Raw genomic sequence first — 72089 nt, forward strand, 5'->3', positions numbered from 1 at the left:
TGCCCTAGAACAATTCCTGAACGAACCATAAAGTGACATTTCTCCCAATTAAGCACTAAATTCTTTTCCTTACACCTAGTCAAAACTAATGAAAAATGATGCAAGCACTCATCGAAAGACGAACCAAACACTGAAAATAATCCATAAAGACCTTTAAGAACCGTTATTCCATCATGCAACGCTGAAAAGTCGCAGGGGCATTACATAGCCCGAAAGGCATGCGTCTATACGCAAAGGTACCAAAGGGACAGGTAAAAGTGGTTTTCTCCTGGTCTTCTGGGGAAATAACGATCTGAGTATATCCAGAGTAGCCATCTAAAAAGCAGTAGTGACTATGTCCAGCTAATCTCTCTAGCATCTGGTCGATGAAGGGAAGGCGAAAGTGGTCCTTCCTAGTGACCTTGTTCAATTTCATATAGTCAATACAAACACGCCAACCCGTGGTCACTCGGGTTGGGATTAACTCATTGTTATCATTCTGGACTACAGTAATACCAGATTTCTTGGAAACAACCTGAACGGGGTTGACCCACTTACTGTCTGAAATAGGGTAGATAATGCCTGCATCTAATAGATTAATAACCTCAGTTCGAACTACTTCTTTCATATTGGGGTTTAGTCGACGTTGCATTTCCCTAGAAGGTTTGGTGTCTTCCTCTAAATAGATCTGATGCAAACAAACAGTAGGACTTATACCCTTAATGTCTGTTGTGGTCCACCCTAAAGCTTCCTTGTTGTTTTGAAGGACGGTTACTAGCCTACTTTCCTGATCTCTATCCAAGTCGGAAGAAACAATCACAGGTAAAGTCTCAGACGGGCCTAAAAACACATACTTCAGGGTATCTGGCAATGGTTTTAGGTCCAACTTAGGAGGCTCTTCTAAAGAAGGAACTAGGGTAGACTTAGAAACTGGTAGTGGTTCGAACTTAGGTTTCCATCCATTACTAGTATCTAAAAAAGGGGTTGAATATAACAAAGCATTCACCTTATTAATCACATTATCATCATCAAAATCAAAATCAATCCCAAAGTGAGCTAGGCGTTTTTCTAATGGATCTTCTAACAAAGTGTTTGGTAATGACTCCTCGACTAATGTTCCTATCATGTTCACCTCTTCTATATTCTAGTCATCTAGTTCATAGGGTAGCTTACTAATATTAAAAATGTTCAGCTCAATAATCATATTACCAAAAGACAAATTCATAATACCATTTCGACAGTTAATGATCGCATTGGATGTAGCTAAAAACGGGCGACCTAAAATCACTGGTATTTGGTTCTCTGGGTCAGGGACAGGTTGGGTATCTAGGATAACAAAATCCACTGGATAAATAATCTTGTCGACCTCAATAAGAACATCCTCAATCACACCACGAGGAATTTTAACGGACCTATCAGCTAACTGAAGTGTCATCTGGGTAGGTTTCATCTCTCCAAGTCATAGCTTAAGGTACACATGGTATGGCAGTAAGATCACACTGGCTCCTAAGTCAAGCAACGCTTTCTCAACACGGTACTTACCTATTGTACAAGCAATGGTAGGGGACCCTGGGTATTTATACTTAGGAGTAGTTGTATTCTGAATAATAGAACTCACGTGACTAGCTATGAAGGCTTTCTTCTGGACACTGAGCTTACGCTTTCGCGTACACAAGTCCTTAAGGAACTTGGCATAAGAGGGAATCTGCCTAATTGCATCTAATAATGGAAGGTTGATATTAATGCTTAAAAACCTCCAATATATCATTAAAGTTGGACTCCCTCTTAGTCGGAACTAGCAGCTGGGGAAACGGGGCTCTGGGAACAAATCGGGATTAACATGACCCTCATTGGTCTCTTTAGAGACTCTATCAGTCTCTTCATTCTCTGGCTCAGACGGGTGAACTACAGCATGTTCACTATCAGGCATGGAAACCTTGTTGTACTTTCTTTCCACTCCTAAGGGTTGTGACAGCATTCACATGATTGTACGATTTCTCTCCTTTGGGGTTAGGATCAGTATGACTAGGGAACCTTCCATCTTCTCTCTCACTTATAAACTTAGCTATTTTCCTACTTGAAGTTCTAATTGGCAAGACTCTGGAATTATCTTCAATTCTTGCCTAGTTTCTTGTTGAAAGCTCATGTGGTTCTTTGATAGCATGTCATGGATTTCCTCTAAGAGGTAGAGATCTTTTTCTCGGAAGTGTTCTGAAACTGAGTTTGACCCGAAAAGTTCTTAAAACCAAATCCTGGGGGAGGCTGAGAATTGCTAGACTGGCCTTGACTCTGTCCCTTAGACCAAGAGAAATTAGGATGGTTTCTCCAACCAGGTTTGTAGGTTTCTGAGTATGGGTCAAACTTCTGACGGTTCTCAAACCTAGCGTTGTTATAGACAACATGGGCTTGTTCTTCACTAACCTGACCTTCCAAAAATGAATTATCGGGCTCTATTCCACAACTAGAGACTTGAGAGGCTCTATTAGGTTCAACAAGGGACCTATTTTTAGACTGACCCATTTCCAAAGCTTCTAACCTTCTGGACAAAGCAACAAACTTAGCATCTGAGGAAAAACTCGTATCTACCATATTGGTGCTACTTCTATTGACCAAGAGTCTTTTAGGGGGTTCAACACAAGATTCCCACTGTTGGGATTTTTCAGAGATAGCTCCTAAGAAGGTAAAAGCATCATCAACATTTTTACTAGTGAACTCACCAGCGCACATAGACTCAACCATGGCTTTGTTTGAATAGTCCAAACCATTATAAATAATCTCTACAAGTTTCATCTTATCAAATCCATGGTGAGGACACTGGGATAGAAGATCATTGAATCTCTCTAAAAATCTATAAAGAGACTCCCCCTCTTGTTGCACACTAGTACTAATGTTCTGCCTAACAGCTGCAGTTTTATGCTTAGGGTAGAACTTCATATAGAAGGCAGCGGTAAGTTCCTGCCATGTTTCTATGGATTCAGACGGTAGATTGTTCAGCCAGGTCTTGGCTTTGTCTCTCAAAGAAAAGGGAAACATCTTAAGTTTCAAGACTTCATCGGTAAGGTCCTTTATCCTAATTGGTCCACAAATTTCCTCAAAGTCCCTAATATGAAAATAAGGGTTCTCATCATATTTTCCTAAGTATATAGGGATCATCTAAAGAATACTAGGTTTTATCTCGAAATTAGCCGTAGTGGCTGGCAATTTAATGCACGAAGCTCGGTTGGTCCTAGTTGGGAACATGTAATCTTTCAAAGTTGCCATCGCTGGCACAACAAAAGTACTAGGGGTACTTTCCTCACAAAGAGACAGATTCTCAAAACTGAAGTTTCCTAAAACAGGGCTCTCCAAAGAAGAGTCTTCGAGCTCCCTGCTTAAATCAGAAGAACTACTAGGTTTTTCGCTAATCAATCGACCTAGAGTATCTCTTTTCCAAGCCCTATTAACAAAATCGGGCATACACTAAAAGAATTCAAAAAGAAATAAAAATCCTAACAGGAAGGTTCTAGCAATCACACAGCAGGCTGACTCGACTTTACCACAGCAAACCTAAAGATTTCTAGCAAACAACAAGCATGATGGCTCCACTTAGATTGTTTCTAGACCAGCTTGTAATCCTTCGAAAGGGAATTCGTTACAATTTAAGAAAACCCCTCTGGAATCAATACGAGTTAAAGTAAGTTGAATAGAGGCGAGGGAAGCTCAGTGGAGCTTTGATACCCAAAATCTCACCGATCCAATGCGGCGCAGTCACGCATTCAACTTGCAGAAACCGTCAAGAACTTTGAGGTGTGCTTAAAAGAGTAACCAATATTTTTCGAATGATTGTCCTGTTAAGCTCGATACCCTATAGGTCTCTTTCTAATCAGATTTTAAAGCTTGGGTTCGCGTTAGGTTTTGTTTTCCTAAGGCGGGCAAGAAGGGAGCGGTGATGAAATCCGAACCCTTATCTTGTTTAGGCCAGGCCTTTCCCTTTACTAGGAATATAAAAACAGTCTGGTTCGTCCTCAAACAATTATCACCTTAAGGAATACAGTAACCCGCTTGCAGGAGATTCGCGAGTGCTTCGATTGGACTTACCTCCCGTACCAGACGGGCGATGAACCGTTGACGTCGACTCGGGCCACTGACTCCGTTGTCAGTGTGCGAACCCGAGGGGCCGAGACGATATCGTAATCGTCGTCCTTCCCTGCAAACAGTTTGTATTTAAACTACCCTTTCGTATGGTATAAAAATAAAAATAAAAATGTCCAAAGTTTAAAGTCCACAGTCCACAAAAATAAAGTGCAAAAACAAAAAGTAAATTACAAAATATTTCCTAATACAATTCTAAAAAATAATAATAAAACTAAATCCTAAAAAAAAATTCTTCTTTTTGTCTTCTCTTTACGCTTTAAGCTTTTTTTTTTCCAAGTCCTTAGTGTTCACTTCAAACCTGTAAATCAAAGACAAAAAGAAACGTAAAAAGGAACAAATAAAAATAAACAAAAAAAATAAAAAAAATAATAAATCTAAAAAAAATGCTACCTAAACACAAATCCCCGGCAGCGGCGCCAAAAATTTAATGTAACTCAAATGTTGTTGTAGTTGTGGTAAAAACTGGGTTCTTTTCAGACTTGTGAAGGAAATAATTTTTAGACTTAATAAAAATAAAGATAAAACAAATTAAATTCAAACGTGATGTAAATATTATGGAAAGACCAGGGTTCAGGATTTCACCGTGCACCAAAATTCATGTGATTCAATGATAATTCTTATCATGCAATTCTAGACATTATAATTCCAATCAAAAGTAATTGTGATTCTAACCATTGCCTAAATCAGATTTTCAAAACATCCATTGTTAATCGCAAGCATGAAATATCAAAAGAAATAAACCAAGCATATTTCATCAAGAGAAAACACAACTAATTAATAAAAATCATTTATTCAATTTTCATTCGGTGCAATTAATCATAAAAGGATTGCATAAATAAATTTAAATGAATTTTACCACATAACTTTTGGAAGAATGGCTTCCCCCATCACCCCTGGGATTGGGTTTAGCTCCTCATCCCAAAAACACACTCACAAGATAAATTCATGGCTAAAATAGGTGTTTTTATTGATGTATATAAGATGAAACAAGAATTAGCAACGCTGTAGAAGTGTTACAACGTCACTGTTACAAAGGGGTAAGTGCTATTGAAGACTGCTGTAAACGATAAGCCTTTACTGTTGTAAAAGAACGAAACTGGTATTGCTATTTAAGACTGCTGAAGAATGACTGACTATGTGAGTCTGTTCTTCGTGTTCTCGAAGCTCTTCAATGGCAGCAGCAGCAGCACTGTCTTCTCTGTAATCGCTTCTCCTCGGCTCTCCTGGACTCTAAACTCTCTCCTAAGGTTTTTTAACCCTTCTATGATGAAAACACAGCTATTTATAACTATCCAACTCCCTAGAAACTCGATCAAATCCGAGAATAATCTCATTATTCTTCTCGGGGAGTTTGGAGAAAAATCACTTTCCTGTTGATTCACGTGGTTCTGTTGGCTATTCTCTCGTATCCAAACTATTCTCTGACTTGGAATGAACTGAATTGGTATATATCCACGCAAGAATATCCCATAGATCTCTCTGACCAATCCCAAACCCTAAACAGAGAAGCCGTATCCTGTTGGGACTTTGATCAATTATTCCGACTTATCCAGCCCAATTGGATGGGTCTATACGATTGCATTAGGCCTGTTATGTCTTATAGAGTCCGTATGTACCAAATACACCCGTTTAATCTCCTCAGAACTCGCTAAGAATTCAACTCCAAAACTGTTGTCGCTGCAGCCAAATTTTCCGCCAATTTCTGTTTTGAATTTTGAAGATGACCTCCCCCTATCCAGTTCCGGTGTCCCTTTAGTACATGCCCTGAAATGGGGTGCCCCTTATCCAAATTAGGGGTGCCTTTAGCAATTCTTCTGGGATGTTTTCCCCACTTTTTCAGGGTTCCTCCGGGGTATTTCCGGTACACTTCTGGGGCATTTCCGGTACACTATCAACGGCAATCCAAGGGCCACATTTTTAGCCAATTTTGCCGCAAAGCCTTATTTATCCAAAAACACCTACAAAAGCATAAAAGACCATAATAAGTACAAAATCGAGCACTAATAATATATACAAATGAGATATATTAGACATATAAATGTGTCTATCAGGAGGGTTGGGATAAAGAAATGTTCAAAATTTCAATTTAGCAATGATTGCTAAAATGGCGTGGAGACTCAAAGAAAACCCTGTCTTTATGTGCCACTATTCTTAAAGCTAAATGTTATCCAAATAATGATATTCTCCACTTAAACTATATACCAAGTAGAAATGATAGTTGGATTTTGAGAGGCTTACTTACCTGTATCAACCAAATAAAAAATAATTATTTTTGGGAGATTGGCAATGAAACAAATATTAACATATGGGTTGATTTTTGGGTCCTAGACATCAAACCCCAATATCATAAACCCCCCTTGGAAATTGAAAATCGTACAAAAGTTAGTGATCTCTTTACTCCTACAAAGCAGTGGGATGTAGACAAGCTTACCAAATGTTTTGACAGTTATGTTGTTGAAAAGATTAAGGAACCTTGGACATAGAGGATACTCCTCACTGGAACTTAAGTGAAATAACTACCTTCTCAGTGAAATGTATGATCATATTAACTCTACATGTAACATGAATCAAAACAGGTACAACATTTGGAGCATGAAAATTACTCCATCACTTAAAAATTTCATATGGAAAGCATCTCACTTTATACTCCATAATAGTATGAGAGTCTCAGCCGTTATTCCAAACATAAATACCACATATAACCTTTGTAAGAGTGGTTAGGAAACTCTAACCCACTTATTTATGAAATGTAACTTTGCTATTCAGGGTTGGATTCACTTTAATTTTGACATGCAGTTTATTACTCATGCCACAAATTCTTTTCATGAATGGCTAAGTAACTGTTTTGATACCCTGATAGAGGTGGGTATGGGGTAGATTGGCAAGTGCGTTGTAGTGTTATCATATGGCATATTTGGAAAGCAATATATGACATAACTTTTAAGAAGAAAAGGCAGAACAATGTAACAATTGCTAATAACATTGTAAAATACTTAAACAATTACTTGGTAGTGAAAAAGATTGATCATAGTATAATGCAATCTTTGTACTATAATCCCCTCAAAGATGAAACTCTGAAAGTGAAAACTCAACAAACGAAAGAGCAAACAGGACAACTGGATATAAAGATCAACATGACACTAACGATGATGAACTGTAATGCGAAGACTTGAATTGGGTTGACATTATGTGATTATATAGGGAACATCAGAGAAGCAAGGGGAATACACTCTACAACAATAACCACAGATCAACTAGAAGAGGAAGGAGCCGAGGAAGCATTAAAATGGGCCACAAAATGGAGCAGACACATTATCATATTCAGAAGCGATTCAGAACCTACTTTTTCGTTGCTTATAGGAAAATACGCAAAGGCAAGAGAACAAAGATACAAAGTCAGCGAAGATTTCTGCAATTACACAAAATTTGATATAAATTTTCTAGTTCAATCCTCCACTTTAATTATGAGATCAAACATAATTTGGGTAGTTAACTTAGCAGTATTTGTAACAAGTATATGTTATTAAACGTGTTTGGTCAGGAAATACTCCATGGGAAATTCTAACTTATTTGAACATACAAAATTGGAACAAAGAAGTAATGGTTTATCGAATCACTGTAATAAAAAAAGGTGGTGTTTGACTCTTAGATTTGAGAATCATTAGATGGTCAGGATTCAACGGGGACCATGATCCGACGACCGGAATCATCCGGATGGAGTTTTGACTTCGACGACCAGAAATGATAGGCTATGTTACGGTGCGGGAATATGGGTGAACGAAATATGGGAGGGTTATTGTTTGTGTCGTACAAAGATTCATACAGAACTCTCAAAACACAGTCTCTCTCCTCTTTTGTCTCTAGAATACAGTTTTCTCTTACAGGGGGTTAGTCCACGAGTGAGTTGGAGGGAGTTTAATGTATTTTGAATCTTGGGGATTTTGAGGGAGTGTAAGAGAGTATTGGGAGTTTGAGAGAGTTTGGTGTATTGAGTGTAGGGAGTTTGAGAGACTCTCCCAAAATCTCTACTTTTTTGAGAGATTTGGAGTGAGGCAAAAATACACTATAAACTCCCTAGAACTCCCCAGAACTCCCAAAAAAAAAAACAAACTCCCTATCATTCTAATTTTTACCACTAACAGGGAGTTTAAAAGTTTCTTTCAAACTCCCCCACGACTAACGGGGTTTTCTAAGGAGTTGGGGAGACTCTTCTAAACTCTCCCACGACTAACGGGGATTTTAAGAGACTCCCTCGAATTCCCTCACGACTAACGGGAAAAAACATAACTACACCCAACTCCCTCAACTCCCTTGACGACTAACACCCTGTTAGATTAATTGATTTCAATCTTCTTCTTTCTCCTTAGGTTTAATTTCTGCAACAAAAGGAGGAAAAAGAAATCGAAGCATGAGGAACCTATCTAGAGAGAGAACTAGAATCAACTCAACGAAGGGGGAGAAGAAGCTCCGCCGCATCCTCCAGATGCTTCACGCCCTACCCCAATACCATTAAGGAGAATGTTTGAAACGACGACTTCATCAAACTGTATTGCTAATTAATTCATAGAATGGAATCCATTAAACAGGAACTACACTAAACCTAAAACATGGTCGGTTCTTCCCGTTAATGGAAATTTACTTATTCAACTTCAACTTTAATCTTTAACAAAATCAGATTCAGGTATTATCTTCTTCTTATTTGTTTAATGTCTCACCAATAATTTTAGATAGATGATGTAAATTAATTTTTATTATTTAATCGTATTCTTAATTTTAATTATGTGATTTTCACGATTTTGTTGATCAATTTGGAGAGGACAAGTCTAGCGTTTTATCTCATTCTACATATCCTCTGATGCTCATCTGATTCCTTTGACAATTCCTAATAAGCTTAAAGCTCAAGTCTTTTAGGAAATTGTGTTTATTAAAAATTTGGTTTGTTATATAATTATAATTAAAGCTGGTAATATTCCCTTATTCTACGTACACTGTGGTGCTGACCTAATTGCTTTGGAAAGTCCTAATACGCTTAAAGCTCAGGTCTTCCTTGGACTTGTTGTCAAGCCTGTTTATGAATGTTGGATAGTCTCGAGTTAGTAATATACTGTCTAGGAAAAAGATTCTGATTCCGTTGTTTTAATGTGTATCTCATACACGTAGGCTTATGCAGAACTACTCCAGTAAGATGGTACAAGGATACAAGCATGGTTCTTTTTCAGTTCTAAGGATGGTGTAAATGTGAAATTAACTGCACCACTACTCTATTTATTCATTGATTGATTATGTTCATCCAGAAGGTATCACCACCCTTATACTTTGTCCTCCAGACATGATTGCCTCCTGTGTCCTTGTTAAAGTTTCGGACTAACTTTTTTCCTTATGTTGTTGATGGGTTTCTTATGCCCCTGCATCATCAGTTGTGCTCAAGACTTTCTTCTGCACCGACAAATTTAGGTAAGTTCGAATATCCAAAGACCGTTTGGCTAGAGCTCATGGTCCTAATGCAATTTTATTTTATTTTTAAAAACGAAGTCTTGAATTTTACACTATTGCGGGTCTTCAGAGGCTAATAGGGGAGCATAAGCCATGTTCTCGATGATGATAAATTAACTATGAGAACAGTGGTAAGTTACAAATTTGATGACTCTTCATGTAGAAAGTAAGGCATCATTTCTCTAGCTTTAGAAGATTTGATTGTAAAGGCGTGTAGAATTGACTACGGTGACTTGGTTTTGTCTATAGTTAATCTGTGCTTCATGTTTCCGTTTTGTTTCAGGGAAAGTAATTTAGTTTGATTCTGGAAGACTATTAGCTAACAACTTTCCTTAAGCGTTTTCTTTAGAAATATTCAATTTTCCTTATAGAACACCAACTACAATATTGTTGCAGGTAGACACACAATGGGATTTTTATGTTGATGAGCGAATGCAGGTAATTGATAAGGATTGCAAGTTGGTGTGTCATTTATTTCGTTGAGTTTAAATTTTCTAAGTACATCGGCTGTTTTAATAGTCGCTTACGAAGTGGGATTTTGATTATTAGGTTCCTAACTATTATTCAATGGTGATGTGAACGGAAAAATGACGCTTGCTCATGTGGCAATTGCGCAAGGGATTTCAGGTACTAATCTCATACTGAATCTTACTTGAGAGGCACTTAAATTATTATTTTAGTAATTATTAAAGATGGGATCGCTGGGAAGTAGCACTTATGATTGTTAGGTGGCCAATGGGGATGCGGATTCTCTATCTAGACTGCCATAAAACATTGTAAATGAGAGAGATGCAAGCCTTGCATGGTGTATGTTAATATTCCAATTAGTAGAAAGTAGTAATCTTCAGGAATTGGATCTCAAAGAGGGACAGGCTAAATTGATCCTAACGCGCCACCATAAATCCATATGTATGGCTATGGGATTGAAAAATATGCGGGGTAAGAATCTTTGCTTACTGAAATTCTTCAAACCGTTAGAGTTTGGAAGAAAGCCCATATTAGCGGAAAATGTATAGGAGGCATTGGTTCGATTGACCAAAAAAGAATGTGATGCAGGGGTATATTCTGTTTTCTTTAGGGTGCAGGTTTTCTATTTAGATTGTGTTACTAGGATGTATCTGTAAAAGAGGGCATTCTGTGAAGATGCCTGAAGTCTCAGAGTTACATCCGGTGCCTGATGCTTATGTACCTCTAAGCTGTATTACTTTATCCAATTGAATGGTCAACAATTATATATGTAGAACGGACAACAGAGTGAGTTGACACAGCTCATTAGTATCTTCATCACAAAGTGAGCCTTACACTGCATAACCATTAGGGAAGATAATTATCTTCAGTAAGTTGAGCACCGTGGACCGCTGAATTGAAGTGTATGGCCCGTAGCTACCGTTACAAAAAGTAATGGTCTTTGCCTTAGGTTATCCATGAATATGTTCTTTTGTACATTTCAAGAAAACCTAAAATCTATAACGTTCAACAGGAGATATATTGTACTCTTTAACATGTGTATATTTGAAAGGATGGTGGCATAATCGTTGTATATGATAGAGATGTTACGAGGAACATTTTGCGATTTGTTCTTTATTTGTGTTGTTTGGACTGTATTCATGTGGTTGTTGCTTGCTTTTACACAAATTGGTAAATCCTAGCAGTAATAGCATACTCAGCTCAGAGAAGAATTGTTCTGAGGCTGCATTTTAATTAGACTACCCGTCCTTTATACCCTTTTCAAGTTTTGAAGTCCCCTCAGTTATCGAGGTTCTGACTATTGTGTTAATATAGAAGGGTGTCTCAGATATAACCAGTCTACTTGATTTTTTTCGTAAACTTAACTAACTATACGTGTTATCCAGATATATCTCGCTAATTAAATTTGTCTCAGTATGCCAACACGAAGATACAGTCAGAATACCTAGGGAACTCTGGGTTTCTGTAGATCAATGTGGACCTTTTCTCATGATGAGCTTGCTGCCGTCAGATCCTGTTAATGGATGGATATATGGTAGAGTAATTTGGAACCTGTAAATTCTGCATTATGATGGCAACAAAGTAACTATTTATTAGCATCTGGATATCCCGATTCTCAGTGTACTACTAGATTGGGTATTCAAGGTATTTTCCCAGTAGACCATAGAACTATGGTTTTCATAGTTTTGAGCTGTTATTCGCAACAAACTGGAAGGTAATATGTGTAATATTTTATTACGTAATGCACGTCTTATTTGTAGAAATTCGCTTTGTGTAAAACAAGACATTCCTATCAAGCAAGTCTAGACAAAGTTTTAAAGAAACTTTCAATATTCAATTGTGATGTCAGTCTTTCTGTATAACTACAGTAACTTGATGAAGATTTTCAGTATATGGCTTGACATGTTCCTTGAATCTACTTTTTGACCTTTAGGATGGGAGATATTACTTTGGGAGGCATGGTAGTAATCCAAAATTATGGTTCTATTTCATCGAACCAATGAAATCTGTTTGAATAAGAAAAATTTGGGGTGACCAAGTTTTTATGTTCTGCACAGCTGAAGTAATATTCTTTGATGAAAAATTCCATTTACACCCATCAGCTGTATTCAGCAAAAAAGAAAAAATAGAAATGTACATAAATGTTAAGGAAGTTGGGGATTAAAATGGGAAGGGACTGAAACTGAAAAGAGTTGTCCCATACTAAGGGCATCAATGTCGGATTTTGGCTACGATAAAATCTTTGTGATTGTGTTGCTGTTGATTCAATATAATATAGTTAGAATTTAATTTCTATGCCTTTGTTTTTTATCTTTTGCTAAATATGGTTTTAGGAGTGAATGGTGTGTATTCTATGTGAACCGATGGATCAAAAGCCACGTATCACGTTTTGCTAGCTAGGTGAAGATAGAGAGGAAGTAGAAACAACAATGAAGATAAACACAACATCAAGAAATTCGGAGCACCCTTCTAGAAACACCCGTGTGTAGCTACGCACTAGCCGCTATCTTCATTTCTCAAACTCTTAACTACCTTTGTATTATCTTTGCTGAGGATGTTTGTATTGGCAATTGATCTGTTTATTTATTTTAACATTTTGCAATATAACTAAATAAGCTGTTGATTTCTTATTTTTGACAGACTTTCATAAGTGTGGTTTGATATACGTGATTAGAAAGCTTCCGCTTCTATTTGTTTATGATTTGAGACATGTATCGCGGTTTACATAAACCAAAGTAGTCAAGATCCTTTTTTACTGTACAAGCTACGCCAGTAAGATGCTTCTTATGGAAATTCAGGATTTATTTTTAAATCATTTTGGAACCCTAGAATTTTTAAATCTTTATTTTTTTCTCTTTTTGATTGATTTATGTTTGCTATACGTGGTTGATGTTTGCAGGAAATTTAGGAGTCGGAGTTTATAACATTGATTTAGGAGGCAAAGTATAATTACAAAGACGATGCAGAGGAATGGAAAAATAAGGTAAACATGTGGAAACCCTAGATTTGTAGATCTGTAATTCTTTTCAATATCACATTGGGTTTTAATTGGGTGTAATTGGGTTTTTATTGAGAAGTTAGCTTCTGTTGACTTAGTGATGCCACATATTTGATTGTATATTAAAATTTAGCCTGATTGAGAGCTAATAGCTAAGAACCATTTGGTTTGGCTTGGTTTGATTGTTTGTGTGTACAAAATTATACCCAAAACAAGTTTTTAGGATTGTTTGCACCATTTTTACCGTCTTTTTCTCTTCCAGTAGATTATAGTTTCGCTGAACAAGTTGGGGATAATATTTTCGTTGGGTAACTGCTGACTTTTCCATATTAGTCATATTTGCGGAATAGAGGCCTCTTATATAGTGTTAGTTTTCTGATCATTGTGGGAGTAGATTAGATTCTGCAGGTCTATGAACAGTATCTGAAGTATATATTGAGAAGTTCTTTTAGGTTATTGATGCAATTCATTGAATCTTTCGGTGATCCCTTATTTGGTGAACTTTAGGTATAGAATATGTAAGTTAGTCCAAATTTGCGTGCCATGTAACTACTTGATATGATTTTAATGTCAGGCTTACTTAATATGGTCGCTCATTTTTTTAAATGTGGGCAGGTATACTATGAATGCATTACCAATCATCTATAGAAGTGGTGCCATGTAATATCACGTCACAAATACTTGACTATGTTGAGGCCCTCATAGATACCTGTTCTAGCGTAAGGGGGTAACGTCTTATGGAAGAATTTATGTTACACGCATCTCTATGGTCGTAATGCCACATCGCTAACTCCTCTTCTTCTTTTTTTTCATAATTAGTCATGGCTAAATCCAAAATCCGGCTACCTCCATAGTCACCCTCCGGATCCCTATTTTTCTGCTGTTTATATTGATTTCCAATTGATATTGATCAATTTTAAGAGTATTTTCTCCCTTATTAGTTTTCCAATGTTATTGCTAATATTGTTGCCACTCCTAATGATGTTTTTGATGATGAGCTGCTTATCTTTGTGTTCCTTAACGAATTCAGAACTATGGAAGCTCGATGCAAAGGGGTTCTATGGAGAACACAATCTTTGGATGGGCAAACCTACTGCAATGTTCTACAGTACTGGGTCTCAAGGTGGTGGTCAGGAAAGAATTGCGTAAGTCTCCCTATGCTCTCTCTACCTAAGCACTAACAAATTATCCGCTTCACATTACACCTGTTTTTCTATTTTTCTATTACTGCTACTACGGGTCTTCTCCCCAGTTGCGCAGAAGCCTTGGATTCTTGCTTATCTGTTTTTATTTTTGATATTTAAGCATCCTTTACAGGCTTTATGTTTTCAGGAAATGTAGGAGGAAAAATTGTTCATCTTAGGAGCACTGCATTAGTTGATAGTCGATTTAACAAAATTTGTATGAAAGATTCCACAAGTTTGTATGAATGTTCCATAAAAAAACACGAGTTCGTTCAAGATTTGAAAGAAGAATTAAGGTGTTGGTGTCGACAAGTTAGGGTCTAAGAACTCTTAGATGTCAGATTGCTCTAGGAGAAATGTGACATGTAAGCTTTTGTTGGCAAAATCCTTAGTTCTATACCTTATTCGGGTACAAATGATCATTCTTTAGAGCCATAACTTTGTAACTCCGGGCTCCATTGTTTTAATCATTTGCTTATCTCTGTTCATGCATTTAATTGATTGTCTTATGTTCCAAATGCTTTTGATGCACCACCGTTAGTCAGTGATATAAATCGGGCCAACTATAAGATTCCATTTTGAGCAGATTCATATCACGTAGCGCTTTCTTTAGTATTTTCTGCCTAGGTGAGTGCCTCAGCATGTCTCTGTTGAACAAGCAATAAGATCCTTGCGTGTAAGTTGTCTTTCTGATCTGTTTTACTCAAAGCTCAATGATCATTAAGAGTGACTTGATCATGAAAAGAGAGTACTCACCGAAATGGTGTAATGAAATTATAATTGATACTTCTATACGTTTTTAGCCAGCACCTGATACGTATACCTCAGGTTAGCCATGTGTAACTTCTTTTGTACATCTCAAGCATTTCTAAACAGCTATAATGTTCAACTGGAGCTATATCATTGTATTCTTCATACACTTTGTAATTTCGGCTAGCTTTCGACAATTATGTAGCATCTAATTATTTGTATTGCCGGAACTCACATCCCTAATAAGGAAGAAACAATTTTTGTTGGCCTGAGGCGGCTCTTTGTTGTCTTTGAAAATGTGTGGAAGCTGCTATTCATTGCAGCGTCTTTACACCGTGAGTTGTCTCTTGTATCCACCACACCTCTCGAGGTCCAAAGCAATTTTTGCTGACTGCTTCAACTTATCTCTTCCCCAAATAGGGACAAGTTTAGTAGGTGCAGCGATCGCAAGGTAAATTCATCAATAACCTCTTTCCTTAATTCCTATACCGTTGGTTGTCAAATCTGACCCTGCTGTGTGTTGTGAACTATGTTAGGTTTTGGATCTTCTGTTTAAACTTTAAATTTGTTGAGCGAAATAACACTTTATTCTCTTTTCAAAATTAAATACTAAATGTTTAATGCATACACTTCACCTAAAAACTGGGAATTTGTAAAATAAAATGTGTATTATAAAAAGTGGCCGGACGGAACTAAATCTGGCAATGTTCCTGTAAACTTTCATCAACTTCTGTCAGTTATAGTTGGTGAATATTCTAAGTTCTAATTTATCTAGGATTTGATCATCATGAAACCATTACAACTCCTAAAAGTGGTGGAACAGTTCCTGACGTAACTCATCTAATCCTCGCCATATGTATATTTTTGTAGAACGACCGACGCAACTCATGTCGAGACCTTGAATTGTTGCAGATTTTGGAGACCCTATTTTCCAGGAACCACATGTTATTTTGTTTGCAGAAAATTTTATGAGCTTGCTATCTAATGAGCCTATATTTTCTTGCAGATTAAGGTTGACTTCAACAGGCCATGGAGCCTTCATAAAGCCCAAGATTCTCTTTCAAGATCCTATGGAAGGGTTATATTCAGTGTTGAACCAGCAATAAGATCCTTGCATGTAAGTTATCTTTCTGAAGATCGGGTATGAAATTATAATTGATACTTTTTAAGGAATTGAGGAGACGACCGTACGGAGGAGACTCCTCGAACCGAGCGCAATGTTAAACCTCACAGATGCACCGCTGCAAAGGGGGTGTTTTAGATTCGAGAGATCAATCTGTAGCACTCCGGCCTAAATCAAGACAATGACCGTTTCAGAGTAAATTCGGTCACAAGAGAGGATGGGTTGATCTGTAGGAGGGAAGCTGAGAAATGTGTGGAATCATGGTAATCAAAGATTGTGGGTGTGTGAATTCCGAATACGATAAGCTCTAAGTGATTGAAATTGCTCAACTGAGAGTAGTTGCTCAATTGATGAGTTGATGATCTCGTGTTGTCAGTTTGACGTGAGATTGATGATACTGATGATGCCGATGATTCAATCATGATTCAGAGACTTATTTATAATTCTGGAATTTTAGACACCATGATTCCATGAAGTGTGACAGTTGATGGAATCAAGGAGTGGGGAAGTGGAGATCGTGTTTGAAACCAGTTGCTCAAGGTGTGGAGACTTGGTCGATTTTCCACCCACTACCTCGTGAATTCCTTCAACTGATTGCACGACTTGCTCGCATTCCATCGTGTGTTTGAACACACGTGCCGTAGATCGCCAGACCAAAACCCTAAGTGAAATCCCCCAAGTGACACGATTGACATCTTGTGGTTTGTTAATCAATTGATGACTTAGTGGTTTGATGGGACGATGAGTACATGTAGTTGTTGAGTTGAACATGATGTTCTGAAACTCATGAATTGAACATGTCATGAGACAGAGGTATAGTTCTTATGATGAAGTGAGCAAGTATTGCTCATTCGATGGATCGTTGAATATTGATTGTTGAACCAATATTCCTTGGTTTGAGCAAATATTTATCATCCGAGCAAGTATTGCCCATGTGATGAATTGTTGAATATTTGATCGTCTGAGCAAGTGTTGCTCATCTGATGGATTATTGGCAGCGTGACCAAAATATTAATTAAAGTACTGGTTGTTGAACCGAGCATAATTAATAAAATTAATGACCATGAGGTCGTCGTAAAATTATTAAGGTTGAATCTGGAATGATGATCCTTGGATTCAGAAACCCTAATTTGATCAATTGATGATCAATTCATGGTTCGTCAGAATTTAACCATGGGACGAAGGAGGGAGCGACTACATGGGACCGTGGATCAACCATGTAGTGTCCATATGCTCACGTGAGCAAATACAAGAACTCCTGAAGAGTTGACGATTTGTTGGAAAGAATGATTAAATGCTGGTTAATCATTTATTCGAAAATGCTCGTCTGAGCCTTAGGTGAGAAAACCTAATTAATTATGACGAGGCGAGGGACCGACCATGGAGTCATGAAACCGGCCCTGGGTTGTCCCGTGACCGCCTGACGATCACTTCATGAAAATCCAAAGTGTTTGGGAGAGTTTTGGACCTAATACGAGCAATTGTGCAAATTAGGTCAAAACTGTGAAAATTGATGGGACCGGCTTCCGTGAGCCAAAGAGCCAATCTTGGTCGGTCAAGATAGCGTGCTCGTGTCCCCAAGGCGTCCGCGTCTCAGTCCTGAGAATTTTGATATTTTCTGGCGTGCAATTGAGCATCCATTCGAGAAAATATGCCAAAATTAGGGTTTCGACGAAACTGAGGAAAACACCATGAGATGATGAAAAATAATTATAAAATAAGGAATGAGAGGCGTGGGACCGCCGTGGTCAAGGCATGGTCGGCCGGTCGTGACCACGGTCCCGTGGTGCCTTTTCCTTAATTTTATAATATTTTGATGATTTTATGAAAAATTCATGAATTTTGAGAAATTTGATGAATTTTGGGAGTTTCCATGAATTGAAGGAGTTTTCATGAGTTCAAGGAAGCAAAAGATATTAAAATAATAAAACAAGGGCGTGTGGGACCGTGGAAGGCATGACGGCCGGCTAGGGCCCGGTCCCACAGTTTCCCTAATTTTATAATGATTTTATGAAAAATTCATGAATTTTGAGAAATTTGATGAATTTAGGGAGTTTCCATGAATGAAGGAGTTTTCATGAGTTCAGGAAGCAAAAAATATTAAAATAATAAAAACAAGGGCGTGTGGGACCGTGGAGGCATGGCCGGCCGGCTTGGGCCCGGTCCCACGAGTTTTCATAATTTTTTAATATTTTTAGGTATTTTGATGATTTGAGGGAATTTTTCCTAATTTGAGAGAAATACCATGAAATCAAGGAATTTGATGAATTCAAGGAAAACTAATAATAAAATAATAAAACAAAGGGGCGTGTGGGACCGGCTAGGGCATGGCCGGCCGGCCAAGGCCCGGTCCCACAAGTTTTCATAATTTATTTTATTTTATTATTATTTGATGATTTGTGCAAAAATACCATGAAATCAAGGAGTTTTTCATGAAATTAGAGAAATAATAATAATAATAATAATAATAAGGAACCGTGGGTGTGGGGCCGGTTGGGACCAAGGCATGGCCGGTTGGCCAATGGTCACGCCCCACACTCCTTTCCTTAATTTTATATTATTTTTTATGGATTTATGGAAGTACCATGAAACCGAGGAGTTTCCTCAAGACGAAGAGATTTGATAAAATGAGAGAATTTTCATCAAATCATGGAAAATAATAAAAATGCATTAAAAATATAAAACTGGCGTGGGATTGACCACGACACGGTCGGTCGGTCGTGTGTCCGTGCTCCAGCACCCTGGTCAATATTTTAATTATTTATTATTTTCTTCTCTATTTTGCATAGGTTCATCGTTTCGTTGTATTTTTGAAATACTCGTTCGTGCGGTGACTGTTAGTGTATCATCGTTGAATACACCTTCACCATTTGAATCGGGGCTTACTTAGAGGTAGCTCAGACGCCCGGTTGTTGATTATTTATTACTAATTGTGGAATTCAGTGGAGAATAATTCACAAAATTGAGTAATAAGATGTTTATTATTAATTCATAGGATCAGCTGAGGATTCGACTACGAATTCAGAATAATAAAGTGAGCATTACCATTCCATGGGATCGTAGATTCGACCATAGAATCAGAGTAATTAAGGTTTATCTATTACTATTTATGAGACCAGTTGTGGATTCGATCATGAAATCGGATTAATGAGATAATATATTTATTCTATGAGATCAAGCCGTGGATTCGATCATAGAATCAGAACAATTGTTATTGTCATTCCATAAGACCAGTCGTGGATTCAACCATGGAATAGGAGCGATTGTAATTAGCAATAATTAACTTTGTGGCTCTATACTAGCAGAGCAAGCTGTCTAGGAGCATTAATCATCCCGATATGAGCTTGTCGGTAAGTCATATCCTTTATATAGTCAGGGCAAACTCGTTGTTTGTTCCTGAAGACGTTATCGCTCTATACTAGCAGAGCAAGCTGTCTAGGAGCCGTCCATCACGTGATGCTATATAGAAATAATCACTGAAAGTATTCAGTATTCATGAGATATGCCGTTGTCCAGTCGTGAGACTACATATCTACATGTACTCTGAGAGAAAGTACTCTCTGTTGAGAATTCGATGAGAGTCTCGTGTCTCGATACTCACGTCCGATTGCTGAGTCAGAGTTTCGTATAATTATGAGTTTATGAATTTAGCCTTTGTCGAAAATCCACCATCTACATTAAGTCCCCTGCTTACTGAGGAAAGTTGTGTTCCTCAGTCAGCATTAAATGGTGATTTTCCGGCCATAAATAATAATACCAGTAATTGAACTTAGTCATAAGTTGAGGCGTTACCGGATTTAGAGAGCATGAGCAAACCACGACTTGATGAAGGCTTCAATGTCATGATTGGAGCATTGTTTGATGAGCATAAATTGGTGTTGGACCGCTGGTTTGGATGACGAGTCCGTGGTCGGTTAGGATTCGCGGGTCGGGCCCAATAAGGAAATTCTTAGAAAATTAGGTTTTGGAAATAAAATTGATATAAAAGGGATTAATCCTCTTCTTTTTTTTTTATTTTCCTCACACGACCAGCTCTCCACCACCTCAGCGCCTTCACGCCAGCAGCAGGAGAAGACCGCCAGGCGCCGCCGCCGCCGACCAAATTCCGGCCGACCAGGTACGTGTATTTTATTTTATTTATTTATTTTTGCTGATGTTTATGATCCTCATGAGTTGTTCATGCTTTGATCATGATGAAGTTATATACATGTGTGCATATTAGTGTGAGTTTTATGAAAAACCCTCGGTTTTGAAAACGTATGTTCGTTCGCTCGTTAGTTTTGTAAACTAACTATAATCCCTGATTTAAGAGAAATTATTTTTTAGTATATGAACCTAGGTTCAGTGATAAAACTTAGTTTATGAGCTTTCATGTGTACCAAGGTTTTATCATAAAAGAAGTGAATTTTCATGAAATCGGAATAATCCTTCGTTTTAAAGACAAATAACGATGACACGAAGGAAAATATGTATGATGAACTTGTGTACAGTGATAAAATTTTGCTTATGAGCTTTCATGTAAGTACAAAACTTTATTATATGTATGAGATGTGAGCTTTCACAATATTTTTTGAAATAAACCTTCGTTTTAAAGACAAATAACGACGATACGAAGGAAATTTTTTACATATATATATATATATGCAGCCGTGACATATATTGTGCAAAATATGATGATATATTTTATTTTCATGAGTTTGTTTTCATAAAATAAAATCCCTGAGAGTTTATGTATGCAAGTTGCATTAATTGCTGCTTTTTCGAAAAATCAGAAACGTGGGTTTTGAGGAACCTTCGAAGATAGACAATATATTTATGAAGAAATATTTTATTGTTATGAACTTCATAGGTCAGTTGTGTGAATGTTCACATTATGAAAATTGTGTCCGTGATTTCATGAAAAATCAGTTTCGGAAATTAAATAAAGTTTTGTTCGTTTTTGCAGTTTTCGAATAGACGAACGATTTTGAGGTGTTAACTCTAGCATTACTATCACTATTGTTAGTGGAAGTATAAAAGGTGAGAGTTAAGAGTTACCATTTTTGCTTGTATTTCCTTGATTTATATCTGGACGGCATACTGAAGTAGAATGTAGTGTGAACCTTTTCAGCTACTTAGCAAAGATGTCCAACTCCCAAGCTGAGGGCGCCTCGAGGGAAGAGATGTGCGTTGATGATGGTATCTCTAGAGATGAGACATGCATGGATGAAACCTCCGTTGGGGGAGACGAAGACGAAATCCCTGGGATTAAGAATGTCCCAAACATAGATGATGCATTCTTTGAAAAAGATATTCCAGGAGCTGAGCAACATTTGAAATCTCCGGTGTATCGTCTTTTGGTAAATCCCAGAACTGTTACTAAGAAGAAATTGGTGACTCCCAAGACAGTGATTCGATTTTGTCTTGAACGAGGGGTCTTCGCCTCATCAATCATAGAGTTTAAGCTTTCTCGACGACCTTTGGAGAAATTTGTCGGCTGGGCGAGGCATATGTTGGGTTGTCCCCATGTGAGGACTATGCTCGACCAGGCGCAGGTGACGAGAGCTATTCAAGCTTCTGGAGAGTTGTTCATTTATCATGACGCAAGTGGTATTGTGGCTCTGTTTGCTCGTTGGTGCATTCCCACTCACACTTTCATATGTAGATGGGGAGAGTTTACCATTACCTTTGAAGACGTGGCGGCTCTGATGCATCTCCCGATCACGGGCAATCTTCCTGGGGATCTTTCAGATGAGGAGACCGTCGTTTCTCATGTCTTGACAGCTGCAATGGAGAAAGCGAATAAGGCTGGTAGTAAAGGATGTTATGCTTCCTGGTTGACACACTGTTGGCCTAAAGACGAGGTTTCTGATAAACCCATCGACGGTATGTTACCCATTGCTGCTTTCTTATGTTTATGGTTGTCCATAGACGTTTTTGAAGACAGTGGAAACTTGTTGAAGCCTTTTGTGATTCCCTTTGCTATTAAGATGGCTCAAAGTGAGCAACTTCCGATAGGTAGTTTATTCTTAGGCTCCTTGTATTACAACCTGGTCTCCTTGATTATAGACTCCAGTGTGTCGAACGGCTCTATGAAGATTGAGTGTTATGCCAACACGATGTTTCTTCAAGCTTTGATGTGGGAGCATTTTAAGAATTATGCACCTACTCCGCGTAATGTTCTGCAAGGACTGAATACTGATGCGCGGCATACTTTCCCAGAGAAAGATAATGCTAGGATCATGCGTTGGTCCACAAAGCAGCCTCGTTCTAAAATACACTTTATTGATGTGTTAGATGAAGAATCTGAGTTCAATTTTAGCCCGTGGGTGTCAGTCCCTGATTATGTTTCTCAGCCGATGACTTTCAATACTGGAGAAAGCACGAGTTTGACGTCTGGTGTGCATCTGAGTGATGGCGAAAGATCTTTCATGTTGAGTTGCACCCCTGGTCATTTGCTATCATCCACGTTTGGAGAGATTTCAGTGGAGGAGTATAACATTGATAGAGCATCTCGACAAATGGGTATGGATCAGTGTGTTCCCACCATACGGAGAAGTAATCCATCAGTTGAGCAACTCAGGACTCATTTGGATCATACCCACGTGGATGGGAGTAGCTACTGGTTTCCTGGTTCTGATAGATTCTCCTATGTAACCCCAGGTTATGTAGAGTTCTGGGATCAGCAACTTGGGTGTTTGCGTGGCTTTGTAAGATTTCCCAGATCTCCATTCAAGGATCTTCCTTCGGCTGAGATGATTTCCAGTCGACGAAGATTGAAGTATCTTTCTGGTGATAAACGAAAGTCGTCTCCAGGATGCTCTCAGGTATGTTTTTTTTTTTATATAATCTTCCCGAAATTATAAGAACTGTACTCTGATTATATTACTGGATTTCACCACAGGACGGTCGTAATATACGACCTTGAATCGGTGTAGATTTCTCAGAGACTGAGGCAGTTATTCATGGCGGAGAAGGCAGGCATAAAGGTTATAAGTTGTTACCCAACACCGTAAAGTCCCCAGTTGGTGCTTTGGTGAGTTCCCAATATTTCTCACCGTGACTTTCATTGCTATTAACATTAGAATCATGAAGCCAATGTTGTTAATTTTGTTGCAGAATTTTACTCCATCGAGTCTTGAAGGTCTTCAATTATCTGCTACTGAACAAGCAATTGCTGATTTGAGTGACGAGGAAACTGTAAGTATTTTTTCACATGTTCAAATGTGGTGCTTCAGGGATGAAAATATTGATCGTAAAGGACGTGTACAGGAGGATGTCGTCATGGAGATGGAGAATTTTGGAACTCAATCATCCTCTGGGAAGGGGAATGGAGGTAATTCCCAAGATTCGGAACCGGATGGAAGTGATGTTCCTCTTGTCGTTGATGTGGACAATTCCAACCCCTTGGACACTTTGGAGACTCCTCAAGTAAGTATATATCTTGTATATTACCCATGTGAATATATGAAAACTTAGTCGAACTTCGTCGTCAGAAAATTCAGAACCCAGTTTTTAGTAAAAACGCTGTAGAATCTTCGTCCGGAGTCGGATTTTGATGATATGCATGTGCAAATTCAATCCTGGAAAATTTCCAAGCTTTTGCAAAGAAGCTTTTTAAGTTTTGAGCACGTTCAGAGCTTGAAAAAGGCGAAATAGTAAACTTCCAGGAGACTTCCAGAACTTTTTCATATTGCCCATCACTTGATATTTTGGCCGCATCTACCCGCTCGTTCATCGGATTGTCATGAAATTTTGACACGTAATAGAGGACATCCATACGAAGAGAATGGCATATCACCCATACTCATATTCCTTGTATATTGCTCCCAGTCTGTCTCTTAGTACAGGGCAGAGTTCAGTTTCTTCAGACGGACTCATCGTAAAACGTGTTTTCATGACTTTCATGCTATTTGCTCGTGTCTTGAATGTAGTATGATGAAATTTGATGATTTTTCCTTGCGGGTATATTTTGTTTCATAATCTCCTTTGGCTTCGTGACTCTAACCTCATGTAATTTTCGTATTAGGTGCTAAATACCGAAGTTGGGGATACTGGATCCAATGATGATAACTCTAACCCTTCCGAAGTTATTGATGAAGAGACGGCCATCCCTGCACTTCGAGGCCATGAGAAGGTCGCTTCTGATGTTACGGAAAACTAGATGGTTGTTGCCTCAGTGATAGAAGAAACCGAGATAGCAGCGGAGAATACCGAAGGGACTGTTGCTTTGGTCGTGGAAGCCGCTCAAGTGATTGAGAACCGTATAATAGTGTATGAATATCCAACTGCAGGGGTTGCTTTCGATCCTCCCTTTAACACTTCACTCCCGTATCATGAACTGGTCGGTGGATTCAGCGTCCCCATTGGATATGCATGCTTGTACGAGACGATATGGAAGAAGTTCGGCCACATGATCGTCGACAGGAACCCTGGGCGTGCTTATGCTTTAACCATGCAAGTAGGCGTTATCTTGCGTGTCGTGAGTGATATGCATACGAGACCCAGGAATACCGTGACTCCAGATATACTCTTTGATTGGGAGTTTAACTTGGAGAATTCAGAAAGACTTGGATTCAACGTGAAATGGCTTCGTAAGCAAATAAACGTTATCAAGGATTCATGTGAGAGGAACATAACCTGTCCAAACAATGCTGTGAGGGAGAAGGAGGACAAGATTGCCAAGCTGACCGAGGAGTTGAACAAGGAGAAGGCGGCTTTGCAAATCTTGAAGGATGCTAATGAGCGAAAGCCTTTTCTTGCTGATCTCTTGAACTTCTGAACTTCTGAGAGATGTGAGGTTTATACTTGGGTTTTGATATTTAAACGGTTTTGGATTGACTGATGGTTAAGGATTTTCTTGTAGATTTGATAGAGACTTTCTTTTACGAAATCTGAACTGAATTTTGATAAATTGCTGAATTCAAATAATGATTGCAAGTGTTGCAAATGTTTTGGAGGAATTGAAATACAAATGAAAGAAAATCCTAAATGTTAAATCCCAACGCCATGAGTGCTTCAAACGCCCAATACCTTAAACATCCAATATTTTCAGATAAACGCCTTGAGCCAATTTTCCTGAATTACTGGTAGGGTTCTGCCATCTGTGTTGATCAATTTGTAGTATCCTCCGGCCACGGACTCAGAGACCATGAATGTTCCTTCCCAATTGGAGTTCCTTGTAGAATGAAGACCGCGTTGAACTGCTTTGAGAACCAGGTCCCCTTCATGAAACTTGTTGGGCTTGGTCGATCGTGCCTTGAATATCTTCTGTTGATTCGGAATTCCCTGTTTGATGGAATTCCACGATTGTGGACCGTATGGACACTCGCGCGGAAGAGAGTATCCAGCATAGTGTTGATCATGCTTAGCCAAGTCTTCAGCAATAAACCTCTCGATGGAGTGACCGGTTTGAAGAAGTTCTGAACCCAACCATTGAGTGTAATATTGCTGAGGTGAAGTTACCCACTGGTAGCTTTTGATGACTTCTAAATTATTCATGGGGAGAAGTCCCTGGACCATAGTAGCGTATTTGAACATTGGTAATATTGGAGCAAGAGGAGGAATAAGACTTGCCTGAGCTCGAAACCTTCTGACGAAGGTGTGCGGATTATCTCCAAGTTCCTGCGTAAGTCCCATCAGAGTTTTTACTTCTTCCAGATGCTCAAACGGTGGTGCGTCCTCTGCTTCGTCTCCCGACTCGGAATCCTTGTCGATGCAGGATGTGTTGAAGGCATCGTTGTCCTTTCAGCATGAATCCAAGTTCTCCCAAGGACCATGTCGTATCCAGGGTCTTCCCGGATTATGAAAAACTTGGCCTCAATGCAGATCGATCTTTCCGTAACTTTGAGAGTGATGAAGACGTATGCGTTTCTGGAAATTCCTTCGTGGTCCCTGATTGCTATGGGAGCGTGGGTGGCTTCCCGTCGAGTAATATCAGCAGCTCTGAGAGTTTTCAAATGAATGATGTTGACGGCGGTACCAACATCGATGAACGCCCTCTTGAACTCATTTCCTTTAATATGCACTGTGGTGAGCAGTCCCCAGTCATACATTTCTGTGTCAGTGGCTGAAGGTCCGGTGGTAGTCTCTTGGATCAGTGGACGTCTTCCGGACACGATGTGGTTCAGTGCAGCAAACATGTCTTTCCTTTGAGCTTTCGAAAGATACAACAGCTCGCAGACATGTTCGATCAGAGATTGGACCGTTTCCTTGACAGGAGGTTCGGAGATGGTAAAAGTTCTGACTGGGAGGGGGTTTTTGTGCACCCCCTCAGTCCCCAGGTTGAGCTCTCCTGATTCGACCTTTTCTTTGAATATGCGCTTCAAAATTTTGCAATCACTCGTGGGATGGATGACGTATCTATGGAAGCGAAAATACCGAGGATTTTCCATGGCCTCTTCAGTTGGTTCCTTCTTGACATAAAGCAATTTGATTGCGCCGTCTTGAATCCAGGCATCGAGTAGTTCATTAACTTCTTCCATTGAACAGGGTAAATCAGGTTCTTATGGATCCTCCGTATGCTGAGGAGGGATTTTCGAATCTCCTTCTTGTGTGTCTTTGAAGGGGTGAAGGAAGTCTGCTTGTGTTGTGGTTCTTCTTTTCGCTTACTCCCTTCCGCGATAGCATTTGTTGAAGGTTGCAGGTTATACTTTTTGTTGATCAGACGTCTGCTTCCTCGAGTGTCTTTTGAATCTTTGGTCTTTGTAGACTTTGCTCTTTCCAAAAAAGCGGGTCCAGTGGTTGCCGACCTCTTCACAGCTTCGTGAAGCTCTGAGAAAGTCTGGAATCTAAGATTTTCTAGCAAGGCCCTGTAGACCAGGAGCATGCCATTGATGCACAAGTCCACCAGTTGTTGTTCCATGACGTTTGGGTCATGACAATCCAGGGCTTGGACTCTGAACCTTTTCACATAATCATTGGGATTTTCACTGACCCTTTGAAACGTTCTTCCAAGGTCGGAGAGGGTGACTTGTTCTGACACGAAGAAGTATTTCCTGTAAAATGCGTTAACCATTTCTCCCCAATTGTTGATGGTCCCTGGTGTGATGTTGTTATACCAGGTGTATGCCCTGCCTTTCAGAGATTTTGAGAATTCCTTGAGATGGACGACATGATTATGTTCATGTTCCCGAGCATTGTCAGTTCCATCATACAAGGTGAAAGTTGGAGAAACGTAACCTTTGGGGAGTGGAATCCTATGCGTAGCGGCAAGATAAGGAGGTTGATGACGATGGTCATGCGATGTCTTGCCTTTTCCATGGTTCTCTAAGAGGTGCTCCATATGCTCGCGAGTGATGAAATTCGTTGATCCCTTCGCTGATGAGTTGTCTGCAGCAGTTTTGTGGACTTCGTCGTCTTCTACTGTATGGATTGGAATTACTTCAGGACCGTCGTCTGGGGATTTCTCCTTCTCCTTTACCTTCTCTTGAGTCTTCTCTGACATCTTGTCAGTAAGAGTTTTAAGATAATTACACAACTCCTACTATGCAGCAGCCATGTCAGTCTGGTTCTTTGCAAGAGTCTTCTGCGTTTTGATAAGATCAGCAATGGTAGGCGATGTACCTCCTATGACTTCTTCAGGGTGTCGTCCGGACAGTGGATGACCTTCGGCGTGAGGAGGAGTAGTGTCATCACCATCAGTGTTAGAGGTCGGAATTGTCTCCGGGATATTCTGATTGTTGTTGTTGCTAGTGATAGCACGGTTTGTGTTAGGATTCGTAACTGAACCTGACCTGAGATCAACCATCTTGTGAAATTGTGAGATTGCAACCGAAAGAATGATCTCCCACTGTGGTCGCCAATCTGTAGATGGGGAAAAAACGATTTGCTGGTTTTTAAGGAATTGAGGAGACGACCGTACAGAGGAGACTCCTCGAACCGAGCGCAATGTTAAACCTCACACAGATGCACCGCTGCAAAAGGGGTGCTTTAGATTCGAGAGATCAATCTGTAGTACTCCCGCCTAAATCAAGACAATGACCGCAGAGTAAATTCGGTCACAAGAGAGGATGAGTTGATCTGTAGGAGGGAAGCTGAGAAATGTGTGGAATCAATGGTAATCAAAGATTGTAGGTGTGTGAATTCCGAATACGATAAGCTCTGAGTGATTGAAATTGCTCAATTGAGAGTAGTTGCTCAATTGATGAGTTGATGATCTTGTGTTGTCAGTTTGACGTGAGATTGATGATACTGATGATGCCGATGATTCAATCATGATTCAGAGACTTATTGAGATTGATGGATTATTGGCAGCGTGACTAAAATATTAATTAAAGTACTGGTTGGTGAACCGAGCATAATTAATAAGATTAATGATCATGAGGTCGTCGTAAAATTATTAAGGTTGGAATCTGGAATGATGATCCTTGGATTCAGAAACCCTAATTTGATCAATTGATGATCAATTCATGGTTCGTTAGAATTTTAACCATGGGACGAAGGAGGGAGCGACTACATGGGACTGTGGATCAACCATGTAGTGTCCATATGCTCACGTGAGCAAATACAAAGAACTCCTGAAGAGTTGACGATTTGTTGGTGAAATAATGATCAAATGCTGGTTTAATCATTTATTTGAAAATGCTCGTCTGAGCCTTAGGTTAGAAAACCTAATTAATTATGACGAGGCGAGGGACCCACCATGGAGTCATGAAACCGGCCTTGGGTTGTCACGTGACCGCCTGACGATCACTTCATGAAAATCCAAAGTGTTTGGAAGAGTTTTGGACCTAATACGAGCAATTGTGCAAATTAGGTTAATACTGTGAAAATTGATGGGACCGGCTTCCGTGAGCCAAAGAGCCAATCTTGGTCAGTCAAGATAGCGTGCTCATGTCCCCAAGGTGTCCGCGTCTCAGTCCTGAGAATTTTGATAATTTCTGGCGTGCAATTGAGCATCCATTCGAGAAAATATGCCAAAATTAGGTTTTCGACGAAACTGAGGAAAACACCATGAGATGATGAAAAATAATTATAAAATAAGGAATGAGGAGGCGTGGGACCGCCATGGTCAAGGCATGGTCGGCCGGTCGTGACCACGATCCCGTGGTGCCTTTTCCTTAATTTTATAATATTTTGATGATTTTATGAAAAATCATGAATTTTGAGAAATTTGATGGATTTAGGGAGTTTTCATGAATTGAAGGAGTTTTCATGAGTTCAAGGAAGCAAAAGATATTAAAATAATAAAACAAGGGCGTGTGGGGCCGTGGAAGGCATGACCGGCCGGCTAGGGCCCGGTCCCACAAGTTTCCCTAATTTTATAATGATTTTATGAAAAATTCATGAATTTTGAGAAATTTGATGAATTTAGGGAGTTTCCATGAACTGAAGGAGTTTTCATGAGTTCAGGGAAGCAAAAAATATTAAAATAATAAAAACAAGGGCGTGCGAGATCGTGGATGCATGACCGGACGGCTTGGGCCCAGTCCCACGAGTTTTCATAATTTTTTAATATTTTTTTAGGTATTTTTGATGATTTGAGGGAATTTTTCCTAATTTGAGAGAAATACCATGAAATCAAGGAGTTTGATGAATTCAAGGAAAACTAATAATAAAATAATAAAACAAAGGGGCGTGTGGGACCGGCTAGGGCATGGCCGGCCGGACAAGGCCCGGTCCCACAAGTTTTCATAATTTATTTTATTATTATTTGATGATTTGTGCAAAATACCATGAAATCAATGAGTTCTTTCAAGAAAATAGAGAAATAATAATAATAATAATAATAAAATAATAAGGAACCGTGGGTATGGGGCCGGTTGGGACCAAGGCATGGCCAGTTGGCCAATGGTCACGCCCCACACTCCTTTCCTTAATTTTATATTATTTTTTATGGATTTATGGAAGTACCATGAAATCGAGGAGTTTCCTCAAGACGAAGGAGATTTGATAAAATGAGAGAATTTTCATCAAATCATGGAAAATAATAAAAATGCATTAAAAATATAAAACTGGCGTGGGATTGACCACGACACGGTCGATCGGTCGTGTGTCCGTGCTCCTAGCACCCTGGTCAATATTTTTATTATTTATTATTTTCTTCTCTATTTTGCATAGGTTCATCGTTTCGTTGTATTTTTGAAATACTCGTTCGTGCGGTGACTGTTAGTGTATCATCGTTGAATACACCTTCACCATTTGAATCGGGGCTTACTTAGAGGTAGCTCAGACGCCCGGTTGTTGATTATTTATTACTAATTGTGGAATTCAGTGGAGAATAATTCACAAAACTGAGTAATAAGATGTTTATTATTAATTCATAGGATCAGCTGAGGATTCGACTACGAATTCAGAATAATAAAGTGAGCATTACCATTCCATGGGATCGTAGATTCAACCATAGAATCGGAGTAATTAAGGTTTATCTATTACCAATTATGAGACCAGTTGTGGATTCGATCATGAAATCAGAGTAATGAGATAATATACTTATTGTTATTCTATGAGATCAAGCTGTGGATTCGATCATAGAATCAGAACAATTGTTATTGTCATTCCATGGGACCAGTCGTGGATTTGACCATGGAATAGGAGTGATTGTAATTAGGAATAATTAACTTTGTGGCTCTATATTAGCAGAGCAAGTTGTCTAGGATCATTAATCATCCCGATATGAGCTTGTCTGTAAGTCATATCCTTTATATAGTCAGGGTAAACTCGTTGTTTGTTCTTGAAGACGTTATCGCTCTATACTAGCAGAGCAAGCTGTCTAGGAGCCGTCCATCAGGTGATGCTATATAGAAATAATCACTGAAAGTATTCAGTATTCATGAGATATGTCGTTGTCCAGTCGTGGGACTACATATCTACATGTACTCTGAGAGAAAGTACTCTCTGTTGAGAATTCGATGAGAGACTCGTGTCTCGATACTCACATCCGATTGCTGAATCAGAGTTTCGTATAATTATGAGTTTACGAATTTAGCCTTTGTCGAAAATCCACCATCTACACTTTTATATGTTTTGAGCCAGCACCTTATACGTATACCTTAGGTTATCCATGTATAAGTTATTTTATACATCTAAAGCATTTCTAAATAGCTATAATGTTCAACTAAAGATATATCATTGTATTCTTCATCATGTTTAATTTGAAGGGGATGGTGGCTTAATTTTTTTATATGAAAGAGATGTTGCGAGGAGCCTTCTGTGACCCGTGCTTTATTTGTGTTGTTTATGTTGTATACGGAAGGTTGCTGCTTACTTTTACACCGATTTGTAAATCCTTGCAAGACTACCACAGTGAGCATGTCGGGGATCCTTCTTTTTTAAAATTTTTATTTAGTGTTTTCGGTGTCATTTTGAATGCGTGTGGTCAGGGCAAGTGTTAAATGCCCGAAAGAGAGAAGGAAAATAATTTATGGGGTTGATTTTCCACACGTTACTCTTAATGAATACAAGAAGAACGTTTCACTTTAGCTCCCTAATTAAAACTCAGTTGTTGTCTGATTTATTTTAGGAATACTCGAGGAACTATAAGCATCTACATGAGTTTGAAGCTCACAACTGCTTATTAAACTCAGTTGGGGGGTTGATTTTCAACATGTTACCCTTAATGAATACAAATCGAGCGATTTACTTTAGCTCCCTAATTAAACTCAGTCGTTGTCTGATTTATTTTAGGAATACTCGAGGAACTACAGGCATCCACATGAGTTTGAAGCTCAGAGATGCTTATTAAACTCAGTTGGAGTTGATTTTCAACACGTTACCCTTAATGAATACAAGCAGAACATGCAATCAATAGTCCCCTTCTTTTAGGTCTTATTTCTCTCCCTTTTCTGTCTATAATTATTTAACTGTCCCACAGTCAGTTATGAAATGGTACACATGCGGTGTTTCAGTATTTTTCTTGACGCTTCTATCTCTTCTCTGACTAGCTATTTTGTTTGATTATCTAGAATTCGTCCATGGTTAATGTTTCTGCCTCACGTGGAAGAAATAATAAAACTCTGCAGACTAGAATTTTTTTTCCAGTTGGATTACAAATTGAGATAACGTTAATTTCTGTAGGACAATGACTTGAAGCTTTGCTTAAAAAACAAAAGTTGTTTAGACATCTTGCAGTTGGCTTTGCTTCTTTTAAAAATATCTACCAGCACTATTGCTTGAAAGGGGTACAGCTTTATACTGCTATCTCTTCTCTGACTACTCTTTCAGTGATTATCTAGAATTCATCCTTGGTTAATTGACGTCGGTTTTGGTTATTTAACTTAATTACTTTGGTTGTTCTTTGGAGTTTCACTTTGGAGTGAAATAGTGTCTTTTAGGTTTGAATATGTATTTAGATAACAGTGACCTTAATAGGTGCTCAAACAATTCACTTAATTCTGTAGGGGAACAGATGTATCTATCTTTTGCTCTTATTGTTCGTCATTGATTATATTGTGCAATTTTGTTTCCCCAGTATCCAAGTAACTTCTTTATTTTTCTCAGATTACAATTGTTGCCGCAGAGACAACAAGATTATTGTTAAAATTTTCTTAATATTAACCCATAGATTACCATTCCATTGTAATCAATAAACAAGGATTTCAGGTATTAAATCAAGAAGAAAATTTAATTATGAAGCAACATGTACTTGACTTTGCTTCATTTTCGGTAACTTACAGTGCTCGGTATACTGATAATTGATTCTCTTTCTTTCTCTCCATGTACAGGTAGTGGTGCACTGTTCTCCTCACTTGCAATAAAAGCCCGAATTGGGAGTTTACAGATTTGGGCTTTGCATGGACTTCTTTTGACCATAGATGCTGCCGGATTATTTTATGTGTCATTGTGTCCCAAGTGCAGGTAATTTTGAAAATTATTTCTTCCGTAGTAAGAAGTGAAAAAAGAAATGCATGGACTATATTGCTACAAGCATTAACGCCAGGTTTTTAGCATGATTATATTGTCCTTGGAATTTATATTGTTCCTAAAAAGTTGGTGTTACTTTTATACTAACCCGAGCAATAAATGTTGCAAATTATATTTGTACTTCATCTTGATGTTAGAGAATATATATTGATATCTTTTTGTAGTCTACTATATGTATCCGTAGTTCAGTCATTTGTGTTCTCGCTGTTATGGCAGGCGACTCTCTTACTTGCTATGGAATTTACACGTCTGATGAAACTGGATGGGTTGAGCTCTGACAAGGGATATGATGCCTTATAAATCATATCTATACCTCCCTTGCTTATGAAATGCTGCAAGGTTCTTTACATTATTTAAACTATGGAACTGTGGCGCAATGGTGGCGCATCTGACTTCAAGTCAGAAGGTTACGTGTTCGATTCACGTCAGGTCCAATCACCAGTATGATACTTCTTTTCTTGCGGTGTATTTGGTGATAATACGAAAGTCTCCAAACTCATTTAAGTTGATTCATATATAGGAGGGGAACGAAATGCAAATCCAAAATAATTAATCAATTTTACTACCAAAATGAGGATTAATAATTGTGGGATTGCTGAAACTTTTAGGCATTATATGCATCTTTGAATTATAATCATCAAGATGTTATCTCGTTATCAGCTCGATAATGAACTAGATGTTATATTTAACTTCGACAGTCTATAAAAGGTTAGCAGACACCCATTTGTCAAGAATTAGCGAAATACTGCTACAGTGCTAGGTATGATTCTCCAGCATTGTATATTGATGATGTTAAATAATTTGGAAATGCAACATCATCGGCCACTAACACCATCCAAATCTAATAAGAAGGTTGTGCAGTGCCATGAATTAGTAACTATATTAATTTGCATAGAGATCAAGTAAAATAACCTTTTGTATTTTTTTTTAATACGTAATGTTTTATATAAATTATTGCTTCGGGAGTTTTCACACTATAGTCATATATATATATATATAGAAGTTTTATAATTTAAATTCAAACATCTAAAACATTAATTTTATTTTGCTAATTTTGTTTTTACTATTTTCTTAGGGAAATATGCGAGTTAGGCTGAAACACACTTTTTTAACACCCAACATTGAGACCTAAAAAACTCACGCAGTTATAGAAGCAAGCGCGATAGAATGAAGAACCAAAATAAATAATTTTAATTAGAGTCGTCGGATCAAAACATAGAAGAGCAATGTTAATTAAAGAAAGATTCACCGTGACACATACCACTGAAAGTATGAACAAAATCTGCTGTAACATGATGTCCCCCGCTTCGTGTGTTGATTACATTATACATTTAAGCAAGGAATTCAGATGTCTAAATGAAGCTTCAAAATAATTGATTTGGATAAATATTAGTAAAGTCAAAATAAATTAAAATTTAAAGAATATCCAAGTTATAAGATAAAAAGTTAAATTAGGTTTGCAATCATATTATTGTTAATTATAAAGAAGGAAGAAGCTTTAAAATAGGTGCTAGGCTATTAGTAAGAAAGTTGGATGTAACAAAACATCATGGGGAGATATAACCATGATACTCCACTTTCCATGATAAATGAAGACATGTTCCAAAAATTCTGGATATTCCAATCCATAATCTTATCCGAACTTAGCTTGAAGAACTTAGCAAAGAGTTTGTCAGTCCCAAATTCCACGGATAACTTATCAAAAAAAACAAACTTTGTACTTTATTTTTATTTTGTCTCTAACTGGATTCTCTCATTTATTAACGCAAACTACAATACTATGTATGAGTGTATATTGGTTGGCATATTAGAACCCGAACCCAGGTTCCAAATATCTAATTAAGGAACAACGAAAAGAGATATTTTAATACAACATGAATATGATTACTATACCAGAATTACACTTTGTGGAGATGCTGGAATAAAATTATAGAAAAAATATGAAAATAAAATAAAATGAAAACAAGAAAATCTTACAGTAACCTCAACAGAGGTGGAGCTTTAATAGTAAGGTGTGACTAATTATTATTTTTAAAAAAAATTATAGCGATAATTTGTTCAGAAATTTATTAAATTGATAATTTTGTTGAATGTATTACGTTGGATTTTTTTTTTATCTTCTACAAAGGCCACAAAAATATTTGTAGACTTCGATATGCCAGAAGTTGTGGACATGAGAAAAAGGTGTTGTTTAACTAAAACTAAGAGATGTGTTGTAAAGCCTTTGTATATGTATTGTATTTAGAAGAATGACTAATGATAGTGTCTAACTAAATGGGTGTGCAAATTAAATACTTGCCAAAAATAATTATCAATAAGAAACAAGATTTTTTTTTTTTGTATAAGGGTTCAACATGATATTATATATGACTTAACCGAAGTGCACTTCTAGGCATGAAAAACTTAAGTTAAGTGAAATGGTGTATCACGTGATATTATATATGACTTGGAGATTTAGAATATTTATACAAAGGTGATGGTTTGATTGTGACACTTTATGATTAACTATTTTAAACTGCAAAATTTAGTTTTATAGATACAAACTAGAGTTTAAAGTACATGGATATTTTAGGATGAAAACAATAATTGTTATAAAAGCAGTTATACTCGGTAATAATGCGAGGGTTTTCGAAATCACGAGAATTTATATTTTTACTTAAAGGAGAGGTATTGAATAGCAACCTACACAAATGCACACCCTACTTTACTAGCAAATATGTGCCATCAACTAAAAAATTAATTGTAGGATAACCTCGCAAAGAATGTAGTTCAAATAACTGAATAATATTCGGGTACATAAGTTTCACTGTGCAACATATATATCACCTCGACCGTTATCTAAAGGATAAATATAACTTCAACATGATACAAAAGGTAAGAAGATTACATCGGAGTCAATTATTAATGAAATGATACAATGTTAGGTCAGATTCGATGATGTTTATATACTAATGATATTCAAATTAATAAATGCAACATCATAAGCCATAAACACCAAATCTGAAAATAAAGTTTTGCAGTATCATGGACCACTAAATCAGTTGAAATTTATAAACATGATTTCCATATAGATAAAGTAAGACAAATTTTGTTTTTCTAATTTATACATAACATATCGTATACTATATTACTCTTCGTATTTCGGTTCACATTGTAATCATACATGTAGAAGATGTTCAAAATGTATAGAACAATAATTATACTTATTGAATTTGATTTTTACTATTTGCTTAGGTAAATATCGCGGAATGAAAAAATCACTATTTATGCTGAAAAACACACTTTCATTATACGTAGCAACGGTACCAAAAGATCACATGCAATTAGTAAAAGCAAGAGAAATAAAATGAGAACTGAGGAAATAAATCTAGATAGAAATGTCGGCATCAGTTATTCAAACTTAGGCAAAGCACGGGATAGAGAGGGTACTTAGAGAAAGAATTATCTTTGATCCCACCATTTAAAGTGTTAACAAAATCTACCTTGACATAATGTCCCTCATGCCGTGCATTGATATATTACATATTTAACAGATGATTCAAATTGTGTAGAGTCTATAAGATTCTTAAATGGAAATGAGTGTCATAATTATGAACAAACTTTGAACGAATAATAATTTGAAAATTATCCAAGCCGTAACATTAAACTTAAAATTAAAATGTCAATCATATTACTATTCACATAAAGAAGAAGAAGCACTTAAAAAAGTGATATGTTTTTAATAAGAAATCTGGATATAATAAAAATTAAGGAGGAAGTAACTATGTCAAACTTTACGATTGCCACTTTCAATTCAATGAGACTTTCTCCAAGAAATATAAGGTTGCATTTCAAAGATGGTACAATACAACCATAAAAAGTGGATCATGATAAGATTCCAATTTATAAATTCATCCCAACTAAGCTAGAAGAACTTAACAAAAGAATTGGTGACGTTGCTCATCACAGGGTAATTTATCAAAAAAAAAAGTAGTTGTATTTTATTTCTTACTATGTCTTCGACTGGATTCTCTCAACTAATTAGTTTAATTACAATACTATGTATGAAATGTGATGGCGTATTGGTCGGAAAACCAGAATCTCAACTCAAGTGCCAAGCAACCAATCAATTAGGCTCACATTTACATCTTAACTAAATCATATATTTTATGCTAACAAAGTCTACCGTACTGTACTTTCGAAGTAAAACACCGGCAATTTAATTTTTCATGGACATGATCCAAAGCACTTTTGTTGCGTATCATTCTCTAGGTATACTGAAATATGTTTTGTAGAGAAAAAGGTCACCTTATTTGTTTCTCTCCCATCGTTATCATCCTTACGTACTAGCTAGACCAATTTATGGTTGCCAACATGGATCCATGTGTTCTTTTGATTTCTCTCTTTCGGTCCTCAGTAACAATGATTGATTCTAAAACTAATCAGGGATAAATATTGATTAAATTAAATCAAGTGATTGATATTTTTTCGTCAAGATATATATTTGTTGGAACTGTATGTATAAATGTAAATTGATCCATTAATACTGATGTTACCAGGTGTTTACTGATATTATAAAAGTATGGATACCACCAACGTAAAATACAAAAAATACCACCAATGTGGGAGACATTTTGTTAATGCAAGAGAACACAAAAACACAAATTGAAAAACTATATACAATGTCTAAAATTAGACAAAGATTGCAATGGTATTACATTTGATCAATTCTTAGCACCGGAATACACTAAAGACATCAACAAGAAAGATAATAATTCAATACCAGAAAATTTGAGCGTGACAGTAAAATGCTTGAAACTGATTTAATGGATAATGAGTTCAAAGAAGATGTAAGAATCTGATAATGTGCGTCATGAAAAACAACTAAAGAAACGTATCGACAACACTAAAAAGGTAAACAATTTCTATTTTCTAAATATTGTTTTGAAAAAAATATACTTAAATAAAAATACAAAGAAGTGATTTCAATCGTAAGAAAACAAGTAACTGAGCAATTTACTCAAATTGGCTAGCATTTGGCACTTTTTAGTGGTGGTTACACTCGAACAGTGGAGTTGGAGTCATGCTTTCCTGAAGAGAATTCCCTGAGAGGTAACAATCGATAACAAATTCAGGATGTATGAAAGAAAAAGGTTTTCCAGCAGGCGAAAACGCGATAATGGCGATCTCAGCACCACAAAGGGTACAAAGTTCATGAGCCTTCACTTATAGTGTTTCTGGGTCAGTTGCAAAGCATCTGATCAGGGGCCAATCTAAAGCATGTGGAAATAGCTTAGTCCCAATATATTTAAGTGTCTACTCATTAGTGAGTGAGTTACACAGCTTTTGGTAAGATGTTGAACCTTATTTGGATAAGACAGGATCCAGATTATTAACACTTGCTCGACTATAAGATCTTTCAAGGGGGTTGAATCAAGTTTTAGGAGTTCCACAATCTGCTTTGTAAATGGTGTAAGAATGTCTATTTGAGACTTTGTTTCAGAAAATGACTGTTTACATGTTAATAGATAAGCTGAAGGTAAAAATCTTCTGCTGGATAGCCCTTTATGCCTGTGAACCATTTGCACTCAAGTGTCATTATCCTAAACCCATTACAGAGAATATATATTAAGTTGTGTTTTTCTAAATCATGGATCTGAAGAGAAAGGAAAAAAAATGGAGAATATATCTATGAGGACGAAAGAAAACTAAGAACACGACAAAACGTATGTTGTTAAAATTAAAAGAACATATACATCGAAATACAATGTCAACGTGGATGGAATCGGGATTCAAAAAAAAAATAGTTGAAATCCCACACTTCAAACAGTTAAATGGAATATTTCAAGGACAAGATGCATGAAAAAAAATCCGAACAATGGCCGACATGGTGAAATGTATATGTGAAGATCATATGTACAAGAAGATAGAGTTACATAAATGTCAAAAATACGAGCTTCAAAAATTTAATTTTCAAAATCCATAAGTCATTGGTATACTTTCACGTTACGATTACACAGGGAGTAAAACCAGTGAAAGAGACTGTTATTACGTCTGGTGATGTGCGATTACAGCTCACCGGTAATGCTCTTCAGGTCTTCCTTGCGTAGATTTTAATGCTAGATGCGGTGGTCTTGAGCCATGCTTTTGAGTCCATATTCTAATCACATTTGTGGCAGGTAATTACCATGTTTTTGTGTTTTATCAGGACCAATATCGATTTAGTACTATGAATTGTGGATAATTAAAGCATGTGGCCTTTTTTTTTCATTGTCTATAATTACCATATATTCTAATCACATATATATCAATATCCAAGGCTTAGTCAACAGATGCAGCAATGATTATCCTTTGATAGAACCACCTTAAACTGTTCGATTAAGATTCAGTTCCATGCATTTTTGGTTCACATAAAATGCTATTTCAAGATTCACGTACTAAGCCCTAAAAGAGTTGACCAAATTTGAGCATTTCTGTTTTGTATCATTCTCTAAGTATATTGAAATATGTTATATAGAGAAAAATTTCACTTTATTTGTTGATCTATCATCGTTATCACCATCACATACTAAACTAAACTAATTTAGAGTTTCCAACATGAATCCATCTGTCCTTTTGACTTATCTATTTCTGTCTCCAGTAACAATGATTGATTTAAAACTAATTAGAGATAAATTTGGAATATAATTCACTAAGTGGATATTCAGTCCCGATGTAATCTTTTTTAATATATTTACACTTATAAAATTATAATGAGAGGTTGAGCCGTGGCCGTAAGCCCCGGGTGATAACTAGTGTCAAACTATAAAGGTTATGGTCCATTCCTATCCATGATACGAGGGTAACCTCTTTTTCTATAGGAAAAAAATAAATAATCAAATTACTGACGTGGAAGCCTCTAAAAGTCATCCAATCCAAACAGTTAAATACACAAAGGTCAACAAGGTAAATAACGATCTAAAATAAAGGACGTTAGATATCTATCTGAATACAAGTCAAGATCAATCCAACGATTTTAAACTGATGTATGCTGGATACAAAATGCTGACCTGACTGTAGATTATTTTATCTCCAAAATAAAACTCTAATTTGTTTTTCCTTAAAAAACAACAGAATAACATTTGCTTTAGTTTTTTTTTGAGATTTTTCTCTTCAGACTTCGAAATTTCATTCATTCCAGAATATCAAACAAACAGTACGAAAGAAACTAAACAAAAGCGCTTTGTAAATTTCAGCAAGTAAGCCTTCGGAATTATCCTGATTTGTTCGGATTTTGCACTTTATAGAAGTTTACTCATGCGGATTGATATTTTTATAGTTTGTTTGTTGGATCAATTTGTTTCAAACGATATCTTTTAGAAACCCTACATGAAACCTAGATTATTTTATGATAGGGTAGAAATTGATCGAAATTAGGGTTTTGATGATTAGGACTTTGTTTAATTTTGTTGACTTTCCCTTTGATTTTTGGGTTTCTAGGGTTTAATTTATTGTTCTTAGAGATTAGTTACTTTGGGGATTTTATTGAATGGTTATGTTTCTATTTTGTGTATGCAGATTTGTATCACTGGAATTCTATAATAACGGAAATTTTCTTCACCGGAGAAGTAACCATCTTTTGAGGTATTTGTGATTGGATTTCTTTACTGCCTAATTAAGACAAATTACTGTGTATATGAAGTTGCTTTAGTCAGCATTGGGAAGTTGCCTAGGAAGATTTGTGTTAAAAAGTGAAGTGATTAGATATGTTGGCAATTTGGGAAGCCTTCAGGTAGTGAATGAGCTAGAAATGTTGTATTTAGCGGTTAATAGTTTGACATGAATCTTTATTCCACGTTTTCTTATTTTTGCGCTGCTCCATGCTGGGTTACTTCTTTGATAGTTTGATTTGTTCCTTTAAATTCTACATTTGCCGACTGGAGTTTGTATGTGGAAGTTATGACTTTAGTTGGAAACTTGAGCATAGATAAGTTAGTTAGGTAGAAACAATCACAAAATTCAAGTGACGTAGTATTACAACCAAGAGAAAGCATCGACTCTTGGTGTTTTTGTTTTACCTCTCTTAACAGATATCAAACCTCAGCACATTAGAAGATTTAAACCCAATAACTGCGTACCATAAAACAACTTCTTCTACCTCTTTGTAGTAGTGATCTGCTTAACTGCTTTGAAATGAACTTATTTTTGTGTCAAATGTTAAATGACCAATTTCCTCGTGAAATGGTCAAGTTTACTTGGATGCCGTGTTGTTTTTGTTACACCTAGTTATCTAATTTTGCATATTAATTGAAAATGATATGTACTTTTGTGCTCAAGGGTTTTTTGAGATGCACCGTGTAGCCAGTGCTGGGGGCGTATCTGGTTCATCCCGTCCTCGAAAGGAGAAGAAGTTAACATATGTGCTCAATGACGCTGATGACTCAAAGGTGAGTCGCTTATTTGGTTCACTCAGCTCTCTTTGTTTTGCCTTTTTGTACTAGGAGGATAAAAATAGGATGCCTAAACGAAACAAATGTGTTCACTTGGTGAATCATATTACATCCATTCCTTTTTAATACCATAGCAAAGAAGTTTCTGGAACAATGTATGCACGTTAATGTGTATATTACACGCATCAACTTTTGTTTCTTATACTATGGTCTTTTTGCAGCATTGTGCAGGTGTAAATTGTGTGGCTGTTTTAAAATCGGCAGTACTGGATAGCTGCGACTACTTATTTACCGGAAGCAGAGATGGGACTCTAAAGAGGTGGGCATTAGGCGAGGACGATGCTACCTGCTCTGCCACATTCGAGTCGCATGTTGATTGGGTATTTTCTTAGTTTCGAATTTTGATTTTCTTGAAGAACTTAGAGACATCTTTTTTTTTTTTTTTATTAAGGACTAGGAATTTAGGATTCTGGCAGATTCTAAATTCAAGGTGAAAAGATGTGAATGCTCCTCCCTCTCTCCCTCCCTCGTTAGCTTCCAGAGTTCCTTGAGTTGTACGATTTGTCTATGATGCAAAGCCACCATGTTTAGTTTTTAATGCTTCAATTCTGAGCATTCATGGTTCTTTATATAATAAGCCTGTAATTGATAGTCTCCTTTGTTGGCAGGTAAATGATGCGGTTCTTGCAGGCAACAACACACTAATTTCATGCTCGTCAGACACCACACTCAAGGTTTGTCTACATCTTTAAGCAAACTTTTAGCTTGTAATTGTTAACTTATTGTGAATTGGGTAACTGTGTTGGCACAGGCATGGAATTGCTTATCCGACGGGACTTGCACAAGAACTCTCCGTCAGCACTCGGATTATGTTACATGTCTTGCTGCAGCTGAAAAAAATGTAATTTCATACTCAAGCTTCCTTGGCCCTTCCCATCTCAGTTCTTTTATTATGTGTATCTCGTTGTTAAATAATACTCCTGCCCCAGTTTAGTTGAAGGTTTAAGGTTTATTTTCAGTCCCAAAATAGATCAAGGTTTTCATATTTTCCCCAAATTTTTTCCGATCTGTCCTTGCACTGAAAACACTAACACAAGGAACAAGAAACTAGGAGATTTAAAGTTTTTAAGAATTAATATTAAGGGATATATTTGGGAATTATTTACTTTCTCATTTTTCTTAATCTGCATGAAAATACCTAGACCTTCAACTAAATTGGGACCGGAGGAGTATATTTTAGTAACAATATGGAGTGTTACCGTTGTCTTTGTGTGGTTGCTTTGAGTTTCTGATCCTTTTGTAGTGTAACGCATTTTAGAGCAATGTTATTGCCTCTGGTGGACTTGGTGGAGAAGTATTTGTTTGGGATCTCGAAGCTGCTCTTTATCCAGTATCAAAGCCAACGGAAGCAGTGGAAGACGAAAATTCAAATGGCATAGTTGGCTCTGGAAACTCCGGCGTGCCTATGACAAGTTTACGGTCGATTGGTTCAAGCAGCAGCATTTCCATGCACCCAAGCCAGTCTCATGGATATAGTCCTATTGCTGCAAAAGGGCACAAAGAGTCTGTCTATGCATTGGCAATGAATGATAGCGGGACTTTGCTAGTTTCTGGTGGAACTGAGAAGGTAAATGCTGATGGTTACTATTAGGTTATTTTTGACGTTCTTTCACTGCTGATATGTTTTCATACGTATAAGTAAGCTTTGGATGCCCGTGCGATTCGTGTTTGCTTACCTGTTATTCGGGATATATGTTTAGTAGGGTTTGAAGGTTGTGGCTACTTGTTTCATTCAATTGTTTGCTTTACACAGGTGGTACGTGTTTGGGATCCAAGAACTGGTACAAAGACTCTGAAGCTAAGAGGGCATACTGATAACATTAGGGCACTTCTTCTGGACTCTACTGGGAGGTTCGTTGCAATTTATCCACCTTGTTAATGCTGTTTCTATCCACCCATAACAAACTCTTTTGCCACTTGCCTTTCTGGGGACACATTTGACCTGCCCTCGCACAATTTTGATGTCCTAATTGAAACTCGTATTGAGTTGCACAGCTGTTCATCGTTATTTATTACTAAAAGCTTTTTTTTTTACTTACATCATGTGCTGCAGGTTTTGCTTATCAGGATCCTCAGATTCAATGATTAGGTAATTATCCTGTCCTCTTTACTCTGCAATGGCCAAGGGGCTTCTTTCAAATTTCTGTCAGACATGACATAAATGCACATTCTCTTTATCTATTGTCCTTTATAACTGCGCATACGAATGATTAGTATACTGTATATATATGGAATTTTTCTGACGTGCCATTGACCGATGCTTCTTACCCCACTTTCTTAGACTATGGGATCTTGGTCAACAACGTTGTGTGCATTCCTATGCTGTGCATACAGACTCAGTTTGGGCACTCGCCAGCACTCCAACATTCAGCCATGTCTATAGTGGTGGGAGGGACCTCTCTGTAAGTATCAGTTACTTTATATCTACACTAGTGTTAATCATCGTTCACCAGTTCCGCTCTTCTGTCATTTTCTTATTTGGCTGTTGTTCTATCTTAGGTGTACCTAACAGACTTGGGCACCAGAGAGAGTGTTTTGCTTTGTACGAAGGAGCATCCTATCTCACAGCTTGCGCTGCATGATGATAGCATATGGGTTGCAACAACAGATTCTTCTGTACACAAGTGGCCAGCTGAAGGTAGAACCCCTCAAAAAGTTTTTGAAAGAGGTGGTTCATTCTTGGCTGGGAACTTGTCCTTTACCAGAGCAAGGGCAAGCTTAGAAGGATCAACTCCTGTAAGTCACTCTGTTTTAGTAATGCAAAATTGTAACATCTTTTGAATTTTTTGGGACAATTTGTAGGAATCTTCTTTCATTTCTTTTGTGCTTATGAGGTACTTCTACTTTCTGTTGTGCGACTGGTTACATCTCCAGGTTCCTGTTTATAAAGAACCCTCTTTTGCTATTCCTGGAACTCCAGGCGTAGTGCAGCATGAAATTTTGAACAACAGAAGGCAGGTTCTAACAAAGGTATTCATCAATGTTTTCAACCACATTTTCTTGTATTAAATAGTTTCCTGTAATTGGTTTTAGTTATTTCTAATCTAAGTGTTGGAGTGTTTCCTATAGATACTACATTCTGCGTCCTACTTAATGCATCTTTGAATAAGCCATTTGATGTCTATAGATACTATTTTCTCACTTTCATTAAACTTTCATCTATATTCACCTGCAAATTGTCTAAGAGCTTAAATTTCTAGAGAGTGATGTATTTGTTACTATGACAATGATCGGATCTCCGTTTACTTTCTTATGGTCCTAAATACAATATATACTCTGTGTGCAGCTTTAGGGGAATTATTTAAACCGATTCCTTGTTTCGGTGTATTTTTAAACTGATTCCTTTTTTCGATGTGTTCTAATAGGATACCGCTGGATCAGTGAAGTTATGGGAGATTACAAGGGGCGTTGTGGTTGAGGATTATGGCCAGGTTGATGACAAAATAATTTTCCTGCATTTAGGGTTATCTAGTTTCACTAAAAGTTCTGCAAAGTACTATGGAGAAGACACTATTGTCTGTTTATATTTTTTGCTTCTTTGAGACTAACACCATTGATATTTGATTGGTGCAGGTTTCATTTGACGAGAAAAAGGAGGAACTTTTTGAGAGGGTGAGCTTGCAAAGTTCTTTTACGGGATAGATTTCTTTATCTCTTCAAGCATTCTTGTGAATATCCTAGTTAATTGTCTTTCAATTTGTACAGGTTAGCATTCCTGCATGGTTCACCACAGATTCGAGGCTTGGAAGTTTGTCTATCCATTTGGAGACCCCACAATGTTTTTCTGCAGAGATGTATTCTGTTGATCTAAACACAGTTGGGGTTCCTGAGGATCACAAGGTGAATTTGGTTATTTCGTAGTGATTTGAGTTGCTTGTTATTCATTTCTGTATATATGAAAGTTGTACCAGAGTATTTTTCTAGTATCCATTGTACTGTATGCCAAATTGATACTTTTCATTTTTTTTTGATCAATTGTTCATTATAACTTAACAAGTGAACTCTTATGATATTCTGCAGATTAATCTAGCTGAGGAGACCTTAAAGGGATTGTTTGCTCACTGGTTAACAAAAAGAAAGCAGAAGTCTGGTCCGCAAGCTTCGGTAAATGGCGAAATTCCTTTGGGGAAGGATTTACCTGTCAGAAGCCATTCTCACTCAAGAGTCGAGCTTGAAGTTAAACCTGATAGTCACAGCTCTGCTGTTCATCCTGCATTTGAGTTTTCAACAGTTTCACCACCATCTATCATCACCGAAGGTTCTCATGGAGGTCCATGGAGAAAGAAAATTACTAACCTGGATGGCACAGAAGATGACAAGGAAATTCCGTGGTGGTGTTTAGACTGCATTTTGAATAAAAAGATCCCTCACAAGGATAATACCAAGTAATACTCTGCCTTTTTTCCTTCTTCTCTATTATTTGTACTCTTGACTTGTATATGTTATGCAACACTGCACTTAGCGAAGTTAGCATGAGTATCTTTTAGTGATTTGCTTTGATTGTCTGATGATTTGTGTTAAAATATGCGCTTACATAATAATTTAATGTTTATAAAGCGTAAAATGGACAGAAATACAGCTGGATTCAAAAGAGACTTAAACAGACGCGTGGCTGATTTCTCTGTCTAGCATTGTTACTCTGAAAGTTTTATGGTGCAAATTTATAGAGTAACCTGACCTCTCATGTCGAAAAAGATTTAACTTATGTTCCCCACAGCAGCTAGATGTGCAGCGGATATGATGAGCCTAAGAGTTTGGGCGATACAAGTCATGCATATGAGATGAGAGATTTTAGGAGACATGGAAAGGACTGAACTACCATGATACTTAATAGATATTTGCTTAAGTGATAGTTGGTTAATGGCCAAAAGGAGTAGTTAAGAGTCTTTTAGGGATTAACTAATATAGGGAAAAATATCTTACTTTCTTTTTGATATTTTAGCTCTATTTAAATGGTAGAGAGATGCTTTACTATAGGTTTCTGGTTACATATGCTTTCTTCAAAAGACAGTAGAGGTGTGTCATTTACTATAGTTAATTGAAGCAAACTACTTTTCCTTTTGATGTTGTAGGTGCAGCTTTTATTTGCATCCATGTGAAGGTTCAACAGTCCAAGTGCTCACACAAGGGAAGTTGAGTGCACCGAGAATATTGCGCATTCACAAAGTAAGTATGACACTGTCACGTGCTGTACATTTCTTGCGTTTCCCTTGCTGAAACTCAAAGAGCTCTAATTATATTGGTTAGCTCCATATCTGGTATTGTGGAAGGGCAAAGGTTTATTGCTCAATGCAAACTAAAACCAGAAATTGATCCTCTCAAATTACATTGATCAGTAGCCTATTGAATCCTATTAATTACTTCCAAGGACATAATAGTTTGTTAAATTTTAGATGTTCTGATTATTAAGTGTGTCCCTTCTTATTTGTTTGAGTCCTAGTTGTTGTAAGTGCTGAAATGAGTTCTTTGGATTTTTTTCACTAGGTCATTAATTATGTCGTAGAAAAAATGGTTCTTGACAAACCACTAGATGGTGTGACCTCTGATGCACCTTTTGCCGCCGGAGCTTCACTTTCAACGATTGTGGGGGATAGCAGCTTCCGAACAGGCTTGAAGCCACTGCAAAAACTTAAGCCCAACATAGAGATTTTGTGTAATAATCAGGTAAGAATGTCTGCAATGGAAATTGATTCCCATATGCACAAGTCATCTATTATAATTTCGTTCTTTTGTTCAGGTTTTAACTCCAGAAATGAGTTTAGCCACAGTTCGAGCTTATATATGGAAGAAAGCTGATGACTTGATCCTTAACTACAGAGTGGTGCAGAGTAGATAGATTTTTAGCACAGCCAGGTGGTGAGTCCCTTCATTTCCTTTGGTAGAAGTTCATTTTAAGATCCTTGATATATTATTTAAGGACATGGTATGATGGTTTCCAAGTAAACTTGAGTCTATAGGACCAAGTTGGAGCATGTCAGTTAGTTTGTGAGTATGTGCACTCTAGATATATGATAGCTATTTGTTGTTTGTTTGTGTAGATGATCATGGTGAGATTGGAGTAGTTGGACAATGGTGGTGTTTTAGGTGGGGAAGTTGTCCTTTTAAGGAATGTAAAATGCGTCTATAATTTTGATTCTTCAGGGGTTTTCAATCCTGATCCTATTTATATGCTTCCTTGTACATCTTGAAAGGCAATCAGGCAATGATGAAATCGTAGTTCCTGTAGATTTTACAGTAGCAGCATCAGTTGGCAACTTGTTTTCTTGTCCTCCATTATCGTGGCAATCAGGAACAAAAGCATACCATTATTGGCAAGACTTCAATATTGTTTGCCGGAGCTTTATAAGCAAGACACTGAAGGCATTTTAGGGTTTGTAAAGAGGACAAAAGAAGGCATTGGCAGAGGTAACAGAGCATCGACTGTCCTTGAGAAGGGAGATGTCTTATTGAGGATAATGCCGAAAAGCAATGTAGATTTTACATCAGTTGGATTGGTAATAAAACTTTTACTAACACAAAATGAGGAAAAAAAAACTGTTATGGGGATAATAAAAATTGACCTGTCGGAAATAAAACAGCTTCCATTGGTGTTGATTGTTAACCAGACTTTCAATATAATTATTATTTGTCTTAAATTTTAGTTCCACGGTAGTTAGCTGCTCTGCATATAGTTATACTTTGGTATTGTGTACACCTAACAAATGTTTATGCATTGGAGATGTTATCTTAATCTTTGTAATTGAGTGATTAGGTAAAAGACAGTGAATATCACTTTCAAAGATTAATGTCTGGTGGTCACTTGGCAACGTTTACACCTACAAGTATCTTCTCTTAGTAGGTCTGATGGACAGATTTGGAAAGATATTTCTGAAATCTTTTTTAACGTGCAGGGTGGGTATGAAAGTGATCTTTTAGAGCCCTAGAGGTTTCTTGAAGAAACAAAATGAAGTTAATGGGGGACAATGAATCATCTTGTGAACTAACAGACAAAAAGTGTCCAAATTAGGGGACTGCTTTTGATTGAAAATGATACAGTATTTTAGAAGGAATTCAAAGAATATCCTTGGTGATCTTCAAGTGATATTATTTGAGTTTCTTGGGACTATTTTTGGTTCCCATATATAAACATCATGTCAAGTCAATTGGTGTTTTCACATGTCAAGAACATCCTAATTGGGTGAAGAGTTATTGCCATTGTTCATGGGATATTCCTTGGCTGATTAAGAATTACTGTTCTCTATCGGTCTCCGTTGTTATCAGCAGCAGCACTAAAGCTTTGCTAATTGGAGACAAAAGAACAAAAACCTTTTCTCACCATATGTCGTTTTCAGCGTCAAGCAACGTTATTACGTATGCAATTACGTAAATTTCATTGGTCATATCACATGACTTGATATGTAGAGTCTAGAACGTCCGTCAAACCAAAAGCCATTTTCTCTAATCAAAAATGCCGTGGATTATAAGAAACTTTTGTTTGTTTCTTTCTCACGGGGGTTGTGGAGTTGGTACTTGTGAACAGACAGAGACTCACTAGATTGGAGTTCGAGGACGTGGTCGTCTATCTCTAATTTTGGACAGATGATCGTCGTGGCTCCTTCACGGCCACATGCATAATTTTGGTGGCTTCCCGCGTGTGTTGAAATGTACTTCTGCAGGGAAAAATTAGTTGATATTTTAGTGTTTGCCGGCAAAGAAGAAAAGATATTTCAGAATTTTGAAACAGGGTTCAGAGTCTTAATGGGATAGAATATAATAGAAAGGGCGCAATTAAATTTCAAGGGGGGCTGATTTTGTTTATTCTTTCAAAAACATACCCTTGAAAAAAAATGAAATTTTTTGTAGTGATAAAGGTGAGAATAGAGAAAGAGGAGGAGTTTCTTATTGCTCATTAGTTAGGGTTACATGGAACAATGTCCTTTATATACACGTAGAAGTAAGATCCTAGATATCTCGATGCACCGCACATCTATGGGCCGCAAGCCCTACAACACTCCCCCTTGTGCGATCCAATAGAACTTCATAAGCAGTGCTTCAAATTTAGTGCTTCGAATGTAGCTTTTCAAATGTCTTCCTCTCCTTGATGACTTTTGCCGAAATCGTTTGCCTCATTAAAGCTTTGACAAGAAAAAACCCCGTGGGATAAAACCTTGGTACAACTCTTCACATGTAGTACTTCACATGTTGTCTTGTATTTTACATGTAGTTCATCACATGCAATACGATCCTCAAAGCTCGACGAGTCTAAGTTAATTGCCTCGTTAAAACTTCGTCAGGAAAAACCTAGAGGGATAAAACCTGAACTAAAGAAAAAGAGTACAATATTAAGTAAACTTAGAACATAGTTGGATGTGTATACGTTTGCCTCATTAAAACCTTGACAAGGAAAAATCCAGTGGGACAAAACCTTGACGAAGGGAAAAGAGTACAACGTGGAAGATGCAAGTAAAGGTGATCTGTTGCAGATGATCACTTTGCTTTGTTGAAGTTGAATAGTTGCTTTACAACTCCTAAGGCAGAAAATCCTCGTGGGAAAGACAATAGCCTTAGCTGGGAAATTACATTCCCGGTGTTTGTTGTTGTCTCATTGAAAACCTTACCGGGTAACAAAACCCTGTGGGGAAAGTAACCCCGGTGAAGGAAAATAGTTCAACACACCATTAGATGCTCCCCCTGATGTCAGACAATTTTCGTTAGTTTAATGCAGTCAAAAGGAGTTTATCACACTTTACTTTGGTGACTTGAGCGTTTATAAAACCATGTTGTTGATTCTGGAAGTTACGTTGCTTAACAGAATATCGCATTTCATTTCTTTGATTCATATATTTTCAGTAATATCAACACGATATTTATGTCTTCAATGTTTAACATACTTGATATTTTAGTGTTGTCTCGCTAAAAACCTTGTCGAGTAACAAAACCCTTTGGGAAAAACTATTATCGATCGAAGGGAAAAAGAGTACAACACAGCTTCAATTTCGAAGTAAAATATGTCGACATCATATCCTTGGATCCCCCCTGATGTCGACATCTCCCCCTGATTACTTTCAGAGTTGTTACAGACAATTCTCTATAGTCATGTATTTTTCGAAACTCAATATTTGTAATGACTTAGAAAATAATCTACCATATCTCCCTCTGATTACTTTCGTTAGAGAAGAGATTATTGTTCCTTCATAATCAACAACTTTTGGATTTCACTTTCATTAGCGTTCCTTTTAATGTCTTTGTAAGGATAAAACAAACTTATGTCAATGGTTACTTTTAAGTACATGATTACATTCACTATACCATTCCAATGACGTTGCATTGGTGCGGAGCTATATCTAGCTAACGAATTCCTTGAGGATGTAAAATTTAATCGAGTACATTATTATAGTAAGTACAACAATGCGTCTATTGTACTTACATATGGGAATTTCATCTCCCAACACATCTTCGTCATATTATTTTGGACGAAATGGTTACTTACTTACATTTGAACCTCGACTAATCATGGGAGTGCTATCAGGATGCATGTCTTTGTTAAATTGCCTGACAACTTTAGACATATGCAAACTGGTGGAATAATATACCACAAGCTCAGTATTCGATCGAGCTTTCCCTAGATTTTTTTTTTCATCTCAAATTCGGATTTTAAATAGCTTTTAAGGTCTCTTATTACATCAAGAGTACACATCATGTCTGTACCATCAATATGCAAGGAAAAATAACTTACTTGTTTATCCCCTCCAAATCAAATAGTCACTTAGACGGGTATACCACATCCGCCTGATTGCTTGAATCTATAAGTGAGCGTTCTATCTAACTGTAAACACACTCTGTGGTTTAGAGTCATTTGATTTGGGAAACAAAAGCCTATCAAGTACTTTTGTAAATATCTTCTGTCTCTTGATTCTTTCAGAGATACGTAACAACCACATACATATTCTGCATCAAGTCCTTTTGAAATTACCAAGCTAACTAAATAGCGGAACTCTATAACGTTCATTACAAGAGAACAATTCCAGGGCTTTGTGAGAAACCTCCCGCCACAAGGCGAGTCTTTGTACTTTAAGACTACTTTATACTCATTACGCTTTATGACAATTAATTATGTATGTCCAATAGGCTTTACACTTGGTTGGTTAGCACTACCACACCAAATACCCGTATATTTGCCAAAGAACTAAGTTCTACCTGGATTGTATAGGCCAAATATACTATTTATTTGAAATTAATCAAAATAAAGCATGGTACAATCTCATTGTGCTCTACTTCTGGAGCAACTATTTATGGATTATATCATCACTGTGCACGCATGATCCTTTCATTGACTCATGTGCATTCTCATAATACGTCAGGATTTAATTGTTCTCTAGAATCATTTAAAACTTCGGAGCGTCCTCCAGTATTGTTTCATGGACATATAGTCAGAGACAATAATATGAGGTGATTTAATTAATGATACAAATTAGGTTGTGCCTTAATCATCTACTTCATTTCTAGGTGAGCATTGATCGAACCTGGTGGTCTCTCCATCTTCCTTTATGGATCCACGACCTCAACTACACTTCCACCAAGTGTAGTTGCAACACCTTAATCTATGGTGTACCCCATACTGAGGATTTCTAACCTTGCAGGAAATTTGCAGCTGGTATGCGTGATCTTGTCACTTTAGCGACATCAGTGTACATTCTGAAAATTTATTATTCTTTGTCACTTCACATTTACATTTGTGGAGTACAATAATCAATATGAGACACAGTGGGAACACACCACGACAATTCATGTCGTTCCCTTAGAAAATAATTTTTCTTATCTCCCCCTAACGACGGGAATACTGTCTCATCAAAGTGATAACCTGCAAATCTAGCAGTAAGAGACCTCCTGCCAAAGGTTTTAAGATGCGGATAATTGTTGAGAGTAAATATCCAACAAAATTACTTAATCATTTTCGTGACCCATCATAGTACGATGTGGAATCGTAATGACACATATATAGTGCAACCAAAAATGTGTAAGAACACAAATGTCAGGCTTAAATTCAGTTACCAACAGGTACGCAGAAAAGGTTGACTAATATTGGTTCTAAAACGAATTAAGTAAATATGCGCGTAATATTACATATCCCCAAAGCAATAAAAGGTAGATTGGTACGCATAACCTATTCCTTATACACCATCTGTAACCTTTGATGGTAGCCTCTGCGAGACCATTGGGTATAAGATGCTCTATATCGATCCTATTAAACATGCAATATTCATCAGGTCCTTTTGATGTAAATTATATAGCATTAACAAGGGTGGTTAGGCTTTGCACTTTGCATTGTGTAATATGTGCTAGGAGTTTTCTAGCGCAAATTTCTTGGGAACTATAACTAGTCCAAAATGTCAAAACATTCACCAGATCCATCAGTCACTTTAATGGTCCGCATCATGCATGAATATTTTTCTAAATTTCACCTTGTTTTCTTTGTAATATGGAATTTTTACCATTTACATCTTAGGATGGTCTCGATCCTGTTTTTTAACTGAAGACTTTGTAAAAATGAGTGATATGCTTTCTTACCTAGAAGTATAATGAGAAGGGGGGTTGTGCATCTTAGTACTTTAGAGAATACTTATTGAGAGATATACCATTACTTCACATTTTGTCAATCTTTTTCCCATTGTCTTGTCCACTCAAACACAATGATGTACGTATGATTCCTTTCAAAATGAAACATCATGTCACAACCAAAGTTCCTTTATGGTTATGTCAAAGCCTAAATGAGTCAATTCCCAACATTTCATCGTTGGAGTCAATATGGATTTAATAATCCAAATACTATAGTGATTTACATTTCACTAGATTGACTCATTAGTTTCTCTAAGAACTATTTCCTTCCAAATATATTAGAAACTATAAAAGATGCAATCAATTACATTCTCATCATAGTGAGGTTCCACATGATATCCATTTGCATGGGTTACTTTGGAATTTAACAAGGTGTGATTATCTCTCGGTACATGTAGATATTTTCTGACGTTTTTGTTCTATCTTGAAAACAAATTTGAGCAATGCTGTGCTCGATGATCCAATCCTCGTAGTCACATTATAAGGAAATAGTTCAAAAACTAGTTTAAATTCCTTAAGCTAGTGGAAGAAAAACAATTATCAGTTAGACACTTGGGTCTTGAGAGTTTTAATAAGTGGTGTGGCCTTATTACGTAATAAAAGTGGGATTCAACTCAAGTACTTTAGAGTGAATATATATTACGTGTCACCAAATATATCTCAAGTGCTTTAGAGAATTTATGTCTCGTGTTTTCATTCCATAAGTGCATACATTGGATCTCGTTCAACTCAATAAGATAGTCGATTGACCCGACAAAGTTCTTGTTGCCATTAAAGTTGATGTGAAAATTGGTTGCCACTATGATAGACACATTACATTGTATATACCAATACCTACGACCAGGTGCATTTCCAACTCTTTCATTTATGATGGGAGCTACAATTACATTTTAGCTGATCCTATACTCGGTTGATACTTGTGTATTGGTGTTATTACTACCAAAGACAAAACTACATCTTTGTCTCATGATACGTATGTCCCTTTTCACATGATTTATATGAGTCGGTATGTTTAACCCTCATTACTTCGAGGTTCTTTTCATTTTTAATTTTAATTTGAGAAATTTCTTTATCTCAATAGGCCAAGAGAATCTCACTACATATGTCAACCACTTACTTTAGGTTGAATATATAACTAAAGATAATTATCTTTTTGTCATACTTCAACATGTAATGGTTCGTTAGTATCATGGATAAATAAATGGAAATTTTCTGACTCATATAATCTTTTGTGAGTTATTCCACAAAAATTGGAATACATGTGATTTTATTTGAACGTATCTTTTAAAACTACCGACTCTTTAATAGTCGAGCAAGCGGATTACATCCCACAGAACATTCAAATTTGGGCAGAAAATATCAAATATACAATAATGATGCTCAAGTACTTTTGAACTCCAAATAAATATATTTGAATCGAGTTGGTGCAACCAATTGAAAAAAAGATAAACATCATCCAACCATAGCCAATATCTTTTCAAGAGAACAAAATAATAACAAAACCAAAATTCTTAATGACCGAGATCAACAGTCATAGTTTAAATTGACCGTTTATATGGTATGAACTTATCTTAAGGAAAAAATAAACAAAACTAGGCATGTTCTAAAGAAGGAAAAAAAAGCCTAGTAAGTATTGAATGTTAACGCCCACAGTGATTACATATCTCGGACTTTGGTTCCCGCTGTATAACACATAACTGGAGCAACCTTTTTCGCGTACGTCTAACCAGAACATGACTTAACTGGAACAGAACAGGTCGGATCGAACTAGAACGAACGGGCTGACCCGTACCGAGTCGGATTGAACCTGATCGAATCGGATTGAACTGGACCGAATTGGACATAACCAGACCGAGTTGGGATTAACAGGGTAAACCGGATCAAGTTTTCCTCACGGACCGACGGAAGATCGTGGACTTACGGTTTTCTTCTTTCTTCAACTGATTTTCTCTCTCGCATAGAATAATACATACGCAGTCAAATCAATCATTTTTCAAAAGCTTTAAAATCAAATTAAACAATATTTATCATTTACATACTTTGGCAGGTATATCATAAATTAAAGTAACGTAAAATAAATTAAAGTAACGTAAAAGAACCATTGACACAGCTATATCATCATTCAAAATAACGTAAAAGAACCATAGGTATATGAATTAAACAATTTTCTTTTTCTTTTCTATAGGAGCAGACTATATACATCATGTGTACTAAGTAGTCAAAGTATATGCACCAATTTCATACATGGATACCGATCATTCAACAAAATATACTTGCTTAAAAAATCACCTTAAACAGGGCAAGTGGAATAGTTACAGAAAACACGCCATCAATAGGTCTATCGGCCAAAACATGTGCAATCACTAAAAAACAAAATATTATTTACCCATAGACGTCGGAACATGTGGGATCAATCAATCATCAACCATAGCATACAAACATACTGTTAATAGAGGAAGATTAGGTTTCGGAATATCATACCTTTAAATATCGTTGACCGAGAGGAAGAAAAATAGAAGTAAACAATGGAGATTTCCGAGGATGTAATATGAATCCGCGGAGTATCTAGATATCGATTTTGATGATAACAAAACTATTGCGGCATCAGCGAATTGGTGCTTTTGCTTTCCAGGAAATGTATTGATTCCATGGATTCGATAATAGAGCAAACAAATATGGAGATCCACAGTCCTATTTGTTGGTAATGAAACCCTTGTGATGATGGTGGGTTCAAAGTAAAATAACAATAATAAGAATAAAAGAAAAATCAACAATTCCAAATTTAACTTCACGATAGAACCCGAGCTTGATAAGGTTTTGTAGTGATAAAGGTGAGAATAGAGAAAGAGGAAGAGTTTTTTATTGCTCATTAATTAGGATTACATTGAACAATGTCCTTTATATACATGTAGAAGGAAGACCCTAGATATCTCGACAGGCCGTAAGCCTTACAACAATTTTTTTTTTTTTAATGAAATTCAGGTACGCTTTAGATTTTCGAAGCTGGATTGTTCCTTCAAAGCGGCTATATTCACTGTCCAATTTGTATAATCTAACCCACCAGTGGCCAACAATCTTAAACCCTACCAAAATATAGATGGAGATATTCTCGATTGGTATGTAACACGGAATGCAGTCAATCACTGAACATTATTATCCAGAGCTTGGACAATTAGTTGGAGTTGGACTACACATTAGAAGAGATTACCACAAAAATAGTGTTTTGACCTTTGTGGTTTGGTTTGTCCGTACGGTCAAGATTGCACCATCTCTGACTCCGATCTTACATCATACTCACCAGTCGCGATTCACAGCTTATGTCACCGGACACATGTCGACGGATGTTTCCAAGTGAGTGACTCAGCTATGTAAGTGATTCAGATTTCAGACCGACTGAGTAGGGAAGCAAACACTAGATACGCAAACACTACATGGGTCAGCTCGGTTGAATCTGACTGCAAATCTGAGCTAGATGCAAGATTATCATGGTCTTACTCAACATCTGACTGATAGAAGATGAGTGGATGATCAAGTGTGTCGTCATGCTGACAAGTTGATTTCAGTCGTTGGGATTTCACTATTTAAAAACTTAATTACATTTACACCCCTCCTCTCTAGAATCTAGTTCACCAGCGTCACTCTCATGGTACTCTCTAGCTGGTACCTTATCTTTCCACAAAGAAACCCAAAAAGTGAAATATCAAATTTTCAAGCTCAACTTATTAAAACAAGAAAATCTTCCATATCTCTACAGTTTTCAAAGTAGTTTCTTTCTCAAGAAACATAAATTCAAAGAGTCTTTTAAGGTTTTCAATCTGTTCCTGTCTTTCACACTCTGTTTTTTCTGATTCATACTCTAAGAAATGACTTCGAAAGATTCAGGAAGAAATAATGAAGTAAAACTAGAGAACATCAAAACCCATGAAGAAAAGAAGAGATTATGTGATTTCTGTGGAGAATCAAAAGCATTACTATACTGTAAAGCAGATTCAGCCAAGCTCTGTTTTCAGTGTGATGGTGAAGTTCATTCAACAAATCCATTGTTTACCAAACACATTAGGTTCCAATTATGTGATATTTGTGATTCAAATCCAGCTTCTATTCATTGTTCTACTGAGAATCATGTTTTATGTCAGAACTGTGATTGGGAAACTCATAATCATAATCATAGTCATGATAAGAATTTGATTCATGATAGAAGACCTCTTGAAGGGTTTACTGGATGTCCTAGTGCTACTGAATTGTCTTCTATTTTGGGGTTTGAAGATTTAAGAGATAAGTCTTTCTTTGATGGTGGTGGTGGTGGTGGAGGAAGTTTCAATAATTTAGGGTCTGGGTTTGATGATTTGTTTGTTTGGGATACTCCTAATATTATTAGTCTTGATGATCTTATTGTTTCTAGTGATTCTAGTCAGAGTTTTCCAGCTATGGGGATTCCACCTTTACCTAAGGTATAAACATCACCCTAAATGATTTATGCATTTTTTTAATTTACTATGCCTTTGATTGATCCTTTGCTTGATTGTTTCCGAGTAATTTCTGAATTTATGTCCAAAAAATTTCTATTCAACCTTTCAGAATTGTGTGTTATTATACTGTAATAATTGTGTCCATGTGTTTGTTGCACTAGAATCGGAATACAGCTTGTGGGAAGTATAAGGAAGATATAATACATCAGCTCCAGAACATGTTGAACCTGGACATAAACTGGAAAAATGAATGTGTGGAAGTTGAATCCCTTCTTGGACTTAAACCTCTGCTGCCTGAACAACCAGGAAATCTGTGTAGCAGCTTCAAACATGACGCTGAGCCGAAAGGCTATGAGGTGAAGTTTTCCGAACTTCAATTTCTTTACTATTTGTTTGGAAGAAAATTTGCAATACTTTCATCTTTAAACAATTCAAGCAGTTGCACAAGTGCTCATCTATCTACAAGTAGTACTAATCACTGGAGACCATGTCCATTAGCGTGCTTTGTATGTATTGCAGTTAGGAATGCCATTTTTGTGTAAGGTTAGGGAAGGGAAAGTCACTGGTGTGCATAGTTGGTGTCGTGAGAAACAGATGCTAGTTATAAGAAACTACTTAGAAATGTTCAAGCTGCAGTTCTTTCCCGAGTTATACTTAGTTCTATTAGTACTCTGGAAATCTTCTATCTCAACATTTTATTTATCTGCTCGATTCCTAGACTGAAGAACTATTGTTGTTTTATACAGGCGCATGCAATTCATTGGCAAGACGACGGTGGTGAAGCAGGAAATCAAAATCTCATGCCTTCCACATTTTCAGGAAGTTATTATGAAGACAGTTTTTTAGCTCTTGATAATCCTGATGATGTTGGTGGATTTGGAATTGATGTCACCGGGGGCAATGAAAAGCAATCACAACATCAAGTTGTTGAAGACACAGTACATGTGGTGCCAAAGTATGCTCCACCCCAGTTAACAGGGCAGGATAGAGACTTAATGATCTCACGGTACAAGGAGAAGAGGAAAACTAGAAGGTACCAACTACATTTATTACATCAATCCCTTCTCAAACATGAATTCCATTATTTAAACTTTTCATTTCTTGGTCGATTTAAATTAAGGCACCTGAAAATTTTGCACATACGTTTGACATGTAAAGAATACTGATGCAACACACTAAAATTGGAAGTAAACTATCTTTCACAGAATGCACCGTATAGTCTGCATTGGCGGTTCGTAACAGAACCACACATGATATTATAAATTAAACAGATCTACTCGTTAAGCATATGGGCTACGGTAACGAGTTACCCACATCTTGGGATATATAAATGGTGCAGTAGACTTTTCATTGATACTGACCGTATGGTTCCTATTGGTGCTAGGCCAGTTGATGCCAATGGCATGAAGCGACCTGTTTTCAATCTGCTTTTCATGTCAGACCAATCTCTTTCTCTTCTCAGACGCATACTAACTTTTAATTTGTCATTCTGTTGATTAAAATTTAAAGGTATGATAAGCACATCCGGTATGAATCTCGTAAAGCTAGAGCAGAAGGCAGGACAAGGATTAAAGGAAGGTTTGCTAAGATTGCGTAATTCAGTTACCCATGCACTCTCGTGGACATCAGGTTGGGTTTTGGATGATCCAATATGTTGTTACTTGTTACAGATTTCACCTCTACGAATCTCTTTTGCTGTTCCACAAGTGAACTTAAATTTTGTATATTAATTTGTTTTCGTAATAGTAGATAAATAATCTAACTCATAGACCAATTTGCAGTCACTGTATATTGAAGAGTTGGAAAGGAAAAGAAAGGTCATGTAAGGTTTTTTATTTTTCTGAAATTTTGATATGCTCTTGTTGGTGTTTAATGGGAGAAGTATGTTTGTCATAAACCTTGTCATTTAGCAAAGTGTTCGAGCCAGCCCAAAATTGGTTCAAACCAACGGCATAAGTAGATATCTGTTGGAAAATTGACACTAAAACATGGTGAAGAAAAGAATGTTGTCTCTGGGTTCAAGGCTCTAATAATAGATTCTTTTCGACAATTATTTGACCCTTCCCAATTGAATTGGTAAGTACAAATAGGTCAATGAATATTGCCGTCAGGATACTTAAAGTTCTACAACAATGTTAGATTCAAAGTTTGTACAACCTTGACCTAACCAAGAACACACAGGCTTTGATTCTGATGATGCTTGTTAGAGAGAAAACGAAGAGAGTTTTTGATGTGTTTTGAATGGAAAACAAAGACGCAATTTATAGAGAGTTTAGCATCTGTTGAAGATGACTCTTCATCTCCAACTGGCATCCTTTCAGTGCGAATAGACATCTCTTCCAAAAATGGTGTATGTTTGGAAAAACGATATTTCTGTTCAGTTTTTCTAACTGTCATTAGAAATTAAGGGTTTCCCACTCGGGTACTAGGCAGTCACTTAAGTGATGCAGACACTCCTATTTCAAAACTTTTTATGCTTTGTTTTGTTTTTTGAAAATAAGGGGAAAATGTTGGATATTTTCAACAAACCCTTAATTTGTAGGCGCTATACAAAGTTTTCGGTGATCGACCTGACAGGATCTAGTGGGCTAGGGGTTGGTTTTCCATCAACATGACCATATTTCTTGAGAAATTTCTCAATGTAATGAGATTGGCTTAAAACCAACTCATCTCCCTTTCTTAGGATTGTAATTCCTAATATTACATCACCCCCCCTAGATCTTTCATGTCAAAATTAGAACTAAGAAACTTCTTAGTATCTTCCACAATAGACAAGTCAGACCCAAAAATAAGCATGTCATCAACATACAAACAGAGAATTACGCATCCTGATTTATCTTGTTTACTATAAATACATTTATCAGCATCATTCACAACAAAACCATATGACAAAGCCACTTTGTCAAACTTCTCATGCCATTGCATGGGAGCTTGCTTCAAGCCATAGAGGGATTTCACTAACTTACACACTTTCTTCTCTTGGCCTGGTAATATGAAAACTTCGGGTTGTTCCATATATATTTCTTCTTCTAAATCACCATTTAAAAAAGCGGTTTTGACATCCATTTGATGCACAACTAGCTTATGAATAGAAGCAAGTGCGATCAAGCAACGAATAGATGTGATTCGTGCAACAAGAGCATATGTATCAAAGTAATCAATACCATGTATTTGTTTATAATCCTTAGCAACCAATCTGGCTTTAAACTTATCAATGGTACCATCTACATTCAACTTTCTCTTGAATATCCATTTACATCCTATTGCCTTAGCACCAGGAGGTAAATCACAGTATACCCAAGTTCCATTTGTCAAACGTGAACGCTTTTCATCATTGATAGCCTCTTTCCAGAAATTAGCATCTCTGGAACTCATTGCCTCAACATAGGTTTTAGGATCACGTTCATCATGCATATTATACATGGTGATGTTAAGTATTTCATTATTATCACCCTCTACAAGGTAATATTTGAAGTCTGGGTCAGGCTTTTCTCTATTCTTCCTCTCTTACTTTTTCTAGGTTCAATATCTTCAGTAGGAACTGAAATATCATTGTTTTGTGTAGAGGAGGAAGGTTCATCATTGTTATCAGTCTCCATTGGTTCTAGACTTGGTAACAATGGGTTTTCAGTGGGTAGTATGTGAGAACTAGTCCTTGTCATGCTTTCAAAAAATTCCACATCTACAGATTCTATAATCTCAAAAGTGTCAAGGATTAAACATCTGTAGGTAATACTATTAAGAGAGTATCCAACAAAAGCACATTTATAAGCCAAATTTCCTAGCTTTGGTCTTGTAGGATCAGGCTTTCTAACATACGCTAGACAACCCCATGCTTTGAGTCTTTTCAAATTAGGTTTTCTATTAAACCACAGTTCATAAGGGGAAACATTCTTCCTTTTCAAGGGTACTCTATTCAAAATATAGCATGCCGACAACATGGCTTCACCCCACAAAGAATTAGGCAAACCAGAACTAATAAGCATAGCATTAACCATGTCAATCAAAGTACTATTCTTTCTTTCAGCAATACCATTTTGTTGAGGTGTATATGGTGCAGTAAATTCATGTATTAAACCATGCTCTTGACAAAATGCAGTAAATTCAGAAGGATAATATTCACCACCACGATCAAAACGTAATATTGTAATCTTCTGTTCTAATTGTGTTTCTACTTCTGCTTTGTAAATTCTAAATTTATCAAAGACTTCATCCTTTGATTTCATCAAGTAAGTATAGGCATATCTAGTGCTATCTTCAATAAAAGTGACATAATATTTGTTTCCACCACGAGTGACATGACTTTTCAAACCACCAACATCCCTATGCACTAATTCAAGTAAGAAAAAATTTCTTACTACAGATTTAAAACATATCCTAGTTATATTTGCTTGCACACATATTTCACATTTAGAAACATTAACAAAATTACGATCAGAAATCAGTCCTAATTTGTTCATGTTTCTAAGAGAACCATAATTCACATGTCCTAATCTAGCATGCCATAAATCAATAGAGTCAACAATATAAGCAGAACCATTATTTATTAAATTAAGCTTAATCATCCTGTTACAGGCATATCCTTGTCCAACAAACATTCCGTTTTTGGACAGTACAAACTTATCATACTGATATGTAACCTTGAAACCGGCCTTGCCAACAAGGACTCCAGAAACAAGATTCTTACAAATGTCCAGGACATGTAATACATTGGTAAGAGTAACAATCTTTCCAGAAGTAAACTTGAGTTCAACAGTGCCTTTGCCATGTACTTTACTAGGGAGGCGATTTGAGGAAGTGACTTCTTCTCCACTAACAGATTCATATGTCTTGTAAAGGTTTCGGTATTTACAGATATGAATGGTTGCGCCAGTGTCGTACCACCATCCATTTCCATGATCTGCAACAACATTGGCCTCTTGCACAACAATGACAATTTTGCTATCATCGACCGTATTTGCTTCGTTTTTTAATTGTTTCTTCTTTAGACGACAATCACGAGAAAAATGGTCGGGTTTCTTACAGAGGAAGCAAGGGCCTTTCTTCTTTTCATTCTTGTTGGGATGTTGCTTCTTAAACTGAGAATCATTCTGAACTTTCAAGAATTCGAGGTTTTCGATTCTTGCACATTATTAATCTTAGACTGATTTTCAGTTTGCTGACTATCCTTAATCTCTCGCTTACGAGCATCTTCTTCAATACGAAGATGACGCTGCAAGCCTTCTAAGTCATAGTCAGTTTCAGCATGCTTAACTTTCTTCTTGTAATTATTCCATGAAGGGGAAGACGAGAAATGATAACCCCAACAACGAATGAACTTACAAGGTCAATACCAGCATCTTTAAGATGATTAACAATAAGCAAAAGATCACTGGCCTGGGCAATGATAGACTTACTGCCAACCATTTTCCAATCCATAAAGTTTCAAATCAGGAAACTCTGTATAGCACCTACAAATTAAGGGTTTGTTGAAAATATCCAACAATATCTTCATTCACTACCGCAAAAAATGTAATGAATCTTACCGTCCTCATTAGTATCCTTTAGTGCTTCACTTTCATTAATATTAAAAATATTCTCGTGGGTTGTGGCTCCTAGAACGTTGCTATCTTCTGTGCTAGTTTATTTCAATATAGTTTCAATTTGTGGCACAGTGGCAATGCCATCCTCTGTATAAATGGTTGGGTCAACATTTGGAACATAAGAGTTATGCTTACAAAGACGGGGCCAGTTCAGCAATAATTCTGTATAATTTGTTTTCTGGTGGATACTAGTACTTCGTTACCTTGTTTATGTTTCTGTTAAGTTCTTTAATTAGAGTTGTTGTCTTGGAACAAGTCTTATAGCAGAAGAATTTTAACTTCCAAGTTCCATAGTTCCACACCGCCTCACAATGGAATAGATCACGGAGCAGGAAGTCTAATGGTGGAATGTCCAAACGGAGATAAAAAATTAACGTAGGGCGTCAATCCATTCATCGAGTTTGGTGTAAAACGCCAATTGGAATGCCACTTCTAAGCCTTTGGATCTATCTTGAAAACTTTTCTATTGAATGACAATCCTATTAGTGTTTTGTGCTAAATTGATTGGCATTTTCTGCCAGATTGAGCGGTAATTCGATTTCCGGCGAGCACCAATCAGACAGACTCTCACGTTTTGGATTCCTAAGATATCTTTCATAAAACTTTGGAACATGCATTGGAAAAGGTGTGGAATCTGTAGATGACCCCAACTTGGAAACCATTAGATTTGACATTCCACATTTTTCTCAAGCTTAGAATAACTTGGATTCTACCGTGAGACTTGCTCTTATCTAAATTACGGTAGTAGTTTTAGAAATAACACAACTATACATATACATACATATATATATATATATATATCGTTAGGAATCCATATCGTTATATAGATTGAATTAACGATATATATATATATATATATATATATCGTTAATTCAATCTATATTATTGAGTTTTGCTTAATTGTGGTGGCTAATCCCCAATTCAAATTCAAAGTAGGTGGTTGATCTCCAACCAATTGATCACAATTAGGGATTTATTATTTAATGTTGGATTCTATCATCTGTCACAAGAACAAGTTAGGTCTTTAAAATCCTTAGTAACTTTTTTTCCCTCTGAGGCTGAGAGTCGAGCCTATCTCATACAGATGAGAGACGAGTATCACCCATGAGGACGAAAATGGAATCTGGTAACGGGTGGGCCATGGAAGTGTTTTCATTGGCTGGTGGTCGCATGCCCAATGTAGTCGATTTCGGCCGTCTCGGACGAAATTTCAACGAAATTTCGGATCTCGTCCCAAGAGCAGACGATTTTCACAATTTCGCCGAGACGAGATTGTCCCAAGGTCAACCATTGAAAGGATTGCTTGGTCAGTATAAAATGCCTGCACATTTGTTATTAGGATAAATTGTTAGATCATAGCTTGGTTGAACTCACCAAGCGTTGGTATATCAAGTTTGGTTGTCATATTTTAGTATCAAAACTCATCTAGAGTCGCTTGATTAATCACTAGAGTCAACTTCGTTATGTTAGACTAGAAAGTCTAGGAATGTTGAGACTTACAAGTATTTCTCTGAAGACCCAAGGAATGTGAAGAAGTAACGACTACAACAAAGACATCATCCTTCCACTTGAGGTTAGTAATACTGACTTGACTTGTTTCCATTCCTGACGTATCTTTCAAGTCGCTTTATATTGAAAACATAACATGAGAAGCTATATTTATAACATCCTAGTGATTAGACTTGGTCATATCATTATGATCAAAGTACCAAAGAATTATATTGAAGTATAACACTTATCTTTTGAACTTCGTAAATACGACATCAACATAATCTATGTATTTAGTTACTTGATTATGTGTAGGATATATGTGTGATTTCATCGTAGGAAACTATGTATAATTACATTGGTTTAAGGAAGTAGTTGTACAAACTTGTTTCGTAATCGAAAAGGAAATCAATAAGTTTGTTGGTCCGGTTTTTATTAATGTTTATTTGGATGATCAATGCAAGATGACAAGGTATAACCAATCTTAACTTATGTTGATAATCAAGGTAGAACCGGTCATAGCCTATATTGTGTGACAAGGTATAATCGATCCTAACTAGTATTGGAAGACAAGGTAGAACTGGTCATAACCTATATCTAGTGACATGGTATAACCGATCCTAACTAGCATTGGGAAGCAAAGTATAACCAGTCATAACCTATATTGGGAGTCATGGTATAACCGGTCCTAAGTTAGTATGAGAGTCATGGTAGAACTGATCCCAAGAACAAAACCGAGTTTCCAATGTTCACATATTTCTTTATGTTGTGTGTGAATTTGGAACTAGGGTTTGCTAAGATAAGAAACTTCTAGATGTCGACATTATTTGAACATGTGTACAAATATTATCATTAATTGTTCAAAGATATTCCTTGATGCTCAAGGTGATCCCAGACCGAAATATTGAAAAGCATTTAAGTATGATTTTCGATTTTATACGTTTTAATTACCAGCAATTAAAGCATATACTCTAGAAAAGGGTTATTAGTTAATGTGATAAACTAATAATAAAAATTTTCTATGTTAGATTTCAGAAATATTGTTTGACATTAATTGGAAATAGGAAAACTGAAATTAGGTACTTTATTGCTCATCTTGAGAATATTTTCGGTTTTGGAATTCCCTTTTTATCCAAACAACCTTGGTCTATAAATACTTGAGTTTGCATTTCTTGAAAACTATCCTAAGATCCAGGAAAACTTCACTCGTGTTGTTTCTGGTGGATCCGTCTATCCGGAGAAAAAAGTACCCTAATTAGGCGAAATCTCTTACGACCGCTCGTTTAAATACTTCTGTGGGTTCAAGAAGCTCTACGAGTACCGTTGGTGGGAAACTAGATAATTGCATTGTTATTTTAGTTTTCAATTTTGATTTGATTGACTAACGGTTGTTGAAACTTTGATTGCATCTAGTTTGATTATTCTTGAGAGCCTTCTCTTCTGACATAAGGATCACTCAAACTAGATCAAAGTATCGACGAGATCTTTAGAACTGTTTTTAAATCTAAATTCATCTTGTGAGAATCCATTGTTAACAGACTCCGTTCTGTGCGTGATTGATCACAAGAGGATTCAAGTTTGTATCGTGCAGGTTATTTAAGAAGGCAATTGAAGATTTGAAGACAAATTTTTTTCTTATTAGTTTTCGTATCTCATGATTTGTGCACATATCTAGATCGGCTGGGATCCAACTAGATCTTTTTTATATTTGATACACTTATGATTATCTAGTTGATAAGGTCGGCATCACTATATAGTTTCTCTTTGAGTTCTATATTGTTTGATTGCAAATCCGGAATTTGATTATTTCGGTAATTAAGTTTCAGATTGATCTAACCAGACAAAGGAGTTTATTAAACATAAGATCCTTTGTAGACGACTCAACATATATTTTCTTAAAGATTGAATATAGTGGTTACCAAACATATTTGTTCCTTTACTGTTTGGAATACGATCAAAAGGAGTTGAGTACATAAACACTTTACTTGGTAAAACAACTTGAGATAGTGATTTCTGCCTTGAGATTCACGTGCGTGACCAAAAGTTTGAAGACGCAAGGATACTGAGGAAACTAAGTAACTAGGGGTAGTTTACTTAGTCTCAACTATAAGAAGTTGGATTTTATTCTTTGTATGACGACTTAATTCTCAGAGTATTCAAAACCGTACTAGGTCCCGAGGTTTTTATGCATTTGAGGTTCCCTCGTTAACAAAACCTTGTTGTGTCATTTACTTTACTTTCACATTATAATTGTCTTTATTATAATAAAGTAAATTACACTTGTACATTAATCTTAATCACTTGACTTTGATCCTGTAGTCAATCGGTCTTGTACCTTAACTATTGTCAAGTGAATATCAAGTTATCGTATTGTCTCTACTATTATCCATAGACGATCACACTTGGTATCAGACTTATAGGTTGAATTAAAAATATTGTGGTGTATTTGGGTACCCTCGTCTTTTCAGAAACCTAGTTAAGATTTTCCAACTGTGGTAGATTTCATGCGTTGGCCTTATCTCTTAGACCGTATATTAAAATATCAATCCCTTCTAACATGTTTTACTAGACACATATATACACATTTTTCATTAAAGGTATACTGTATAATTTTCTATCCATTTCTGCCAATCATTGAGTTATTGGACTAAAGTGTGAGACACATCCGAGCAGAGGAGAAGATACGTAATCTTTTTGACCCAATACCAATCCTAATATGTATTATGCGTGCGTCTAGAGTAGAAGAAGGCCTCAAAAACGTCTTCCACTAGGTATGAGCTCTGGTACATGTGTCCATATCAGAAAACCCTGTAATGGGTTTATAAACCCTTATATAGACGCGTGGTAGGTGAGTCCTTGTCCAGCTAAAACGAAACTTTAATATGATTTTGAATGTTTGCGTTTTTAATTTGTATAAGTATTTTAGCATCTCCTATTAATCTTAATCCAAATCGTAGTTGCGTTTGTTGAACGCAGAGAAGATATCCACGACGAAGAATTTTAGTAGATTTAAGAGAGACATGAAGTGATCTCTAGAGTAATCGACGAGCGGGTCTAACCATCAATATGAAGACTGAGTTCCAGTCCCCAGGTGATAACATCTTGGAAGTCATGATTTGGATGTAAGGATTGAAGTGTCTAGCAAGAAGACAAAGGAAAATATTATGTAGAATGTACTTATATGCTATAGTATTAAGTCCCCAACTTGGAAGTTTGGATTTTACAGCTTTATCATATTCTCATATTCCCTAGAAGCTCCTTGGGGATGATGCCCAATATTTTTTTTGGTAAATCCAAATTGTATTAATAAATAGCAAAAGTGTTACAACTTAATTTGTAAGAAAAGAGGCAGAATACTCCAAAAACTTACAAACTAAAGAATTAATCAAATCTAAAATAAATTATATTAGGAAATTCAAATGAACGAACGAAATCTGACCTGCTATCATAAATAATTCCTTCCCCATTTTCTAAAAGGCAACCTCTTTTTGCCATCACATCCGCTGCAAAATTAACTTCCCTATAAATGTGCACGAAACGAATCTTTTGGTATTTAATTTTAACCGCAATCCAACGATGCCTAAGAAAACAAGGGACTGTCATATTATCACCATTATAAGCTTGAACCGCTCCCATTGAATCTGTTCTAATGCAAACATTCCCCACTTCAAATTTAGTCGCCCAATCCAAAGCAACTATAACACAAAACAACTCTGCCAAATAATTGGTTCTTATGCCAAAACCAACACTCAAAGATCCCAAAACATTAGCATTAGAATCACGAACAACCACTCCAGCTCCAGACCTACCCGGGTTACCTCTAGAAGCACCATCACAACACAGCTGCAATTTATTAACCTCTGGAGGAATCCAAGCACATTCCTTAGAACCAAACACTTCACCTTCCTATACTGAACTCTAAAATAGGATCATCTTGGGAATTAAACATGAAACCTTTCAAACGCCTTGAACAATCCTGGATTTGATTGAAAACCTTCTTATGAAAAAAGTTCCAATTAACCTTTCGATTATCATAAATGAAACCATTCCTTGTCATCCACAATTCAGAGCGAATCACCAAAATAGCCAACAACCATAAATCTTTGAACATGCGACTCTTACCTTTTGCTTCTTCATAAGCTAGAGTTAGATTTTTGTAGCGCCCCCGAAGCTAGAAGCTTACTAAACCAAGAGATTAACTATAAAAAGAGGCACTAAGAATCTAAAGCATCTATTTAAACACTAAGAAAGAAGTTCTAAACAAAGATTAACCTGAATCTAAACCCTCTCTGAAATAAATACAAGAACTCCTCTCAAATGATACATATTAAATAGTGAGTTGATTTACAAATATAATATAAACATCAAAATAAACATAGCGGAAGCTAACCAACTAACGAAACCAACTCCTCGAAGCTTCCATCGCCACGTGCACATCTTGATCTGTCTCTGAAACTGAAAGTGAAAATTGAGTGAACACATCATCCCGAAGGGTGCCCAGTAGAAATAACAACTAACTTTCAAGTAATCACTAGAATGATTTGAAAACAATGCAGGTTTTGTTGAAAACCGATAAAACACGGAAAACATATAAAACGTATTAAGATATTAGTTGTACGAAAAATATAAAGTTATACCAACCAATCCGGCACAATTCACAACATAAATAATAGATGAGCGACGTATTTGATAAGTGCATAATTCATATGATTTTAGTGTATATTCTATACTTGTTTTAGCTATTATTCTTGCATATTTTCGTATTATTACTCTTGTTTTCTCTTATTTGTCTCTATTAGGTGAATCATCCAAAAAGGAGATACAAAGTTCTGAAAAGATCTAGGAAGAGAAGTATTCCAAGTATCCAAGTGCCCAAGTCCAAGAGAAGTGGAAGAAGTGCGACGAAAAGGAGTAAAACGCTCAAAATCAAGAGACGGGCCAAATAATGATCTTAACTCATTCAAATTAATGAATTCTCATCATCATCTTGAATATAATTGAAAAATAAAAAGAATTAAAAAAGAGTGAGGTCATTCTGAGTTCGGATGAAGAAGTTGTGGCCAAAACAGTTTTTATCAAATACCGAAGACAGTGAAGTCCGCGAGCTAGGTTCGCAGACTAAATTTCGAAAATTTCTGCTGGAATTTAAAGTTTGCGGACTGGGTTCGCAAACTTAGGCAGTAGGAAACGTGTATTTACACTTTGGAATACCTAAGGGCACGTTTGGAGTCGTTAGGTCATATTTTAGGTCGGGTTCCTAAACCAAACTAAATACGTGAAGGCCAAGCAATGTAAACCTATAAAAAGGTATTAGGTTATGTGAGATATATCACATCATTAGGTCACAAAATTTTTAGGGTTTGGAGAGAAGAAACATCATACAGAGCGATTATCAATCATAATGTTATCTCTTTACTTTTCTCTTATGTATATCATAGATGTTTCTACATCCATGAGTAGCTAAACACCTATTGATTGAGAATGAATTCTAAGTTGTAAACAAGATTTGAGTTATTATATTAATCTACTTTGAATTTCTTCATATGATTATCGTTTGTTTATATTATAATGAATATTTATGATTGATTGATAGATTATTTAGGTGGCCAACTAAATTGATTTGTTGATTTAATGTATTTCTAGTATTGAGTTAGGAGATAAGTAATCGTCGAATAACCTTTACACAAGTAGAAAACACGAAACCTTGCAGAGGGATTCTGTGGAGCGATTGTGGGTATAAACAACATTAAAAAGTGGACCTTGAGCTAAGAGTCTAACTATTAGGATCAACCTATAAATTCACAAAAGATAAAGCATTCGACCAAATTACACCTTGAGTGAGCTACTACTAGGTGGTTAGGCGAATAGAATCTGGTATTGGAGAGCTTCCGTACTCAGTGATAAAAGGAATTTAGGGAATAACAATGAGCTAGCTGTTATTCCACGGTTGGTGATAATCTATGATTAACGACGAGTAGGAAAATATAATAACTCATTGACGGTTTATTAACGAAGAAGGATTCCTCGATCACATCTCTCTCTATTGATTACAATATAATTTTATTTGCCTTCGATTATTTATTTTGTTCACAATCTAAAACAAAACCCCCCTTTATGACATTTTGACAACTAAAACTTACCGCTCTTCGTGGGAACGATCCTTACTTCCATTATATTACCAGTTAATTGTGTGGAAATAAGATTACTAATTTGTTGAGTCTACGACATCCATCAAATTTTGGCGCCGCTGCCGAGGAGCAGTCGGTAGCTTTAGTTGTTATTTTATTAATTTTAATCTTGATTTTAGAATTTCTTTTTAGTTCTTTTTTTTTATTTATTTATTTTAAATTTTGTTTTCTAGATTTTTGTATTCAGGTATTTAATCTCTGGTATCGAAAGACTGGGAATACCAGAGGTGCGGAATCCAAACTCGTATGGAACGGTATTACAAGCACGTCAGCAAACGCAACCAGAACCCTCTATAGAAGACATGGTTAATACAGACGACGAGATAGATCCTCCACCTCCTCCTCCTCCGGAGAGGAAACTGCGAGAGTTGACATCTCCATGCTTAGATTCGCAACCACCGTGTATTACAATCACTAACCCAGTGGAGCTGAAATTGAATGTTCTTCACCATCTACCAAAGTTCAAAGGACTTCCAGGTGAAGATCCGAATTGTCATCTTCGGAAATTTCAACAGAAGATGACGAGTCTTAGGCAAAGTACTGAAAACAGTGATACAACATTGTTGCAAGCTTTTCAATTCTCTTTAATAGATTCGGCGGAAGAATGGTTGTATTACCTTCCTCCAGGGAGTATTACAACATGGAATGAGATGAAAAAGATATTTTTAGAGAAATATTTTCCTGCTTCAAAAGCAGCCTATGTTCATAAGGAGATTAGTGGTGTTCTTCAGATTACTGGGGAGTCTCTTTATGAATATTGGGATAGGTACAAAAAGTTGGTGGCGAGTTTCCCTCACCACAACATATCACCAACACTCATCATTCAATATTTCTACGAAGGATTACTTCCAGAGCAACGTAATTTGATTGATGTGGCTGCTGGTGGTTCACTTACTGAAAAGACAATCTCTCAGGCAACCAGTTTGATTGAGAGCATGGCTTCGAATGCTCAACAATTTTATACCAGAAATGACTCAAATTTCAGAAGAGCTAGAAATATGGAGGAAACTTCACAGTCAGAGCAGCGGATAAACAATATAGAGAAGGTAGTACAAAGGATGGCAGCAGTGATTATTCCATCATACGAAGAGAAAGCCGAGGTAAATGCTTTATTCCCTAATCAGAGGCCAAGGTATGATCCATACACAAATACTTATAATCTTGGTTGGAAAGATCATCCTAATTTCAGTTACGCTAACAAGCAAGCTGCAGCCCCTAACTCATATGCAAGACAAGGTGGTTTTCAACAACATTTACAGCAACCACAACAACATAAAGAGTAGGATTACTCTATTGATGATAAAATGAGTGCTATGATGCAAGGTACT

The 72089-nt window shown here is 36.7% G+C and overlaps 2 protein-coding genes, 1 long non-coding RNA gene and 1 other non-coding gene across 15 annotated transcripts; all 4 read left to right on the forward strand.

Moving 5' to 3' along the window:
• Nucleotides 1–8422: 8422 nt before the first annotated feature.
• LOC113357451 lies at nucleotides 8423–32859 on the forward strand. 9 transcript variants are annotated; one of them, XR_003363631.1, is made up of 10 exons: nucleotides 8423–8794; nucleotides 9274–9410; nucleotides 9531–9567; nucleotides 10003–10044; nucleotides 10156–10233; nucleotides 12715–12846; nucleotides 12974–13057; nucleotides 14103–15457; nucleotides 16013–16123; nucleotides 32773–32859. It is a non-coding gene; the product is annotated as an uncharacterized LOC113357451 (long non-coding RNA). The 9 variants fall into 9 exon arrangements; XR_003363630.1 differs by lacking the exon at nucleotides 32773–32859 and adding an exon at nucleotides 20162–20222; XR_003363634.1 differs by lacking the exon at nucleotides 32773–32859 and adding an exon at nucleotides 9677–9737 and having other exon boundaries at nucleotides 10156–11608; nucleotides 16013–16325.
• A 474-nt stretch (nucleotides 32860–33333) lies between these two features.
• Nucleotides 33334–33405, forward strand: TRNASTOP-UCA. The gene has a single exon. It is a non-coding gene; the product is annotated as a tRNA-Sec (tRNA).
• A 6649-nt stretch (nucleotides 33406–40054) lies between these two features.
• On the forward strand, nucleotides 40055–48079 carry LOC113357452 (WD repeat-containing protein 48-like). Of its 4 annotated transcripts, none has more exons than XR_003363638.1 (21): nucleotides 40055–40188; nucleotides 40508–40573; nucleotides 41267–41376; nucleotides 41601–41759; nucleotides 42048–42113; nucleotides 42191–42280; nucleotides 42698–43006; nucleotides 43193–43290; nucleotides 43493–43528; nucleotides 43721–43841; nucleotides 43939–44175; nucleotides 44314–44409; nucleotides 44805–44870; nucleotides 45013–45051; nucleotides 45145–45279; nucleotides 45460–45824; nucleotides 46512–46605; nucleotides 46924–47103; nucleotides 47177–47295; nucleotides 47478–47523; nucleotides 47631–48079. XR_003363638.1 is itself a non-coding variant. In XM_026600841.1 (20 exons), the coding sequence occupies exons 3-19, from the start codon at nucleotides 41278–41280 to the stop codon at nucleotides 47273–47275; spliced, it is 2289 nt and encodes a 762-aa protein (XP_026456626.1). In that variant the 5' UTR covers nucleotides 40055–40188; nucleotides 40508–40573; nucleotides 41267–41277; the 3' UTR covers nucleotides 47276–47295; nucleotides 47478–48079. The 4 variants fall into 4 exon arrangements, 2 of the variants coding, with proteins under 2 accessions (XP_026456626.1, XP_026456627.1); XR_003363639.1 differs by having other exon boundaries at nucleotides 47177–47292; XM_026600841.1 differs by having other exon boundaries at nucleotides 47478–48079.
• Nucleotides 48080–56681: 8602 nt separating this feature from the next.
• Nucleotides 56682–59400, forward strand: LOC113357453 (zinc finger protein CONSTANS-LIKE 13-like). The gene is made up of 4 exons (XM_026600843.1): nucleotides 56682–57485; nucleotides 57665–57859; nucleotides 58250–58536; nucleotides 59013–59400. The coding sequence occupies exons 1-4, from the start codon at nucleotides 56898–56900 to the stop codon at nucleotides 59098–59100; spliced, it is 1158 nt and encodes a 385-aa protein (XP_026456628.1). The 5' UTR covers nucleotides 56682–56897; the 3' UTR covers nucleotides 59101–59400.
• Nucleotides 59401–72089: the final 12689 nt, after the last annotated feature.

Source organism: Papaver somniferum, chromosome 3, assembly GCF_003573695.1.
Source record: "Papaver somniferum cultivar HN1 chromosome 3, ASM357369v1, whole genome shotgun sequence".
NCBI classification, from domain to species: Eukaryota; Viridiplantae; Streptophyta; class Magnoliopsida; order Ranunculales; family Papaveraceae; genus Papaver; species Papaver somniferum.

Excerpts from the sequence above, each read along its gene's own strand:
- LOC113357452 (XM_026600841.1), top strand. The coding sequence starts at position 41,278 with ATGCACCGTGTAGCCAGTGCTGGGGGCGTATCTGGTTCATCCCGTCCT. Across the intron at positions 41,377-41,600 it reads ATGACGCTGATGACTCAAAG|CATTGTGCAGGTGTAAATTG; the intron begins GTGAGTCGCTTA and ends GTCTTTTTGCAG. Across the intron at positions 43,291-43,492 it reads CTTCTGGACTCTACTGGGAG|GTTTTGCTTATCAGGATCCT; the intron begins GTTCGTTGCAAT and ends CATGTGCTGCAG.
- LOC113357453 (XM_026600843.1), top strand. The coding sequence starts at position 56,898 with ATGACTTCGAAAGATTCAGGAAGAAATAATGAAGTAAAACTAGAGAAC. Across the intron at positions 57,860-58,249 it reads CTGAGCCGAAAGGCTATGAG|GCGCATGCAATTCATTGGCA; the intron begins GTGAAGTTTTCC and ends TGTTTTATACAG. Across the intron at positions 58,537-59,012 it reads GAGAAGAGGAAAACTAGAAG|GTATGATAAGCACATCCGGT; the intron begins GTACCAACTACA and ends TAAAATTTAAAG.